Raw genomic sequence first — 69,579 nt, forward strand, 5'->3', positions numbered from 1 at the left:
GGCTGGATATGCAGATCTAAACAACTCAACTACAGTCCCTGTGGGACTCAGGAGCCCTGTCTGGCTCCAAACTGAAGTAGGTCAGATTTCAGATAAGCTGGTAGTTTTCCTGTAAGTGATGAAATCCTACAATGTACTTAATGAGGGAAACAGACTCCTTGACTTACCTCAGCACACAGAACCAAAAAGTGAAATGTCTCAATTTGCTAGACCTAGTCCCCACTAACCCTCTGTTTCTCTGGCCATAGCCTTGCCTGTCTAGGACAGCCAAGCACTACTGAAGCCCACCCTGTTTCCAATCAGCAGTGGGCTGAGGCATCTGTGCTTCACAGATCCTTTGCCTGGCACCCACAGGCTCTGGAATCTTTATCACTTCATTCCTGCACAGCAGGTAGGGCTCTCTTGGATTCCTGGCAGCTGACTCATGGTATGATATGCTATCTTTGTGACCATCCTTTCTTGAACCCTCTGTATTCTTCTCTACTTAGCCGGAAATGCTGCTTTGTACCCTTCTCCACTTAGCTTGTTAATCCTGCTCTGTGTTCTTCTGTGTGCATAGTATATTGTTCCTGGTGTGCACACAATGGCCTGCTACACCTCCTAAGTCTGTATTCCCTTCCATTTCCCTTTGCCAAAAGTCTCCATAGAGAGCTATCTAGCCTCCAACTTCTATGCCTAGCTGCCAAATCAACTCACCATTTGTAATGGTGGTATAGGGGAGTGAATACAACTTTCTCCAAACCAGTCCATGCCATTGACCTCGGTGTAAGTCAGATTCCCTCTGAGAACAAGTGTTTTTCCACAACCTACTTGGTGTCACTTTATATCTATCACAGCTTTTGTTTGTTTGTTTGTTTGTTTGTTTGTTTGTTTTAAAAGGTCCTGGAACTGTAACTCAGGCTGGCCTTGAACTCACAATCCTTCTACCTCAGCCTCCTAAATGCTGAGATTACAGGGGTGTAGCACCATACCCAGATTAACAAGGCTTTCCTGCCATAAAATCTCGTGCTAGTCCATTCAAGATATCTGAGATCTGAAATACTCTCCACATTTGGGATCACAGGCCTCTGATAATCATCCTCCTGGGATGGCCAATGGCCACAGTGTCAGTGTCTCAGGTGGGCAGAAGGGAAAAAGCAAAGCAATGATAAGACTGCTCAGGTGCTTGCACAAACTCAACTCTGAGATCCAGAAACAGTGTAGGCAGCATCTGTCTCACTCAATGTTTTATTTCAACAGACATCCCTGGTTTAAAAAAAAAAAAAAAAAAAAAAAAAAATTGTGGGAGAGTTCAACATCTCATCACACCTGACAGGGAGTAAACCTCCCAACCAAGAACTCAGAGCCTTCGGGGCACCATTCAAGTCTTTCCAGCCCCATCACAGAACGGAGCTGGATTTTCTAACTTGTTAAGAAAAATCTATCAAATATGTCCCTTCTCCCAGAGGTGAGGGCTGAGTCCTCAGGGTAGAGGTCCTGGACTTGGGCAGCGGGGATCCTGGAAGTGAAGCTGGGGCTGGGCCAACTGTGCTGATAGGAGATCTTGAGCCATCAGTTCCTGAGCCCTAAAATCCGTATTTTGCTTGAGTCTGCCGGCGACTGAGCTTGTTTTCTGACCATGTGTTCTTCAGCTCCAGCTCCCGCTCCTTGGCCTGGAACACGAAAGGGGTTGAGAGAATCACAGCGGGCAGACTGGTCCATCAGCAGGCTGACTAGGAATCCTACCCACAGGCTCTGTACATGATAAATTCACACTGGAACACTGGACATCCCTGACCCAGGTTTTGTTTTGTTTTTTTTTAATAAGACAGATAAAGTTGCTATTTAAAGAGCCTTGTGGGGGACTGGCAAGATGGCTCTGCTCCTGCCACCAGGCCTAATAACTGACTTTAGTCCCTAGGGCTTACATGATGGACAGAGAAAACCAATGACATTTGTCCTAACCTCCAGTCACATTGTGACACACATGTACATACACACACACATACACACAAAGTAAAATATGATAAAAATAACTTTAATAGAGGAAATGAAGCTCAGCTGGTAGAGTTCTTACTGGAGGCATTGGGTTCTATCCTAGCACCTTAGAAACCAGGCAGAGGCTCATGCCCATAAATCTCAGCACTCAGGAGGCACCCAAGAGAATCAGAAGTTCAAAGTCATCCTGGGCGATAGCCTAGGATACTTGAAACTCTGTCTCAGAAAATCCAAAAGAATTCTGTCACTTCCCTCTCACAAAACACAGTTTCTCTAAACTCCTGGACCAGTCCTATGTACCAAAGGCAAAGGGGAATGATACTGAGGACACAGCCTCCCCCTAGTGGCCACATAAGAACAAGAGAGGACACCTATCAAAAGGGTACCTAGCACTGGGCCTTCTTATTAGCCTTCTTACAGCTCATCCCCAGGTTTAATGTGTACCCTGAGCATACTCACCTGATGAATCAGGTATGTGATCTGGTGTTTCCTCCGCTGCTGGCCAGTCGGCTGCTCACCTTTCTTCTACAAGGGAAAACAAAAACAAAAACATACTCCTTAATCCACAGACAGAAAGACATTTCTTAAGTGTCTGGACAGTGTAAGGTTGGTGAACTGTGATACTAGACATACAGCCCAAATCCTTGGGGAGAAAAAGTCAAGTTGGAGCTATTTCTGTGTCTGTATACTTATAAAGCTGGCATTTTATTAGACCCAGTATGAAAAACAAATACTGGAATTTGTTTTTCCTGAGAATACTAGGAGCAGTCTGTTAATTCCCAGCAGATTGGCTATGCCTTGAGGTCAAGACAGGAATTACTTTGTCTCTTTTGCAACCTGACTCTCCCTCTAGCCCAAACTCTGGGCTCTGCTTGTGGACACTGGCCTGTAAGCCTAGGACAGCTTTCATGCCATGGATATGCGACCTGCTGACCTCCCTCCAGACCTCCTATCCATCTGCCCTTAAACCGTTTTCTTTTCTTTCCTCTTTTCTCCAGTCTAACTCCTACTTACCACTTACCAGGTCCTCCCACCCATCAGCTTTGGCTGAAACTCTACTGTCCTGACTTACGACATGTCAACACTTCACTGGGACAACAAAGTTCACAGTCTCACTCTACCTCCATCTGCCTTCCAGCCTCCATCAGTAACTACATTCAACTCCAAACCACACTTTGATTCAAACAATTTACTGTCAAAATCTATACTGGTCTGAGCTTTCACTGTGTGGTTTTACTGTCCTCTGCCAGATCTGTCTCGGGCTAGAAGCTTCCTTACCAGCCCCACCCAACTCTCACAACAACTCCCTAGAGTCTCCTCAGCACTTATGTAATCAATTTGCACTGTAATCATTTACACTCAAGTGTCCTTAAATCTCTTCCCAACTCTGCTGTCAACTTCTTGAGAATAGGGGACTCGATCCTTTCTTCTCTATTAAAAAGCAAGCTCAACAAAATGAAATGGGACAAAACCCCGGAGCTGGGAAAAGACCAGATTCTAATTGCTGCTACCGAATGTCATTAAATGTTACAATTAAAGGTGATATACATAGACATCAGTGCATCCCACAGAGAGCACTCACAACAGCGGCTGCTTATGTGATGATGCCTCTCAAGCCCAAGATAGCAGAACCCTTTCTCCTAAGTGGTTTTTCCAGTAAACAGTGATAGATCTATGCTGCTCTAACCACAATCCTTTGCTATATCCTGAATGACCGCCAACACTCAGTTAAAATAAATGATGGAGGCCTGGATGGCCATCTGTGATGATAGAACAAAGAAACCAAATTGGGGAAGGGGGTGCAGATAAATCCTTGACCTTGGTGTTGCTGGCATGAAGCTCATATCCAGCTACTCCACCCATGGCAAGCTCATAAGTATCCACACTTGCTGTACTCAGTTGCTAAGTGAAGAAACATTCACCATACTGACTGAAGAAAATGAGCACAGGGAAGGTGAGTAGTATGGCAAACAAGCACTCAGAGATAATGAACTACAGAAACAGTGGTGAGAAAAGAACAGCATGCCTGTGACCCAGGGCCTAGAACCTCTGAAGATCTGCTATGCCCTGTCCCCAAAGACAGGCTGAGCCAGCTCCCAGATTAACAACATGGAGACTGGTGTGATTATAGGAAGAACAGTTGTAGATTCTAACCAGTGGGGAGAGACAGAACACCAGAGATCCTCCCAGCAGCGGGAAGCTGCTCCAATCATTCATTCTCAACAACCAGCCTGTACCAGCAGCTGGACAGCTGATAAAACTGCCATGTTCTGAAAGGCAAGAGCTGTTCCCATGAAGCTTGGTATATATCCCACTAGCGTGGGCAACAATATTTGCTGAAAGTGTGTCAGATAACAATAGGTCAGATTAGGAGCAGGTCAAGACCACCTTGTGACATAGGCCTCCCAAATGGTCGTTCCTACTTACTTTGCTGAAGGACTTCATGGTTTTCTCTTCTGTCAACGACTTGGTCATCCACTGCTGAGCCCCACTGAGCTGGTCATCACCTTTGATCTCCACAAAGTTGATTTCCTCTCTCCCTCGGTTCCTCTTGCCCTGCAGCCGCTTAAACTGAAAATGAAAAGAAATAAAAGCAGAACTGCAGTGTCTGGCAAGTGGATGAAAGCAAGAGCCACTGCTGAGGATCCAGTCTTTAGTCCAGAGCAGTGCTGGGACTGCCCAGACACACTGGGCCCTTTGTTTCTCTCTATGAAATACTTCCTTTCTCTTGGTATCTACCAACTTCTATGGTGCCAGGTGAGAAAGGCTGTTTCTCAGGAAGTTTCTTGGAGTCAGGGCCAAGGTGACCAAGAGTATTTGGGGAGATCCAGAAGTGCACACCAAATAACTGCCTGCCTGAAAGGTCTATCACAGCTTTCTTCCTTTCTATTTTTGAACACAACCACGATGGCCTCAAAATCAAAATCCTCCTGGCTCAGTCTCCCAAAAACAAAAATTAAAAATTTCAAACTAAGAATTGAGGGTAGGCCGGGTAGCAGTGGTGCACATCTTTAATCCCACAGGGGCAGATGGATGAATTCAAGGCCAGCCTGGTCTACAAATTGAGATCCAGGACAGCCAGGCTACACACACACACACACACACACACACACACACACACACACATACACACACACACACACACGAATTGAAGGCAAGAGGCTGGAGACATGGTTCAGCAGTTAAAGAGCACTGGCTGTAGGGTCAATTACCAGCACCCAAATGGCAACTTACTGTACCTAACTCTAGTTTCAGCTGACAGAAGCCTTTTTCTGGCCTCCGTGTACACTGCATGCATTTGGCACACAGACATACAAACAGGCAAAAACATCCAAACACATGAAGTAAAAATAAATAAAATCAAACGTGTGTTTTGTTGTTTAAGGAATTGAGAGTAAACTCAGTGTGATGGCAAACGCCTGTAGTCCCAACCACTTGGGAGGCAGAGACAAAAGAAATCTTTAAAAGTTCACAAGTTTATTTTTTTCTGTTTTTATTTTGTTATTGCTTGGTATCACTTTCTTTTTCATTACATTTTGTGTGTGTGTGTGCGTGTGTGTGTGCGTGTGTGTGTGTGTGTGTGTGTGTGTGTGTGTGTATGAAAGAAAGAGACAGAGAAATAAACACAGAGACAGCATACATTCAAACCAAGGCATTCATGTGGAAGTCAAGAGGACAATTTGTGGGAATGCAAATCTTGAGGCTCGGCAACAGGAGCCTTGTACTTATTAAGCCAACTATCTCATTGGCCCTGAATCCAGGAGTTTGAAGAATCACAGCAAGACCCCATCTCAAAAAAATAAAAATTACGAGATTTCTCCTCTACAAATCAATTCTCTTTCAGGACAGGGGATGTGGTTCACCAGAGTACTTACATAAGTGTGCACTAAACCCTGATTCCATCTAACCAGCACAGTATAAACTGGCCCTGATGGCACACATGTGTAATCCTAGCATTCTGGAGGTAAAAGGAAGAAGGTAATCCTTGGCTACATAGGGAGTTCAAGGGCAGCCTGGGCTGCATGAGATGCTGTCTCAAAGCCAAACAGACAACCCATTCTGCCTTTTCTTTCTTACTGGATTGGTATCAGCTATCGTCAGATTCTACCCCAAAGAATTCATGAAGAAAGAGAGTGGGAGATAGACAGTGAGGGAGCCTCAAAATTCCTATAATACCCTATAATACTCCTGTTTTGTTTTGTCCTCTGAAAGAAAGAAAAGAAGGCTGGGCGTGGTGGTGCATGCCTATAATCCCAGCACTTAGAGAGGCAGAGGCAGGCAGATCTCTGTGAGTTTGAGGCCAGTCTGGCCTACAAAGAGTTCAGGACAGCCAAGGCTATACAGAGAAATCCTGTCTCAGAAAAAAAAAAAAGAAAAAAAGGAAGAAAGGGAAGACAGGACAACAGCCATCTGGGCATGGCAGTACATGCCTATAATACCAACACTGAGGAGGGCAAGACAGAAGGACTGCCATGACTTTGAGATCAGAAGCTCAATGACGGGGGTAGGGAGGGAGAGTAAACAGAAGGAAAAGAAAAGGGAGAAAGGAAGAAAGGAAAGGAAGGTGGAAGAAAACCCAGGTAACCTTAATTCAATGGTGAACTTTGGTGAGACCCAAGAACTAGTGTGAACACTTGAACTACAAGAAACTGGCAATGGCCACTGAGTGCATTTTTAACTGCCTCTTCAACTAAAAACTGATGGACTCAACCACTTGCCTTGAAGGCAATACTCAAGGGAGTGAATGCACAGATTACCAATCAAAACAAAGGCTAGCAAAGGACAGGCAGACACCTTTCTGGGGCAAGTGAATGGAGAATCATTTTCCCTAAGAACTAAGCTGCAGTTGGCTGGAGAGATGGCTCAGGGTTTAAGAGTACTGGCTGCTCTTCCAGAGGTCCTGAGTTCAATTCCGAGCAACCACACCATTACAGTGGCTAACAACCATCTATAATGAGATCTGGTGCCCTCTTCTGGTGTGTATCTATACATGCAGACAGAACACTGTATATACATAATAAATCTTTAAAAAGAACTAAGCTGCAGCTTCTCTGCAGATGGGACAATCTGTCATATCTTGATCCTAGGCTGAAGGCCACAGAACTTGCTTCATTTTGCCTGTCAGTCAAGTTAAACCCAGGCTTATGGATCATAGCTGCTGGGTGTCTCTCAAAATTCATTCTCCCCTTCTTTGGTGTAAATATACCAAAAATCCAGCCAAATTAACACTCAACTAAACATTTTATTTCATGGGCCTCAATGAAAACAATCTGGCCAATGAGAACAGACTCTTAACTAGTCATAAAGGAGCTTTAGAAATCCTCAAGAGAAAAAGGAAATACCACTCCTTTTTACTCCATCCTGCTATAGCTCCCATGCAGAGATGATGCAAGCATTCCGGCTACTAGCATGAGAATCAAAACAACAATCTAGAGATTGCAGCACAACTAAAAAGAGAACATTTTGTGGAGATGCAATACCAGTCTTAGCCTGCCCCAAACTTTCTTTCACAAGGAAAAACTTAACTGCTATTATACAACTATTATTGTTGGGGTCTTGTAGAGTCACTTGGGAAGAAACTTCATTGAGAAGATACCCCTAACTAGACTGGTCTGTTGGCAAGTCTGTGCTGCACTTTCTTGATTGATGGCTGATGTGGAAGGTCCCACCTCACTGTGGGTGTTGCCACATCTGGGCTGGTAGTCTTGGGTGCTGTAAGAAGGCAGGCTAAGCAAGCCATGAGGAGCAAGCCAGTAAGCAGTGATGCGTCTGTATCAGTTCCAGTCTTCAGTTTCCTATGTTGACTTCCTGCTCTGACTACCCTGAATGATAGACTACAAGCTGTAAAAATGAAATAACACCCTTTCCTTCCCAAGTTTTTTTGTTTTTTGGGTTTTTTTTGTTTTGTTTTGTTTTTGGTCCTGGTATTTTAATACAACAATAGAAATGATAAGACAATGTGCCTATACACATTTATATACAACAAAAAAAAAATTTAAGATCTTGTAATAAGATTCTGTTTAATTAAAAATAAACTCCCACTGGGGATGATGGTGCATGCCTTTAGTCCCAGCATTCAGGAGGCAGAGGCAGTTGGAATACTGAGTTCAAGGCCAGCCTGGTCTACACAGTGAGTTCCAGAACAGCCAGGGCTACACCAAGAAACCCTGTCTAAAAAACAAACATGGTAGTGCATGCCTTTAATCCCAGCACTCAGAGAGGCAGAAGCAGGAGGATCTTTGTGAGTTTGAGGCCAGCCTGGTTTACAAAGTAAGCCCAGGACAACCAAGGCTACACAGAGAAACCCTGTCTAGAAAATATAAAATAATGAAAATAAACTCCCTTTAATCCCAGCAGTCAGAAGATTGAGATCAGGAAGCCTGCAACTTTAAAACCAGTTTGGCCACATAGTAACACCCCATATCAAACAAATAAAACAAAACAAAAACAGAAGCAAAGCATAAACAACAAAAATTTTCCTTTTGCTTCAGATTAGCTTAGAAACCTGGTGTCAAAGACAGTCATTTGTGGGACTGAAGAGATGTCTCTGCTAAGAGTCCTCTTGTAGAGGACCTGAATTTAGATCCCAGCACCCATAGCAACTCACAACTGCCTATACCCACCCAGCTCCAGGGGCCTGACCCCTCTGGTCTGCGAAGCAACATACCCTAACACAGATATACAAACATACATAACTAAAAATAAAATAAATCTTAAGTTTAAAAAAAGGCTACTTGTGGGCTCAGGGTGAGACTCTAGTCCACTGCTTGTCTAGCAAATACAAGCCTTGTGTTTGATCCCTAGCACAGAAAACAGAAAGTCATTTGGCCACCTGGTGGTTTTACTAAGAAATGTCTCCCATAGGCTCAGGTATTTGAACACGGTCCCTAGTTGGTGGTACTGTTTGGGAAGATGGTCCAGTCTTTGCTGGAACACTGGTAGAGGGCTATGAGAATTTATACCTTTTACCCACTTCCTCTGTTCTTTGGTTCCTGTATGTAAATGCAGATATGAGCTCTGAACTTCCCACCTATCCCTACTGTCAGGCAAGCTGCTTGATTCCATGCCTCCCCACCATGGTAGTCTCTCTTCCCTTTGGAACTGTAAGCCCAAATAAACCTTCTACAGGCTTCTTTTGGTTATGGCATTTTCTCAGAGCAACAGAAAAGTAACTAATACATTTTGTTAACTCACTGCTTCATCATCAATGAAGGAGGCATCTGGGGCAATTTCTTGGGGAGGGACCAGAGCCGGGTCCGGTGCAGGATAGTAGCCACCACTGTAATAATCCTATAGCCAAAACAGAAAACATACAACTGAGGGCATAATGGACACCAAGCAAATCAAACTGCATGGAAAAAGCAGAAGAGATGCCCACACCAAAACCCCTCAGATGAACCAGCAAAGATCCAAGGACCTACCCTCTTGCTTACCAACAGTCCCACACTATCCAGGCAGGGGGCACTGTTTCATAGGTGACAAAGAATGAACGTTCTCTCCTGGTCTTCCCTGCTCCCTTAGCTGCTTCCCAAGGTAACTACCACCTCACCTCTCTAGTGCCTTAGTCAGGTCTGACCTGTTCCTAAGACCCAACAAGCTCTGCCGAGAGCAAGGAAAAAAAGGCAGTGCTATTAGATCAGGAGCCACAGGTCACAGATCAGGCCATTCTACCCCCTCCCATCCTTTGCCATCCCCCTCCCATCCTCATTGTACAATTTCAGGGACTTGACTAGTCATGTGCTATGATCCTGCAGTCAGAAAAGGTAGAATCTTTTCCTGGACCCCCTCTATCCAGGAATCAGAGGCAGCCTGACTACAAACATGAACATGAGCTACTCGTTACTGGGCACGGTGGCATACACCTTTAATCCCAGCACTCACAAGAAAGAGGCAGGTAGATCTCTAGGAGTTGAAGGCCACCCTAGTCTATGTAGTAAATTCCAAAACAGACAGACCTACACAGTGAAACCCTGTCTCAAAAATAAATATATACTACAAAACTGGGAACAAACTAGGCTGAAGAGGCATGTACTTCATGAATGTGATGACTCCCCTCAAACATGGATGCACATTCTAGAAGACAAGGGCAAACGTGATCCTTGTGCCTAGCAACTGTTTCTGTCCTGCCACTGTTTTTGAGACAGGCTCTTGATATCCCATAGCTCTAGCTCTTCTTGCCTCAGCTCTAGAGCATCAGTACATTCAAGCTGTCTCAATGTCTCTTTCCCTGAAAGGCCCCTAAGACCATGCATTTATAATGAGCTAAGTGGAAAATATGTTTCATATTCATCACACACAAAAAAAAGCAGAACATAAAAACCCAAAGCAAAGCTGGGTGGGTGGTGTGCATCTGCAATCACAGCACCAGGAAGGTTGGGGCAGGAGACTATGAACTCAGATTTGAGAGGACAGGAAAGGAGGGGAAAAGAGAATGAAGAAAAAAGAAAAAGGAAGATATCCAGAGCAATTATAATCTGGATTTTATATAATAGTATTCACAAAAACATACACTTACATTTCAGAGACCCCAGAATATTTAAAGTGCTTGAATTTGCAACTGTTGCCTCAATGGCATTCACACATTAAGGGTCACAATGTTAGACCATTATCATCTTCCCCTGTCCTCCCAATAGCCCTGCAGGGAACAAGGAAGGATTTTCCTATGGAGAGGTGGCTCAGCAGTTCAGAACACCGGCTGCTCTTCTGGAAGACCCAGGTTAAATTTCCAGCACCACAAAGTGCCTCTAAAGCATCTGTAATTCCATTTCCACAAGATCCAACACCCTCTTCTGGCCTCTGAGAGCACCAGGTATATATGCAGGAAAAACACCCATACATAAAAGATGAAAATTAAAAGATTTAGAAAAACACTACTTTCAAAAATGTTGTCTAGTTCTTTACTTTTTCCTATCAGTGAGAGTTAGTCCAATAAGGGCCTATAATCCCCGAGCCATCCCCTTTCTCTCCACATGATTAGCCAATAATATCAGGTTATGAAGTTGAGCTTCTGCCAAAGGGATAAGATACATATCACCACCTGAGTTAAGGATAAAAGACAGAGGCCATCTTGGCACTGTGTGCTAGCTAGCTAAGTGAGTTCCAGGTACCCATTTTGCAAAAAGGAATTGCCTTGACGAGTTGCTTTCACTTTGTTTGTGTGCTCCCTAAGGTGACACTACCTGATACCCAGAAGCTTACACCAAGCTTCCCTGTTCCCAATATCCACATTCAAAAAAGCAGTTCCAAGACTGAGACCATTCCTCTCTCACCTTCTCCTTAAATCCCCACGGCCACCCACAATAAGGTTCCGTTTTTAAAATGCAGTATTTGGGTGTCTCCTCTGATAATGTGGTACTACTGGGTAAGAGAGTTTACCAGAAGGAAGGAAGGTAACCAGTGGTAGGATCCCATAGGATCCTAGCCCCTTATTTTCTCCTAGCTTCCTGTATGAGCAGAGTAGCTTCATCTGCCACAGTTCCATGATACACTTCCCAATAGTAATGTATCAAACATATGCCACAGGCCCAAAAGCAATGTTGCAAAGTAATCATGGACTAAAGCCTGAGACCCCGAGCCAAAATAAACCACTATTCTCCAACAGATTACCTCAGGATTTCTATCACAGTGACAGAAAGCTAACATGCAGAATGAAAGGGTCAATGATATGACGCACCCTGTCAGACTCCTAATACTTGGGCAATTTAGATCCATAAGGTTCAAAATAAAGGTAGTGTGTTTTGCGACCTAATAGGTGTAAAAAAATCAAGCAAAGTGACCCACAGGCCATATCACTAGTTCAAAATGTCCTTCAGCCCCATGCTCCAATATTCTGGGGCCTGCCCTCTATGTCCTTACCCACCTGATAATAAGCACCAGCGGCATTGGCATCGCCATATGTGGAAAACTGATTGTAGCTGTAGTCGTCCCCAGGCTTCGGCATCCAGGGGGCCCCACTTGACCCTGCTGCCATCTTAAACTCAAGGGGAGCATTGGCTGCATCGTCCTGGAAAGCTGGTTCTGGTTCTGTGCCTGGAGGCAGCTCTTCAGGGACAGTGGGGACAGGGTAAGGGTATGGCTCAACTCCAGGTGGCTCAGCCTTGTCAGGGAGGGAGAAAAAGTTCTCAGGAGCGACTTCCTCATCACTGTCGTCATCCTCCTGTGTGATCTGCTTGGTCACCTGCAGGGCAGCACTCTTGGCAGCAGCCTTGATGGCAGAGGGTGATGGAGTGGTGGTTGTAGTGCCCAAAACAGGAGCAAGTGAGGCGGGCTTGGTCTTAGAAACCAGTCTAGAGGACTTAGCATCTGAGGAGACATCTGAGGGTTTCCGGGAGAAGGCATGGGGCAGGAGCAACCTGTTAGTCTCTTTCACAGTCAGGTTTTTAGGTTGGGGGAGCAAGGCAGACAAACCAGTCCCCTCGCCGGATCCCTAGTAAGCCCAGGTTTGGAATGAGAGGGAAGAAAGACAAGTGAGACTTGATGTTATGCACTAGCAACAATGACAAACAAGATCATAGTTCTGTGCTTCTCTGAGACCCTCACAGCCCCTGATGCTGTTACCTCCATGCACTCATGCCCTCCTGCTCCAGGATTTACTGTAGTTGTTCCTTCCATGAGAGGCTATTTCTTGTCTCAGCTCTGTCCAGCCTAGTTCCATGATTATCTGACACAGATCCTACCCCAACTACATGTCTTCAGTAAACACAGTGCCCTCAACCTCACATTATCCCTTCTCCTTAAAAACCTAAGTCTCAGGGCCAGAGAAATGATTCAGGAATCAAGAGCACCTGTATATCTTCTCCAGGCAACCAGGATTTAATTCCCAGCACCTACACTATAGCTCATAAGCTCAGTTAACTCCAGAGGACCCAATGTCCATCTCTGACCTCAGTGGGCACCAGACACATCCATGTGCACACACACACACAGGCACGCATGCACTCGTGCATGTAGGTAAACATTCTTACACACAAAAAATAAATCTTAAAAAACAAGTGAATATTCAACTTTCCCTCCTTTGAACGGCAATTAATGCAGCACAAGACTTTGCTTAGTACTTTGCATCAGTACCTGTTGCTGAAGCTCCCATTGGCAGCCCACACAAGGAAAGTCCTCTATGTGTAGTGCCTCAACTGGCTAATGCCAGACTCAAGCACTTAGCTTATTAATTCCTATATTATTCGGCCCCACACATCTAGAGTTCCTCTTACTCATATGAATGGCTTGGATTCTGCTTTCTCTATGCTGAAGAACCAGTCTTGTCCTACATGTAGGGAGGTATCAACAGGAAAAGGAGAGTGAAATAACGTAACTGTGTCACTATCCTGGAGCATCAGATATCTTCTTAGCCAAGAAATGCCCAGAATGAGTGAAACAGGATTTTTGAATCAAAGAGTCCAGGCAGAGGAAAAGTGTTCACTTAGAGCAAGGCCCTTCTCACTGCTCCCTAAGTTTACAGTACCAGGGTGAGGTGCTGGGGTGGAAGGTCAAAAGCACTACTTGGGCCACCTTATAAGTGTTCAACTTCTCAGTGCCAGCTGGGGTCAAAACTACAGCCCTCTGCACAGCCAGGTTCCCACTCTGCTTTCACAGGTCATCTCTGTGTGCTTATCTTTTTTCACCATCTGAAAGACAGCTCTTCATTTGTGGAGCGTCTTTCAAGTAAGTCTACCTACTCCGTGAAGCCACCTGACAAGAGAATCACTGGCCCCATTCAGTCTCATCATACAGGGTTCTTCAGTGCCTCTTCCTTCAGCACTCACTATCAACACACACACACACACACCACATCATCCTCACCAATGTTTTTTTTAATTCCACATGATCCTGTCCTAAGACCTGCCAAAACCAGAAGCGACACCTTAACAAAGTGAAGAGAAGGGACATCTCCAACACTGCACACATGAATTCCAAGACAAGCACTATATAAGGCAGGACCACTCTTGCCCAAGATATAAGAGCAACATGCAATCAGAGAGTGTATAGAACATCAGATGCACAGGCAGAACGCCAAAGCAAAGGTACTGAGATGGGCGGTAAGCAGAAAAGCACAGGGAGGTCAACTGGTTGAGACTTCCGGTCTTGACTGCAGAGAAGCAGCCAAGTACAACAGTTGCTTGGACTCTCCAGGACCAGACTTGGACTCTGGAGTCAGCACACCTGACACAGGTATAATCCCAGCTCCAACCACACTAGCTGTCTGACTTTGAGCAAATTCCTCAGTTCCTCAGGTAAACTAGGTCATAACCTAGGAATTAGGCCCTCCTGTGAAGAAGAAATCAGCTAGACACAAGTAAGGCATTTAGATTGGTAGCTAGTACAAATAAGTGGTGTCTGAGCATCTGTTTACAGGTTAGAAGCATAACAGGAAGAACAGGCAATTTCACAACAAAGATGTTCCCTACCATCATCTGACCAATCTACTTAACACCCTCCCTAAACGATCCTTCTACCTGAAATGTAATGGACTGAATTGAGTAACAGTCCCTGCTCCTACCATTGCCTGTCCTTCCAGAGAGGTCAACTCCATCGTGCTAATGCCAGGAAGCAATGAGAAAAAGAGAGGTGCATCAGACTCAAAGCTATACTGGAAACCAAAGACAGACCAAAACAGTCTTCAAATACCAGCAAACATGCCAGCCCTCAATTGAAAACCTTTGGGCACTTTATGTGTCTATCTTTCTGAAAACAATATAAAAAGAGAAAAGGAGCTTACCTGCAGGACAATTTTCTTCTTTGCAGGTTCATCTTCCTCAGAATCTGACTAAGAGAAAAAAGAACCAGAATAAAGCATAACTGTAGAAGAAACACACCCAACATTTGTAAGATTGAACAGAGAGGCCATCATGTCTTTCCCACCTCTACAGACAGGCAGCCACACTAACCCTAGCCAATCAACAGTGCTCTCCCTAGACACTGCAACAACTAGAGAGGGTAAGGATCCCTTGCTTTACCTCAGTTTCTGTTACTCTGTTACTCTGTTAAACTGAGACTATTTCCTCCATTCGGTCCTTGGTGCAAAGAAGTACTATACCTACTCTTATAAATGCATCTGCTAGAAGATGAATGGGATTTGGCCTACAATCTCACCCAATCTCAGCTTCACTTTTAAAACCACTTACACAGACAGCATAACCACACAGCTGGGGAGCTCCAGTGGGATTAAGTGATGTGTTAACTGCTTCTCTGTGAGGCATTAAAGATCAAAACCGTTGGAGAAATCCATTCCCTCCCCAAGTATGATCTACTGTCTGCCAGACATCATCATTCTTGGCTGGGAAGATAGGCAAAGATGGCTGGGAGGTCCTGACTAAGAAAGGAGGCTACTAATATCAGCCTTTGGTCTCAAAGGACTGGGCCACACTGAAAAGCCCTGCCTGAGCTTTTTGAAAAATGTGGTGTACTACTTCCCTCTCAGCACTCAAGAGGCAAAGGTAGATATCTGTGAGTTTTTAGCCTATCTGAACTACAAAGCAAGTTCTAGGTCTGCCAGAGCTACATATTAAGACCTTGTCTCAAAAGAAACAAACAAAAACAAACCTTTGAGCTTTTTACTTGTTTGGAGATTGGGATTCACTACATAGCCCTGGGTGACCTGGAACTCACTATGCAGACCAGGCTGGCTTCCAACTCATAGAAATCTGCCTGCCTCTGGCTCCTGGGGGATAGGACTGAAGGCATGTGCCACCTCATCCACCTACCCCTGAGCTTTAATTAGCTCAGATCAGTTTCTGAGCATCTTCAAGTTGAGGAAAGATGAAAAGCAAATGTTTTTATTTGTTTTTTTTTTAAGACTTTTAATGTATGTGTGTGTACACATGTGAGCATATGCTATACATGTGTTGCCCAAGGAGGCCAGAAGGGGGCATCAGATCTCCTGGAGCTAGAATTACATGTGATAGTAAACCACCTGACTTGAGTCCTGGGAATGGAACTCAAGGCTTTTGTAAGACCAGTATGTGCTGCGGTCTCAGGAATAGAAAGTTTAAATGTTCTTTTTAGTGCACATATCCACACACACTCACACATACACATAATTAAAAATAATAGAAATGTTTAAAAGTTGTTTTAAATAAGTACTTTCCAGAACCAGGGAGGTGGCTCAGCAGGTAAATGCACTTGGCATGCACACCTGACAACCTGAGTTTAGTCCCTGGAACCCACCTAAAAAAACCAGATAAAACAGTGCACACTTGTGATCTCAGCATTCCTACAGCAAAAATGGACCAAAGAGCTGGTCAGAAGTTCCCAGACTGCAGCACACTGTGCAGCAGCAAGAAAGAACCCTTTCCTCAACAAAATAGAGATTCCCAAAAGTCCACTAACCTCCAATGTGCCTACACTGACACATATACACACATACAAATAAATAAAAAGTTTATTTATTATTTTGGGAGGACAGGCACACATGCCACAGCCAGTGTGTAGAGGTTAGAGGACAACTTTCAGGAGTTGGTGCTTTCCTTCCACCTTTACATGGGCTCCAGATCGTGAACTCAGGTCAGGTTTGCAAAGGCAACACTTTACCTGCTAAGCCATCTCACCACCCCAAAATAAACTTTAAACTGAAGGCCAGTGAAATGGCTCTGCCAGTAAAAGTGCTTGTTACACAAACTCAGCAACCTAAGACCAATCCCCAAAATCTGTGTAAAGATGGAAAGAAGAGATATCAAAGTTGTCCTCTAATCTCCACACACCTATCTTACCACTGTCTCTCATGCATGCACGGAGGCACTCACACACATACATACACATACATACACACACACACACACACACACACACACACACACACACACACACACATAAACAAAGAAAAAGTAGGGGCACAATTCAATAGAGAGAATCTGCCTGGCAGTTAATTAATTGACTAGAGAGATAAAATGGTTAACAGTACAACAGTGTTTCCTGCTCTTGCAAAGCAAGAGTTCAGTCCCCTCTGCCCCCATATCAGGTAGCACACTACTACCTGTAACACTCTCTTCTGGCCTCTAAGGGTTCTGCACTTGCCTGCTCACACCCCATGCCCAACACACCACACACACTCACACACAATTAAAAATAAAACACACCTTTAAAATAAATAAAACTTAAAATTAAAAACTTCTTCCCAAATAAGAACGCTACCACCACCATTAACAACAACAAAATGACTTCCCAAATCTACCTTTCCATGGTCTTGGTCTTGGCATCTGCAAAGTAAAAGTGATTAGGCTGTTCATGGTAGCATACACCATTAACTCCAGCAGCACTCAGGAGGCAGAGGGAGGAGGCTCTCTGTGAGTTTGAGGCTGGTCTGACCCTATTTTTAAAAAAGGAAGCGCCCAACAACTGTCTTGACAGGACATCAGGAAGAGCACTAAACACTGATCTTCGGAGATATAACTGGGCCATTTACTGTGCCTAAGAATATCCTGTGTGATCTGCTCACAAAGAACCTGGACGCCAACCAACATGACAAATAATCAAATAACGAAAATTAGGTTAAAAAAAATCAGATGTAGTTCAACCTTCTCTCAGTAAGTACAGCTGTTATGGAGAACCACAGCACTGTGTTATGTGGAGTTTGTGTGTGCTTTTTGAGGCAGCTCTTGATATGTAACCTTGCCTGGTCTTGAACTTATAATGATTCTCCTACTCCTGCCTTCTGAGTGCTGAGATTATGGAACAAACTACCACATCTGGCTACAGAGGCTTCTAATCAAAACTAAAACCTCAGAGTGCCGGTGGCGCTCAGTAGTAGAGCACACAATCAGCATGTGCATGGCCCTGGGTTTAATCCACACACCTTTACAAGAGAATTACTCATCTACAGGTATCTCACCCCCAAACCTGAAAGCTGTGTTAAAGAAAACCCACCCATGTTCCCTGCCACATCATCCACAATAACCAAGTTATGCAGACAACCCAAGTGCCCATCAACAATAAGTAGATAAAGAAAATATGGTACATACAAACAAGGACTGGGGACAAGATGGCTCAGCAAAAAAGGGATGGTTGCCACCAAGCCTGATAACCTGAGTTCAAATCCTTGAGGTCTACAGGATGAAAGGGAAGAACTGATTCCCAAAAGTTGTTCTCTAACCTCTATGCATGCATCATGGCATGTACACACCCACACCCATTCACAAAGTGAATGTAATTTAAAAAATGTTTAAACTTAGTGGGAGAAGGCTTAAGGCTTGTCTGGCATTCATAAGATACTGGTTCAGTGTCTAGCCAGGACAGGGGGAAAAAAAAAAAAAGGAAAGGCAGAAAGGAGAATGGCCATTATAAAGTTGTGAAATGAGAAGAATGGAGAAATGATGGTGCTGTAAATGGAGTACTGTATACTTCAGAACTACTAAAATAATAAATTTTACATGTTCTCACCACAATAATATTTGGCACATTGAACATGTTAACTAGGTTGATTATACCATACTATTCATAAATTATATCATTCTATGCTCCAAAAATATATACTATTAATTCAAATTGCCAATTTTCAATACTTTAAGCCCTTTCCATCTTCACTGAATCATGGTACCAATATTACTGGCATCTTTCATTGTCCTGTAAGTATGCTTTGGTACCCACTTCCTGACACTAATATTTCAAGGAGCCTTGTGCACTGTGTCTCCATGTTTGTCTATAGTGACCTCATACCAACTTAGCACTTGCTAAGTTCATTAGCAAATTCATTAGCACTTGCTGTATAAATGTGTTTTCCCATGTTTTTCTGTCTTTATTCTGACAATGGCTGTATCTAATACTGGAACACCACCACCTGGCGGTCAGAGAAGCAGTGATTTTAATTGCTAACTGCTGCAAAAACATTAAAAACAAAAAACCACCTAAAAAGGAAATCTGTAAGCCAGACTTGTGAAAAATAAAGGGCAGCAAAGGAGGGGACCAACTGCCTGCTAACTACTGGTGACTTATAATTGTATGTGTGATCCCTCCAGTAGTGCTTTGGTCTTGTTTGTTTGTTTAAGACAGGATCTCATGTAGCCCAGGCTGGCCTTAAACTCCCTAAGTGGCCAACGAAGGATGACTTTTACTTTCTGATCCTCCCGCTTCCACATCCAGAGTGCTGAGGTCACAGGTATGTGCCACTGTGCATTTTATGCGGTGCTGGGAACCAAACCCATGCCTTTTCTTGCATGCTATGTAAGCACTCCACCAATATCCCCAGCCCTCCTTTCCAGCTGCGTTTCAAGGCAGGCTTTATAAGTAAGGAAAGCAAGGACCAGAGAAGTCAAATAGTTGTAAGGATAAGACAGAACCAGAACCAGTTCTGGCTTTTGTGCTTGGACAGAACCACCATTGTGACAGTGTACACGCCTGAGGACCACACCAAAGTCACACTGGGTCTCATACGGAATAGCACAGGATTACAGGAGTGACTCAGCATATCTTGTAAAAGCATGTCCTCTTTCCTTAAATGCTGTGAAACACAATGGGCCTGTGACAGTGGAGGCAAACTGTCCCATGGCTAATAGGTCAGGTCAGCAATGAGAAGAAAAGTCAATTTCTCTTTAAATGTCACAGACTGTTTTCAATTATACTGAGGTTTTTTGTTTGTTTTGTTTTGTTTTTATTTATTTATTTAAACTTGGTCTCCCTATGTAACCCTGGCTGTCCTGGGTCTATGTAGACCAGGCTCAATCTCAAACTCAGAGTTCTGCTACCTCTGCCTCCTGGGATTAAAAGTGTGCCACTACTCCCAGCTGTGTTTATTTTTTAAACACACACACAAACATCCCTATTTGACTGGCCATTTCAAATATGCCACTACTTCTGGATCTAGAAATTGCTATGATTACTCATATTTACCCTTCTCCAAGCTTCTACTGGGAGCCCTTTATAAATTATCCTGTGCCACAGATGACTATGACAGATTTCAAAAAACAAAGCACCAGGAAGCTATTTAAAAAAAAAAAAAGAAAGAAAGAAAGGCTTGGGAGATGTCTCAGTGAGTAAGAATGTTTGCTGTGAAAGAAAACCTGAGTTCATAATCCCAGTACCATGTAAAAAGCCAGGTATAGCTGCATGTGCTTGTAACCCCAATATTGTAGGGAAGAGAAACATGCAGATCCTGGGAGCTTGGAAACCAACCAGCCTGGCAGAAATGGTAAGTGTCAGGTTCAATGAGAGATCTTGTTTCAAATAAGATGGAAGGCTGGTGAGATGGCTTAACAGGCAGAAAAGTGTCCTAGGCAGGCCCGATGACCCAGATTAAATCCCCAGCTCTCACAGGTGGCAGGGGAGAAGGCTCAGAGACATCACAGCCACAAAGGAAGACCAGGGGACCAGTAGATGAGGAAACAGAACATGAACATGGTGCCACTCAAAGCACTCCTCGGCATAAGAGAACCTAACCACAGACTAACAGAAAACAAAAGTACAGAAGGAATTATCCCAGCCCCCAAAAGAAAACAAAATTCAGTGCTGCTGTGGCTATAGCTCAGTAGTAAAGCATCTGCCTAGCACACGAGGCCCTAGGTTTGACGGGGTGCAGGTTAATTAGAGTAGACCTGGGTTTCTTAAACATCTTTCATTTCATTTCTTAAACCCCCTTTCGCTGGCAAAATTTTTGATAGTAAACCACGAAGAAATGTTTTTTTTTTTGAAGCAGGGTTTCTCTGTGTAGCCTTGGCTGTCCTGGAACTCATAGAGATCTGCCTGCCTCTGCCTCCTATGTGCTAGGATTAAAGTCATGCACTAACACAGCCCATCCAGGAACTGTATCTTAAAACAATTGTTTAGGCCAAACATGGTACATGCCTTCAATCCCAATTCTCTGGAAGCAGAGGCAGGCAGATTTCTGTGAATTCAAGGCCAATCTGGTCTACAACGCAAATTCCAGGCTAGCCAACTACACAATAAAACCTTGTTTAAAAGAAATATATTTTGGGATATATATTATTTTATTTTTTGGTTTTTTTGAGACAGGGTTTCTCTGTCCTAGACTCACTTCATACACCGGGCTGGCCTCAAACTCAGAGATTCGCCTGCCTCTGCCTCCCAAGTGCTGGGATTAAAGGCGTGTGCCACCACTGCCCAGCAGACTGTTATGAATACTTATAAACCAATAAGCCCAGTGATTTACCAAGTTGGACTCTGATGTGTATTTTGATCTGTTATGGATTCCCTATCTGGAGTGAAGAGACATTTGTTCACAACTCCCCAGGAATAGTGTCACACAACATTGTTTTGTCTCTGAAAATACTACAGGCCAACCTCAACTACACAGTGAGTTCTAGGTCAGCCTGGACTACTAGGTAAGATCAGGGCAGGGGGTGGTATTATTATATTTCTTCTTAGCCTCACAAGAACCTAAACATCAAGGGCCACTACTGTCCTCTCAAGCTGCCAACAGTGACAATATACACACCCAGAGACTGCTGAGCAAGAACGGAAGCAGACATGTTCCATTAGGCTAAATCCAGTGGGGTCTACTCATCTATCAGTGCCTCATTCCCCATGGCAGCTTTCCTCTTATCTCCTTGGGCTCTGGTTCTGAGAGACTCTCTCCAAAAAGCAATCAGTAGCTATCAGGGCCAGGAGCCAAACAGGAAATCAAGGTTAAGAACAGACACCCCACCTCTCCAGACTCCAAATAAATTATACTAATATTCCATTAGCTAGACTCATCAACTTCTTTAACTCTTTGGTCTCTTATCTACCCTTTGTTTAGGACTTTGTTTTCTCTATTTCACTTCTTGTCTTCCTTTCTGATTTCTGCCTGCCCATGGGCCTTCTCCTATATCTTTTCAGTAAGTACCAAAACAAAGCAAAGCACATCTAGGTTAAAATATAACCTCTGCCACCACTTCAAAACTATGTGGTCTGAGGCAACTTGTCTGTGTTCTCTAAACCTGTTTCCTTCTAGGTAAACTAGAATTAAAAGCCTAACACAAAAGGCAGAAGGGGGCAGAAGGATCAGAAATTGATCACCTTCATTACATAGGGAAGTTACTGGCAGCCTACGCTAGACCTTGTTTTGAAGGAAGAGAAAAGAGCTCAGTGCTGTGCCAACACCTTCAGCAAGTGGCCACAGACATTAGCAGGGCCCCAATCCTGAAATTATTGTTGTTGCTGTTTAAAACGGGGTCTCACTATTTGGACCAGGCTGGCCAGAAACTACTGAGCTCCGCCTGCCTATATATCCTGAGTGCTCAGAGACACCATGCTCCACAAAAAGCCAACCCTAAAATTTCTATTTTTGTCAGAATATGTTATATGAGAGAAAATTCTCACATAAAACTTGTTATCCTAACTCTGTCTTTTTCAGTATCTTTATCCCCTGGGTCTAGAAAAAAACAACCAATGATTTCTGTAAAGTTTTCAGTAAGAAACAGGAAGAGCAATAAAGGAGAAAAAACAGATAATCACCCATTGCATAGATCAATCCCCACTTAAGCCAAAAACTGAGCTTGGGGCTGGAGAGATGGCTTAGAGGTTAAGAGCACTGGCTGTTCTTCCAAAGGTCCTGAGTTCAATTCCCAGCAACCACACGGTGGCACATGACCATCTATAGTGATATCTTGTGCTTCTTATGGTGTGCAGGCAAACATGGAGGCAGAATACCATATTTAAAAAAGTGCGGAGCTTGTGGGCACATGCCTATAATCCCAGCAGTACAGAAGGTGAGGCAAAAGGATCTTAAATTCAAGGATAGCTGGGAACTGGGACATACTCACAGTAAAACCCTGTTTCAAACACACATACAATGGAGAGGAGAGATGTAATGAAAGTTCTGGTTTCTTTGTATGCTTTATAAATATGCTTTTGTTTTAATCCCAAGTGTGGGATTTTAGTTGGGCGATAGTTTGTCCACACCTGTGAATTGTCTCATGGGGAGTGTGGCTTTTGCCAGCTGGTAACAACCTTCTACATGCCCTATGGAGAGGGGCATGGTCTAAGACTCTGAGAGTATAAATGAGTGTCAAGAAAGAGAAGGTATGGTGTTCAGTATGGCGTTCAGTGTGGCATTCAGTGTTGGCGCAGACAGAGAGGAACACTTTAACACTTCAGGGTGCAACAGTGTGGAGAAAACTGCTAGCTGCGTCTATGGTTGACGGAGACTGGAATAGCCCTAAAAGAACCCCTTAGCCCTATGTAAAGGGGTCTGGACCTGCCACTCCCCTTTTCCCTCTCCTTAAGGTTGGGGGGTTGGTAGAAGGTAGAAGCCTAAACACCCCAAATAAAGGAGAATTTTTTAAAAAAAAAAAGAACACTACTGGGGGAAGAGATGAACATGATTAAGGAAAGGAAAGATAACTGAGGTTGATTTTGGCCTGCACCTCTGTGTGTCACTCTCCTCAGGTAACCTGGCCAATATGAAATCAAGTTCTTCTGGAAACTAGAATGAGGGCTAGACTATAATTTACTCTGAGCTGATCTATGAAAGTAAGGAAATTAAAAAAAAAAAAAAAAACACAAGATGCTATAGGTGGCTCTTTCACCTGTAACAAAGGTAAGAAGTGCCAAATTCTAAAAAGAAATCTTTCTTTAAGGCAGGGAGCTTACCCATGTGGTGGTTTGAAAGGAAATGCTCATAGGAAGTAGCATTATTGGAGATGTGGCTTGCTGGAGTAGGTGTCACTACAGGGTGGGTTTGAGGTCTCAGAAGCACAAGTCAGGCCTAGTGTGTCTCAGTCACTTCCTGCTGCCTGTGGATCCAGATGTAGACTCTCAGCTACCTCTCCAGCACCATGTCTACCTGTGTGCCACTATGCTTCCAGCTATGACAATAATGGACTAAACCACTGAAACTATAAGCCAGCCCCAACTGAATGCTTTCCTTTGTAAGAGTTGCCATGGTCATGGTGTCTCTTTACAGCAACAGAAACCCTAAGACACCCTGCAAACATGCACAGAGGGCCCTCTATGTACACAGCATGGTGTTCAGAAACAACTCTTAGAACCAGACAGGCTTTTTAAGGACCAGGTCTCACCAGGCGGTGGTGACACATACCTTGAGGCCAGCTGCCTGGTCTATAGGATACCCAGGGGTACACAGAGAAACCCTGTCTCAACAACAACAACAACAGAAGACTAGGTCTCAGGGTTGGAAAGATGTCTCAGAAGTTAAGAGCACTAGCTGCTCTTTCAGAGGTTCAATTGCCAGCACCCCATGAAACTAACAACCAGCTCTACTTCCAGTTCTGGGGACTCCATGCCCTCTTCTGTTCTCACAGATACTGCATCCATGTGGTGTACAGACACATTCAGGCGAAACACCCATCCACATAAAATACAAGTCCAGATGGCTGGCTGGTAGTGTTGCAGGCCTTTAATCTCAGCACTCAGGAGGCAGGCGGCTCTCTGATATTGAGAAACACTCTCCTCCTCCTCCTCCTTTTTTTTTTTTTTTTTTTTTTTTTTGTTATTCAAGACTAGGTTTCTCTGTGTAGTCTTGGCTGTCCTGGACTCACTTTGTAGAGCAGGCTGGCCTTGAACTCACAACTCACAGAGATGTGCCTGCCTCTGCCTCCCAAAGTGCTGTGATTACAGGTGAGCACCACTGTGCCTGAGGGATTTTTTTTGTTTTTGTTTTTGTTTGTTTGTTTGTTTTGTTTTGTTTTGAGGGACGAGCTTCTCTGTGTAACCTTGACTGTCGTGGAACTCACTCTGTACATTAGGCTGGCCTCAAACTCCTAGAGATCTGTCTGCCTCAGCCTCAAGTGCTGGGATTAAAGATTAGAGCTACCACAACCACTACTCAACTGGGAAGCCCTGTCTAGAAAAACTTAAAAAGGTCAGGTCACACACACCGAACACCTTCAATACTCTTAGGCTGCCTTTCCCCAAGAACAAAACTACCAATTTAAATAGAACACAACTGGGAAACAACCAGCTAGGGACTGGTACTTCAGAGGATAAAAAGTCAACAGTCCTTTGTTTTCTGCCACTTTCACCAACTTAAATGGAAGATTCTACAGCCTCTACCACAAATCTTTTTTTTTTTTTTTTTTCTTTTTTTGGGGTATTTGAGAGAGGGTCTTGCTACATATCCCTGTTGGCTATGTAGATCAGGGGTTGCAAACTCATGGCATTCTTCCTGCCTCGGCCTCTCAAGTACTGGATTACAGGTGTGTGTCCCCAAGTTGTTCTAATGCTACCTTTTGCAAGAAATGAGCCTTTTCACTGCTCTGTGGAGAGAAGCTTCCCCAAATATAACAATCAAGCTGAGGTAAAGTCCAGAAGTAAAAACAGGGAAGAGGAAAGAAGCAACCAGACTATGTTTCTGTTCCACTCATGGATGAACCTTTCCTTGGCCACAATTAAATCAAGACCAAGGTTAGTTTCAATGGTAAAACAAGAGGCTTTTATAAAGTCTTAGAGCAAAAAATGATGAGAATAAAAAGACAGATGATATGAAAGAATTCATTTAAGTTCATTCATTCAGAAAAAAGAATTTACAGACTGCACCCCCTCATCAAGAAAATTACTCTTTACAACAGGTGAAGACCAATACAGAAAACCACAACTAATCAAATGCAGACTTGTAAAGCCCAGTCCCAATGGATACATCTACAAAGCAAATCCTACATCCAAGGCTGAGTGAACAATACAGAAGAGGGGGTGGACAGAGGATCTTGAGCCTGATGAGATTTTGTCTCCTCATAACATCAGACACTACACCCATAGTTTCACCAACATGACAGCCTAAACATGATCTCAACAAGGATAACAACAGCAAATCAGGAGGCCTCAACCCTACACAAAGAACCACAGGCAACTAAAGAATGCTGAGAGTGGGAGAAAGTCTTTTCCAGGAAGACCAATTGGTTGTTCAATACCAAACGATCATCCCTGAATACATACAAGGTAACATACAGTCTGAGCAGCTTATATTTAGAAACACACATGTATACACATATACGTACATACATGTAACAACAATAAAAAAAGAGGCCATGAATTTCAAAGAAAGCAAAAGGAGGTATATATATGAAAGGGTTTGGAGAGAGAAGGGAAGAGAAAATGATATAATTATATTACAATTTCAGAAATAAAAGAAGTAAACAAAAAAATTACAGGATCCTAAGTATGCACCAGGAACTGTAGTGAGTACTAGTGATATAATGGTGAATTTAACAAAGTAACCTCTGCCTTCATGGAGTTTGTATACCAGAGAAGGGAGAAAGGCTAAATATATAGTATGCAATATGATGGGTAAGCTACAGAGAAAAACAAAGCAGAGCCAGGTATGGTTGCTCATACCTTTGATCCTAACACTCAAAAGGCAGAAGCAGGAGGATCTCCGTTGAGTTTGAGGCAAAGCCTGGTCTATGTAGCAAGTTCCAGGCCAGCTAGGGCTACATAGTAGGACCATAGCAGGACAGAAAACTGCAATGTAACCTGGTGGGCTAGAGGTGCTCACTGAGAACATGCCTTTTAAGCCAAGACTTGACAGGGCATGGTGAGAAGACTGAGACATCTGCTGGGAGAAACTGAAAGAACTGTACACACAAAAAGACACAAATGGCCCTTCATAGCATGGAAAAGCTAAAGAAAAGTAGACTTTTCAAAGGGAGCCCAGGACCGACCAAGTCATTTAACAAAAGACAGAAAGCAAAGAATTCTCACTCACTGTCTTCTTTATCATGGTAGCCCTCTTTACAAGAGGCCTTGTCTCTTTCTGCTTAGACATCTGAAAACAACATAAAGTCAAGCATTTTTAATCCTAGAACCCAGGAGGTAGAGGAAAGAAGACCTCTGCATTCAAGGCCAGCCTGGGTCTACAGATTAAGTTGCAGGTTATCTAGGACTATGTAGAGACCATCTCAAAAATAAACCAACAAACAGACAAACAAACATATAAACATTTGGCTGCCTCTTCTAGAAATTATACCCTAATGCCCATATTCATCTAGCCTTGACAATATCTAGATGATGAAACCAAGATTATATAGACCCAGTTTTCAATCTCCAATAAGATCTTGCATACTGGACTCAAGTTCACATTTGTAAATAGTGTGTGTTAGGGCTGAGGATGCAGCTCGGTTGATAAGAATGCTTGCCTACCACACAAAGCCCTAGGCATGGGGAGAGATGGCTCAGAGGTTAAGAACACTGGCTGTTCTTCCAAAGGTCCTAAGTTCAATTCCCAGAAACCCCCGTAGTGGCTCATCTCCATCTATAAGGAGATCTGGTGCCCTCTTCTGACCTACAGGCACACATGCAGGCAGAATACTATATAAATAATAAAGCTTAAACAAAACAAAAGCCCTAGGCAAACGGTGGATCTGTAATCCTAGCACTGGGGAAGTAGATGAAGGAGCATCATTTAAGGTTAACCTTAGCTACACAGTAAATTTGTCCTGTGAGGGAGACTGAAGCAGAATAATCTAAGTTTTTGTTTTTGTTTTTTCCTACAAGAAAACAGTTCTCAAAGTAAAAAACTTAAAACAGGACTGGGGCTGTAGCTCAGACTTAATATGTGTGAGGCTACAGGTCCAAATCCCGGTGGTGGTGGTGGTGGTGGCGGCAGCGCATTATACTTAATCTCTTAAACCAGGGATAGTGCATTCCTTTTAATCCAGCACTAGGAGGCTGAGGCAAGAGGAACATAAATTGAAGTCTAGCTTGTGCTACATAGTGAAACTGTCTCAAAATAAATATTCCATTTCTTCTCTAACTCTCCATAACAAGTCCAAGTGTCCAAGTGTCGGGTCACATCCTTTACCTCCTTCACCGGCAAAGGATAAGGTTGGTCCGTGATGACAGGAGCACTTAAGCCCTCCCAGCTGCCACGTCTTATGCTGACCTCAGTAAGAGAAGAGAGGCCAACCTGAGATGAAGATGCTAAAAGGGAACGACGTGTCCATATGCATTTGCCTTGGCCTGTCAGTACCAAGGATACCATGCATCCTTTCTGCAAGCCAAGCCCAAGTTCCAGAATACCTGATGGCCAAAACCCTAACTCCCCAGTGTTGACAAGTTCAGCTAAATTAACCGCCTTCTAAGAGTATTCTAGCGGCCTTGAGTCAACCGATGAGTTTTTTGAACTCCATTATGGCTCCAAGTCCCTCCTACTCTAAACTCAAACCCAGTGGGGCTTGAGGTGATCCCCCCCCCCCCCCCCAGATACTCACATCGCCCTTATGCAGTTCCGGCGCCGCTATCCTCACCGGCTCGTTTCTCTTCTTTGGCTTGGAAAGCCCCAAGGGGGGTCCGACACTGCCCACAGCTGTGGGCAGACTGAGACCAGGGCCTTGGGGCGATGGCAGCCCCAGCCCCTCCCCAACTCCCGCAGCTTCAGCTGGGCTCACTCCTGCAGGTGGCGGGAAGCCACCCAGGCCGAAGGGCAAAGGTGGAGGAGGCTGCAGCCTGGGGTCTCCGGTGGGCGGGGGTAGCAACAGCGGCGGGGGAAAGGCTGGGGCCAGCATCTGGGGGGGCGGGGGCAGCAAGGCCGGACCCTTGGGTGCGGGAAGAGAAGCGAACAGGCCTCCTAAAGCGGGCCCGGGCACATCCTCTTCCTCCGGCTCCGGCTCCGGCTCATCCGGCTCACTATCATCGCTGCTGGCATAAGCAACCAGAGACATGGCGCCTCCCGCCTTTGGGACGCCCTTGCCGGCAGACTAGGCCTACTTGAGACCCGGGATGCCCCGGCGGCCTAGTAGGACCCACCACTGAGCAAGGAGGGGAGCCGAAAAACGTCCCCTGCTCCGTGCTCTAGAACTATCCCCGGCAGGAACCCATGGCCAGGGTTGATTTCCACCGAGTAAGAATTCCCGCTTCACTTAAGCTCCTAGCGCCAGGCAACTACACACAGCTAATGGCCGCCAAGTCACTCCGCCTACTATTCCGCCTCACAAACTCAAGAACTACAATTCCCAGAGAACACTCTTTTAACAGCGCCATTCTCTACCTCAGGGAACTACGCGCAAAGCATGGTGGGAGTTGTAGTCTGAAGGTGGTGTAAAGGGTGCGCAGAGAGTGAGAAAAAAAACCATCCTCTGACGCAGGGATTTCTGGGATTCGTAGTTTGTTTGTTTGTTTGGTGGTGGTGGTATTGCATTGCAAGCCCTAGGTTACTACAAGCCCCATGGATCAGCGCGGTAGTCACGGAAACACTTATAGCATTTCAGTACTTGAAGGTCCTCAGAGCACCTAAGGTTTATGGGAGCAATGGTACTCTTAGAAACTGCAAGTGTTGTCGGGAAAGTGATGGTGTTTGGGAAAGTGGAAGAGTAAATAACCTTAAAGGAAAAGTTATCTGTAAATAAAATGATAATGCTTCCAAGTCGACTTGGGTGTTAGAACAAAGCACCCCATGAAAAGCCAAAGCTCCAGGGAAGTGTATGAAATTAAGCTGCAAAACCAAAAAACGAGGCCACAGGCATCTGATAGCTGAAATAAATTCATCGTAAAAGGGAAGTGAGCCAGCAGAGATGGCGCGCGCGCCTTTGAGGCGGATCTCTTGAGTTCCAGCCTGGTCTACAGAGCGAGTTCCAGGACAGCCAAGGCTACACAGAGAAAACCTGTCTCGAAAAACAGAAAGAAAGAGAGAGAGAGAGAGAGAGAGAGAGAGAGAGAGAGAGAGAGAGAGGTGGTGATGACGTGCTGTGAACCTGTTGTTCCCTGTGATTCTGAATCACTTTGTTACCCTGTAACTGAGTACCCTCTGCCTGTGCGTGTCCTTTACATGCTAATCCATTTCTTTGTGGGTTCTACTTCCCTGCTGGTAAGAGCAGAAAACTATTGAGATCTGCCAACGAAAGAATTGTTGAAGTTTGGCAAGGAAACTAAAGAATATGGGAAGGGTACTTTGAGAGAAGGATGTGTCTCTTCCTCATCACCATCCTCACTGTATTGTTGAACTTTTGGCTTCGTAGAGAAATTTATACCACCTTCTCTAGACGTCTGCTTAGATCTGCCCAGAATAACTTTTGTGTACACCTTTGTTTAAACTAGACTGCCCAAAAGCAGAGCGCTTACCTAACACGCACAGGTCCAAAATAGTTTGATACCCCATTGCTACTTGTCCCAAAACAACTTTTTAAAATTAAGATTGATTGATTGATTGATTATACAGTATTCTGCTTGCATGTGTTCCTGAAAGCCAGAAGAGGGCACCAGATCTCATTATAGATAGTTGTGAGCCACAATGTGGTTGCTGGGAACTAAACTCAGGACCTTTGAAAGAACAGCCAGTGCTCTTTACTGATGCTCCATCTCTCCAGGCCCCAAAACAAATTTTAATGTGTATAAGGAAAAAGTTAATGTGCCCTAGGAAAAATTCTGAAAAGTACAAATTCTTGCTGGGCATAGTGGTACAAGCCTGTAATACCAGCATTTGGGAGATTGTGACAGGATCAGGATCATGAGTTTTCAACTTTGCAAATTTGAGGCCATCCTGACTGAAATGAGACCGTCTCATAAACAAATAAGACCTAGAGCGATGAACTAGGTTGGAAACATGCTTGCTGCTCAAGCATAAGGACCTGCATTCCATCCCAGCACCTATGTAAGAATGCCAAGCAAAGTACTTGTGATTCCAGCATAAGGGAGTTGGAAACAAGAGGACCCCAGGAGCCTTACTGGACAGACAGCTTATCCTTGATGAGGCCAGGTCCCAGTAAGAGACTCTGTCTCAAAAAGGAAGATGGATGGCTGGAGAAATGGCTCAGTTAGTTGTTTAAGAGCATTTTCTGCTCTTGCATAGGACCTAGGTTCAGTTGCCAGCTCATGTAGAGGAATTTTAATTCAGAACAAGGCTGCTCTGGCAAGAGATCACATGCAAAGTCCTTCTAGGTCTGTGTGATCCAGCTGGAATACAAATAGCCTTTAATCCAGGAAACAGAGGCAGGCAGATCTGAGTTCAAGGCCAGCCTAGTGTAGAAGGAAGCACACATGTTTGAAAGTGATGTCTAGTTGAGTGACAGAAACAGTAATGAATCAGAGAAAGATTTGACAGAATAGGATATGCTCAACTCTCATGAGAAAAGAAAAGGGAAGCTACCTAAGGAGCAATGCAGAGAGAGAAGAGAAAGTTTTACCAAGACAGTAATAGAGAAATGGGTTGCAAAGAGAGAATTCAGCCAGAAGATTAAAGCAGATTGCTGGAGTTAGTTGGAAGCTAAGCAGAGTGATTCAGGATCTGAGAGATTAGAGCAGATTGAATAAATTAGCTGTGAGAGAAGTTTGAGCCAGAACAGCTGATTCAACTCAGGTAGCCCAGAGCTCAGAAAGAACTAGACAGAGTGAGCTTGTTAAGCAGTAAGTCTCAGAGGTTGAAAATGTTCTAGGCCCAGGTTAGATTGTATGGAGACTAGAAGCTTCCAGGGTTAAGCATAGGTTAGCAGAGGGAGGCAGCCTCCAACACAACAACTGAACCAGGCAAATTAGCATTAAAAACAAAACAAACAACAACAACAAAAAAGCTCACAAACATCAGTCACTCCAATCAGAATCCAAAGCCCTCTTTCTGACCTTTTGGGCATCAAAGTAGGCAGACTCATGTGTTGGTGGATGGTCTTGTGCACTGTGTATTCAGATGCTGATTTATGTGCACAGAGATCTGGTGGGCATTGTCATTTCTATGAAGAATCTCCTGTCCTAATCCCAGTGATAGAGTTTCAGGTGGAGGATGTTAACCATGAGGAAGTCGCCATGAGGACAAAGGTGCAGCAGAAGTAGCCAAGGTGAACTAAGATGGCAAGTAGTATGGGGCACTGCAGAATTAAGATATTGATAGGAATTTTTTCTATTGCCTGCCCCAGCTCCCAAATAATGACACAGAGACCTATTAGATTTATTCAACAAGCTTTAAGTTTTATTACTGTGCAAATACTCATCTATTCTAGCCCATTTTTTCTAGTCTGGCTACCTCCCAGCCACCTGACCTTTTAGTTGCCAACTCGGTCTTGCCTTTACCATCTGCTGTAATTCTCTGTCCTCATGGAAAACTCCTCCTAATAGCGACTTCTCTTCATTTTATTTCTCCTTGACCTTTGCTAGGATCGAAAGTCCAGCCTCCCTGTCCACTCTCGCCCAGCTATAGGCTGAACGGCTTCTTATATTAATAAACTTCTCTTATATTAATAAACTGTATACAATAAGAGCAATTATGAAAACTATCATGTAAGAATTACATTCACAATATCCAGTCCTGCAATGGAAGTTTTTGGGTTTTTGTTTTGTTTTGTTTTTTTGTAAACTCAGTTATATTGTGTAGATGTGTAGCAGTTTGAAGAGACCAGAGACAGATGGTATGGCAGTGTGGAACGGATAGATGGATAGAAACCTTTGGGGTGCATCAGATTTGAGGAGACTTCTGGCTGCATCTGCTGTTGATGGAGATTGGTATAGCTCTAAAAGAACCCCTTGACCCTAAATGACCTGGAGAAGTAAAGGGATGCTTTGTCCTCATTAACCTTCTTTCTCCTACATAGGGTTGGGAGGTTGGAAGGGAGGTTGAGGCCTAAATACCCCAAATAAAATAGAGTTTTAAAAATGAGTGCAACACAGTCCATTTGTATTTGGTAACTTGGGAGAAAGAAGTCTACTATTTATCCTATTTTGGTGAGTTCAGAGTTCTGTCTTAAATAATTTTTTTATCATAACTATCCTAAACAGTTTATAATAGTAGCTTTCAAAAGGACTAGAACTTCACATTTTCTTGGGGGGGGAGGGGGCTTAAGACAGGGTGTCTTGGGCTGGAGAGATGGCTCAAAGGTTAACAACACTGGCTGTTCTTCTAAAGGACCTGAGTTCAATTCCCAGCAACCACACGGTGGCTCACAACCATCTATAATGAGATCTTGTGCCCTCTTCTGGTGTCTAGGCATACATGCAGGCAGAATACTGTGCAAATAATAAATAAGTAAATCCAAAAAAAAAAAAAAAAGAAAGAAAGAAAGAAAAAGAAAAAGAAAAAGTTTCTTGGCTGTCCTGGACTCATTTTGTAGACCAGGCTGGCCTCAAACTCACAGATATCTACTTGCCTTTGCCTCCCTGAGTGCTGGGATTACAGGTGTATGCCACCCACCCAACTTCACATTGTATTTTTAAATGTGTTGCATAGGTACAATACATTATACAAGAATTGAAACATAAATATATATAATAGTATGTTGTAACAAAAATAACTTTACATTTGTATCAAATATGCAATAATCTATAACAGTGTAAAAATACCTGAGAGATAAAAATTAAATTAAAAAAAAAAACAAACCTGAGACTAGTAGTTGCTTTTTGGTTTAAAAGTAGATTCAATAATCTACCCTTTTAGCCTATAATTCTATATCCTCCCTTTTTCTTTTCATCCCATTTTCCCCCTTTTCCCTTTAACATTAGATAGGAGAAAAAGAAGGGCAGAGGAAAGAAAAAGAGAGAAATCCCTGAGTCTAACATCCTATATTTTGTTTCCTCCCTGACCAAAACCAATAAAAATTTGTAACCAACACCCCTTAAACTATGATAGACCTCTGTCACACACCAAATGACCAAAACCTACCGACCCTACCTCTTGGGAATGAGAGCTTTATGTTCCTTAAAATTGCTTCCTGCTGTTTGGGGGCAATGTTTTCATTTTGGGGGACTCCAAGAAATTTGGGATAATGGCCAAATCCTAGGAGAGCTAGCTGTATTATTTGTTGTCCCGACTCTGTGTGCTGTGAAAGTGAAGGGTTAATTAGAGTCCTGATGAGAACAGTCTGTGGTGCTGGATGGTCCAGCTAGATGTTTTAAGGTTGTTTTGGATGCAGATTCTTGAAGAAATAGCTATTAAAGCATTTTGTCAGACTGAATCAAGCAGGGTGCGGGAATAAATATGTATCAGCATCTTAGCATCCTCGATGGTGAATCTTGTCAGGGCCACTTTAACTTCATTGGCATCTGGTGCTTTTGTATGTAAACATAAACTTTTTAAAGTAATATACATTTTACATTAACACATGAATCAAATGTGCAGTGTGCACAGATCAGCTAAAGATGACTCTCTGCTCTTTATGTGTGCAGGTAAAAGGCATCTGTCTTTCTTTATAAATTAGTTTGGTCTGTATAACCAATCTGTAATATAAATTTTCATCCATGCCATATGAAAGGATGGCATGAGGAGTCTGTACCCAACAAGACTTATTGATTATGTATGACTTCAGTTCTAGCTGGAGACATATTCATGTCTCAGTCTCTGAGTTGTTCCCATGTAGAGGGATCAGCAATACATGTTATCTGTTTTGTTGGTCTTCTTGATTTCTTTCTTTCTGTCTTTAGCCAAGATCATCAGACATTATCCCTCCATCATATCTGCTTTTTATTAATTTGGATGGCATCCATAGCTTTCCTTCTCTTGTTGAAACAAATACAAAACCTCTTCCCCAATACAACACATTCCCTGATTTCCATTTTGAAGTTAAGGCACCCTTCCTTAAAATAGACAGGCTGGCTGGGCAGTGGTGGCTCATGCCTTTAACCACAACACTTGGGAGGCAGAGGCAGGTGGATGTCTGAGTTTGAGGCTAGCCTGGACTACAGAGTGAATTCCAGGACAGCCAAGAGAAATCCTGTCTCCAAAAAACATATGTGTGTGTTTGTATGTAAGTATGTGTGTATGTATTAATTTTAAAAAAGAGTTCTTCAATGGTGTCTCCTGATTTGTACCGTTTGTGCTTTGATTTTCTGCAGACCTATCTTATATCCTAGATAATTAATAGAATCTGCTCTTTGTATTTTTGTATTTGTAATCCCCAGCAAGGCAAAATTTTCTTATATCTTCAAACATATCTTCTAAGATATCTCCATTTGAATCAGCCATCAAAATCATGCATATAATAGTAAATTATGGATTGAGGAAATTGCTTATGAATTATTTTAATGGCTGTTGTATAAAATATTGACATATGTAGGACTAGTCAATATTTTTGTGGCAAAACTTCCCAATGACATCTCTTTATTGGAGAACTAGTATTATAAATGTAAGTTTTAAGAAAGCAAACTTTTCTTTGTCTTGTAAAGGGACAATGAAAAAGCAATTTTTTAAATCAATCACTATACCCAACCTTGGGTAACAATGAAGGCAACAAGGTTCCAGGCTGTAAAGAACCCATTGGCTGAATGATTTTATTCATTGCTCTCAGAGCATCCTCCATTTGCCAGATTTCTTTTTAATGACAAATATAGAGAATTCCAATGGCTGATGAGCTCTTCTATAAATTGAGCTTCCAGCTGCTCTTGGACCAGCTGTCCTAGTGCCTGCATTTTTTTTGTCATAGGCCATTGCTCTATCCTAACAGTTTTGTCAGTTAATCAGCTTAGGAGGCTGTTGGTGTTTTATCAGCAGTGGCACCTGGTGTTAGCACATTCCTACTGTTTCCACAACTCAAATATTCTCCCCTGTGCACGTTACATCTTCTTATAAAAGGCCCTATCTCTCCTCTCCACCCTCTTCTTCCCTTCACCCTCACCCAGAAGCAGCCCCTAAATACTCTCTCCCCAGTTAACCTCCCACATGATATCTGTCACCTGGTAGGACTTTATGGCTTACATTGCTTAGATCATAACAGCCCCAGCACCAAAAACTAACTAGCTAGCTAGCTAACTAACTAACTAGTAATGTGTACACAGATGCTGAAGCCTTCTGCCATATTTCTTCTGGAATATAAACTCCCAGAATTATTCCTCCTGAGAAGGTACTTTGAAAATCTCTGAAAAAAATATATTTCACCTAAGGAAAAGAGTTTTGACAAGTGGTACCCAGAATTCCCCTAGAAACTTCCCAACCAGATTATTCTGATATAAATTTTTCAGTTGTGCAAGTAGGCTCATACCAGCCACTCCAGCTCGGGGAACTGAGACAAGAGGATTACTAGAACTTAGAGGCCAGCTTCGTTGTTACATAGTGAGCTTCAGGCCAGCCTGGGCTATCTGAGATGATGTCTCAAAAAATGATAATAAATAATAAATTAAAAAAAACAAAAGATACAATGTGGCTAGTGTGAAAAAAAAACAAAAGATACAATGTGGCTAGTGTGATAGTTTGATAGAGTCCTTGTCTAATACACATAAACCTTAGGTTCCTTCCAGTACCAAGCAAACCAAGCATGGTACTACACACTTGCAATCCCAGTTCTCAGCAGGATCAAAAGCACAGAGTCCTCCTCTTCTTGGCAATGAAGTCCAGGCCAGCTTGGGATACAAGAGACACTATTTTAAAAATAAATTTGAGCTGGCAAAGTGCTACCTGTCTTTACTTCCAGCGCTTGGAAGGCCGAGGTGGATCTCTGAATTCGAGGATAGCCTGATCTACATAGAGAATTAGAGAAACCCTGTCTTGGAAAACAAATACAGCCTAAAATAGTGCTTTAGAACTGCTATGATTTAACTTTTCCATGTGGAATGTTTAGGGGTAGGGCCAAGTGAGACCTTTTAAGATGTGATTAGTTCAAAAGTATTCTGGCTGTCATAGATCATTACAGATAATTGTGAACCACCATGTAGTTGCTGGGAGTTGAAGTCAGGACCTTTGGAAGAATAGCCAGTGCTTTTAACCTCTGAGCTATCTCTCCAGCCCAGATTAGTGGGTTGTCTTAAGGGTGAATCTGTCATAAAAGCTGTTTGAAAACCAGGTAAAAGTGCTTGCTATGAAAGCAAGAAGACCTGAACTTTGCATTGCTACCCACATGAAAAGCCAGGCATGGGTGCACATGCCTGTAACTCCAGCCTTCGTAGGATCCAGTTAGATTCCCACATAGTGGTTCACAGCATCATCTGGCGGCTCTCAACCGTCTGAAATCCAAGTTTCAGGGCATCTGATAATCTCCTCTGACCTCATGGGCACCAAACATGCACGTCCTGCATGCACATGGCAAAACCTTCACATATAAAATAAAATGAATAGGCTGGGCCCGGTGGTGGTGCATGCCTGTAATCCCAGCACTCAGGGGGCAGAGGCAGACAGATCTCTGAGTTCAAGGCCAGCCTGGTGGTCTACAAAGCAAGTCCAGGACAACTAAGGCACAAGAAGAAGCCCTGTCTCGAAAACCAAAAATAAATAAATAAAATAAAATGAATAAATCTAATAGTAAAAATAAAAAACAACAAAAACCGAAGTAGACCATGTATGGATATAACCTAGAACCGCTTCGCAGATGAAGCCCGTGGTAGCTCAGTAACCAACTGGTTTCCCATAGTAAGGGGAACAGGGACTATTTCTGACAGGAACTCAATGGCAGGCTCTTTGACCTCCCCATCCCCCAAGGGAGGAACAGTCCTGCTAGGCCACAGAGAAGGACTTTGTAGTCAGTTCTGAAGATACCTGATAAAACAGGATCAGATGAAAGGGGAGGAGGTCCTCCCCAATCAGTGGACTTGGAAAGGGGCAGGGAGTAGATGAGGGAGGGTTTGGGAGGGAATGAGCGAGCAGATACAGCTGGGACACAGAGTTAATAAAATGTAATAAATAAATAAATAAATAGATAAATAGATAAATAAATAAATAATGAAAAAACGAAGTAGAGAACAATAGAGGAAGTCACCAGGTGTCCTCTTTTGGCCCTCAGGTGTGTGCACATGGGCACACAAACACACACACACTATTTTAGTACTTACTGTTTTGTTTGTTTGTTTGTTTGTTTTGTTTGAGTCAGGGCTTTTGTCTGTTTCCTGGCTGTCCTGGACTTGTTTTGTATACAAGACCAGACTGGCCTCTAACTCACAGAGATCCACCTGCCTCTGCCTCCTGAGTGCCCAGCTAGCACTTATTCTTGAACCCCCTTCCCGATTTTTTTTTTAAGATTTATTTTTTATTATTTATATAATGTTCTACCTGCATGAACACCTGAACGCCAGAAGAGGGCACCAGATCTCCTTATAGATGGTTGTGAGCCACCATGTGTTTGCTGAGAATTGAACTCAGGAACACCGAAAGAGCAAGCAATGTTTTTAATCTCTGACCCATCTCTCCACACACCGTCACAACCACCCCCTCCCCCTTTTTTAAAGCAGGAGAACCTGCCTTAACTTGAGATTCTTTGGAATCACCAGAAAGAAGGCCTTCACCAGCTCATGCCCCTTGGCTTAAAGATTTAGGGCCATGAGCTGAAAGGACTTTAATTCTTTATAGATTACCCTGCCTAAAATATTCCATTATAGCAACAGAAACTAGATGAAGAGAGAACCAAATATCTGATAGGCCTAAGGCTAAAACAGAAAAATTTCTAGATTTCTGAATTCCTTCAAACTCCCATGGTGATATTCATCTTTTTTTTTTTTTTCAGACTTTGTCTCATATAGCCCAGACTCAATGTGCTACATAGTTGAGGATGACTTTGATGTTGCTTTTATTTTTATTTTTACTTTATGTGGGTTTGTGTTTTGTTTTGCTTTGCTTCTATGGCACCACGTCTACTCTGGGTGCCTGCAGAGATCTGAAGAAGGTATTAGATCCCTGGAGTTACAGACAGCATGTGGATGCTGGGAACCAAACTTAGCTCCTCTGCAAGAGCAGCAAGTGCTCTTTATCACGGAGCCATTTCTCTAGCAGCAACTTTGCATGCCTGGCCCTTCTGCCTCCACCTCCTAAGAGCAGAGTTACAAGTGGACACAAGAGCGCTCTGTTATGTAGTGCTGGGCAATGGGTCCAAGAATCCCTGCATACACTGAGCCACATTCCCAGCCCTAAGCACCATCTTTTAACAAATTACTTTTACTTATTTATTTTTATTTATTTATGTGTACATATATGTGTAAGTGTGTGTGCATGTGCTTATCTGTATGTGTACCATGTGCATGTAAAGCTCAAGGAGGAGACTAGATGAGAGCATTAGATCCTCTGGAACTAGAGTGGCAGATAGTTGTGAACCATCCAGTATGAGTTCTGAGAATCAAATCTCAGTCCTCTAAAAGAGCAGCAATCCTCTTAACTATGAAGCAGTTTCTCAAGACCCTAAGCATCATTGTTTGTTTGATTATTGGAGACAAGTTCTCACTATATGGTCCTGCTGTACTGGAACTCACTATGTAGACCAGCTGGCCTCAACTCACAGAAATTGGCCAGCCTCTGCCTCCCCAGTGCTGGGATTACTGGCTTCAGCATCATTTTAAAAGAAGCAACTAAGGGATGTGCTTAGAAAAAGGTTAAGTGCTGGGATGGAGCATCAGATCCAGGGCCCAATCTATGGGAGATCCTGGATTTCAGTCCCAAAGCTAAAAAAAAAAAAAAAAAAAAAAAAAAGAGTGCTGAACCATGAAAGAGAAAAACATAAGATTTAGAACACACTGGTGGTGCATGCCTTTAATCCTAGCACTCAAGAGGCAGAGGTAGGAGAATCTCTGAGTTAGGGGCCAGCCTGGTCTACAGAGAAAGTTCTAGGACAGCCAGTGCTACACATCCTGTCTTGAGAAAGAAAGAAAGAAAGAAAGAAAGAAAGAAAGAAAGAAAGAAAGAAAGAAAGAAAGAAAGAAAGAAAACCAGTTGGGCATGTGTATAGCATAAGAGGTCAAAGGTAATCCCCAGGGCAATGAGGGAGACTGGAGGACAGGTAGTCTAAATGCAGAAAGTCAACGTCAAAATAGATCTGTGGCTTGGAAAAGAATAGCTGCAAGAACTGAAGTAGTCAGGATATCTGTGAGTTCATGACTCATGGAACAGAGCCTGGAAAAGTGAGCAAGGGGGAAAAAATGGCTCTGGGAAAACGAAAAGTGTATAAAAGGAAAATAAGACCAGACATGGCAGTGCACTCTGGAGACTGAGTCAGGAGAATCATGTGTTCAAGGCCATAGCTGATGCCTAGGATTGAACAAATCAAAGAATAGCCATAACAGTACACTGTTTAGTGAGAAGGTAGTAAGTCACCAAAAATATATTTCTAATCCTTTGAATGCTAAATGGGAATGTTGTCTTCAGAGAGAGGAAATAGAGAGATTTTGACTAGTTTCATGGACCTGTGCTTCCTAGAAGCATACAAATATCTGTCTTTATATTTTGATGTTGCTGCTGTTGTTGGCATTAGAGATTTGGGACAACATGCCTCACTGTGTGCATGCCTGGAATGAAAATGTCAGACTGGACTAGCTCAATGGCAGAGCACATTTTCCTAGCATTGTAAGGTCCTGAGTTCTGGAGCTGGAGAGATAGCTCAGTAGTTAAGAGCACTGGCTGCTCTTCCAGAGAGGATCAAGGTTCGATTTTCTGCATCCACATGGCTTCTAGCAATTGCCTGTAACTCCATTTCCAAGAGATGTGATGCCTCTAAACTCCACCGACACTGTATGCATGTAGTGCAAAGACATACATGTAGGCAAAACATCTAATAAAAATGTCTTCATGTTTCTAACTGCTCCCTTCTATATTGCCAGTTTTCTATTCTTTTTTTTTTTTCAAGATAGGGTTTCTCTGTGTAGCCTTGGCTGTTCTGGACTTGCTTTGTAGATCAGGTTACCCTCGAACAAACAACAATCTGCCTGTCTCTGCCTCCCTGAGTGTTGGGATTATAGGCGTATCCTATTGCAGCCCAGCTTAGTTTCTTATTTAAAAAATAAAAAGGCCCAGGGTTTCATCTCCATTTGTGTAATAAATAAATGCAATAGTAATTAATGTGAACTTAAAATATATGTATTAAAATATATAGATAGGTGCTGTGGGCAAAAGATCAGATTTGGAGAAAACCAGAAGCTTCCAAACTGACCCCCTGAGGTCAGGGCAAGGACAGGGTTTGTCCAGGTGACTAGCAGAATGGAGCTGAAGAACAGTCTCTTCATGCTTTCTATAGCTCCTGCAGCCAACTATCCTTTTCATCCTTCTTTGAGACAAAGTTCTCATTATATAGTCCTGGTTGGCCTGAAACTCACATTGTAGACCAGGCTGGCCTGGGACTCACAGTAATCTACCTTCTGCTGCTTGTGGTTGTAGCTCAGTTGGTAGAGTGCTTATCTAGTATGTTCAAAGCACAGGGTTGAACTGGCATATCATGGAGTACTTATGCTTGTGTGACTTAGTGTGTCAGGGATATCAATAATGTTTTAATCCACCACTGTATACAATAGGCAATACAATAAATGGTATTTAGAAGACAAATAAACACTGGTTTTTTGTTTTTATTTTTGAGACATTCTCATTATATATCTCTGGCTGTCCTGTAAACCAGGCTGGCCTCAAACTTACAGAGATCTGCCTGTCTCTGCCTCGTGAGTGCTGGGATTAAAGGCCTACACCATCCTGCCTAGCATTTAGTTTCTTTGTTTTGTTTATTCTGTGTCTCTGTGTGTGCCTTTTCAGTGTGTGGGCACACGTGTCGAGGTCAGATGGGACTTGGTTATCATCTTCAAAAACACCATCACTTCCCCTGAGGGAGGGTCTTCTACTGGCCTGGAGCTTACAAAGCTTAGACTAACTGGACAGTTTGGTCTAGCTCCAGGGATCTGCCTGTCTCTGCCTCCCTATCTGTGGGATTACACAAGCACATGCCACCATTTCTAGCATTTTAATGTGGGTCCTGAGAATTGACCTCAGGTCCTCATGATTCTTAAGCACATACATATATACCACACACAAACTGGGCTAGTGGTGTTGTATGCCTTTAATCCCAAAACTCAGAAGGCAGAGGCAGGTAGATCTCTGTTTGAGACCAGCCTGGTCTACAGAGTGAGTTCCAGGACAGCCAAGGCTAAAACAGATAAAATATGTCTCAAAAAACAAAACAAAATAAAAAATAGTGAGTGAGTGAGAGATTTCCACAATGTCCTAGACACTTATTTATTTATTTATTTATCTATTTATTTATTTATTTATTTATTTATTTATTTATTTTGAGGCAGGGTTTCTCTGTGTAGTGTTGGCTGTAGACCATGCTGGCCTCAAACTCAGAGATCCGCCTGTGGTTGCCCCCCTGAATGCTGGGATTACAGGCATGCATCACTGCCCAGCTTTGAGTGACTCTAAGAAGCTTATTTAAGTAGGTTAAATATGTGTGTCCACAGTGAAAGCCAATTTATCAACACAGTATTTCAAATCATAACAGCAACTGAATGAACCTGGTAAGGTTCTATAAAGGCAAACAATCCTAGGTGTGTCTAAGTGCAGTCCTGCAGAGATCAAAGACTAGCCTTCTTTTTTATTTGACATATTAATTTGAAAACATATTTTTTTTTAAATTTTGTTTAAACACCACCATACTTTTTTTTTTTTTTTAGATTATTTATTACGTATACAATGTTCTGTCTTTATGTACACCTTCATGCCAGAAGAGGGCAACATTATAGGTAGTTGTGAGCCACCATGTGGTTGCTGGTAATTGAACTCAGGACCTTTGGAAGAACAGCCAGGGCTCTTAACCTCTGAGCCATCTCTCCAGCCCTGAAAACACATTTTAAGATTTCTGGGAAAATAATCAACCTTTTGCATATTTACATTTCATATTCACTTAATATAAATGAATTACCTATCTATTTTCCTACAGGATGCATAGAGTTGTAGCCTGGCTTCAACTTGAAAATTTCATATTTCTCTAATAAACTTTTTTTTAAAATGTGTTTTGTTTTGTCTGTGAACTACATGTGTATAGTAGCCCAGGAGTCTAGAAGAGGGCTTCAGATCCCCTGGAACTAGAGTTATAGATGGTCATGAGCTGCCATTCGGGTGCTGGGAAATGAACCCAGGTCCTCCGGAAGAGCAGACAGTGCTCTTAATGGCTGAGCCATCTCTCCAGCCCCTTATTAGACTTTTATAGGGTCTATCTTAGAGATATAAAAATAGCTGATGCATACCCTGAGTAGTACAGCTTCTTCCATGGAAGCAAATATTGATGCATTATTTTCCCAAAGTTCACATATTTCCCTGGCTTATGTTGCCATCTTTTCTGATACTTTTTGGTTTTTGTTTTAAGATTTATTTTTAATTAATTTATTTTTATTTTACATGTGTTGATGTTTTGCCTGCACGGATGTTTGTGTGAGGTTATCTGTCCCATCCCTTGGAACTGGAGTTACAGACCATTGTAAGGCTCCATGTGGGTGGTGGGAATTGAACCCAGGTCCTCTAGGGAGAGCAGCCAGTAGTTTTAACTTCTGAGTTATCTCTTCAGACCTGGTTTTAGGATTTTTTTTTTTTAATGCGTATGTGCGAATGTGTATACAAATGTACTTGCAGTGCCTGAAGAAACCAGAAGAGAGCATGGGTGCTAGAAGTGAACTCCAATCCTCTGCAAGAGCAAAACAGGCTCATGATGGCTATGCCATTTTTTTTTTTTCAACACTTTTTCTTTTTTAAGTCGAGGTCTTATGCATCTCAGGACGGTCTCAAACATGCTATGTTTTTGAGGATGGCCTGGAACTTCTAATCCTTTGGCTTCATGGATGTTTTACACCATTCCAGGTTTATGAGGTGTTGAGGATAAAACCCAGGGAATAAAGCATGCTAGGCAAATACTCTACCAACTGAACTACATCACCAGCCCTCTTTTGCTTTTATACTGAAAATATATATTTAAAAAAATCAATGAAATGCCTGGTGGTGGTGCACATCTTTAATTCCAGCACTTGGGAGGCAGAAGTAGGTGGATCTCTGAGTTCAAGGCCCGTGTGCTTTATAGAGCAAGTTCCAGGACAGCTAGGGCTACACAGAGAAACCCCATCTGCAAACAGCAAACCAAACCAAATAATCATTGAAGTTTTGTTACTTAGATAAATGTTCATTTTCCTTATTAGTGATAACAGACTTGGGACTTGCTGACACTTTAAGGAGACTGTGAACAAGACACTCACTATACAGTTAAAATTAGTATGTGAGGACTTTTTTTCATACCTGTGATGGTCTTTGTCACAGATCTGCTTATTTATAGATGAGTCCTTAACTGCAGGCTAGAGAAGCCAAAGGGCCAGGCAACCTGTCTTAGGCCCTTTCTGTTCCAACTGTGGCAGTTTGCAGGTGCGGCTCTGTCTTACAGCTTGTCAGAAATGCCTACACCCCCAAATCTGACAAGCTAAAATCTGATCTTGAAGAAAACCCCCAGTCAGTCTCAAAGTACAAAAGGACTGGACTCCCTAAGGGTCCAGTCTTCTGCGCTTGTAACTGAGACCGAGGTTCTTGGGTTAGGGCAGCTGGGAGAATTGATGTAAGAACTTGGATATTAAATTGCAACCTAAAGTGGGAAGGTTACAGCAACAAAAGGAACCCTGCTTGTGGCTTGTTGTCTGCAATGGGCCGTTGAGGGAAGAGGCCAAGGGGGCTGATGCCAGAATTTTTTAATTGTGTGTGTGTCTCTTTCACACACACACACACACAGAGAGAGAGAGAGAGAGAGAGAGAGAGAGAGAGAGAGAGGAGAGAGACCAAGGATCAAACCCAAGGTCTCTTTTCTACTCTACCACTGAGCTCCATTTTCAACCCTATCAAGAATTTAGAAGTCTTACTGACACCTTTCCACAAAGTGGAGAAAAGGGCAAGACTCTGTTTTAACTAAATTGGAATGTGCATGATTTGAGAAGTTTAAGAACATGTAAAACTTCATACTTTTAGGACACGAAGAAAAACCAATTGACACTGGACTTAATGAAACTCTTTAAGAACTTGTGGTAAGGGCTGAAGAGGTGGCTCAGTGTTTAAGAACACTTGTTCTCCAGGAGACCCAAGTTCAGGTCCCGTGCCTGCAGCTCCAGCTTCAGGCGCTCTGACACCTTCTTGGCACATGTGGCATAAATAGAAATTTTAAATTTCTTTAAAAGGAGAGTATGAGTGGACCTCTGTGAGTTCCAGGCTAGCCAGGACTTACGTAGTAAGACTGTGTCAAAAAAATAAAAATAAAAATAAAAAATCCACAAGCCACAAGCAGAGATGTAGTTACAAAAAACATCTTGTTTGGTTTGAGATCTGAGAGCAAGTTTTGGCATATAACCTAGGCCAAATGTCTTCCAGAATTTGACATAGCCGCACTCATTCTCCAAGACACCACTTTAGTAAAGTCCTCTCAGATTATAAGGACAATAAATCTCCAAATTGGATTTAGTGGTATTTCACCCTTTAGGACCTCCTAATTGTAGTGAGGTTAGCTGGTGGAAGTTCAGAGCTTTCACTAGGCAGCCGCATAGATTACTAGCATTTACTGCACCCCGGCCAACAGAAGCACGTGGAGCCCAGGAAGAACCCCACACCGCTCTGCGGTCTGCCGCCTCCCGCCTTGGCCGTCCAACTGGCTAGAAGCCAGAAGCACGGAGCAGAAACGTGGGTTGGGTGTTCACGTGATAGGGGGGACAATGCGCAACAAACACCACCTTAGGCCCCGCTTGGTCGTGGCTGGAAGCACCCCGCGGAGCCAGGGAAGGAGCACGTGCAGCTTGTCCAGCAGGCGCCCGTTCCTCGCGGGCTAGCACCCACCGCCCGCCCTCACACAAAGCCCGCTCGGCGCGCTCGGCTTTCGGCTCTTCAGGCCTGTGCCGCTCCGCTCCGCCTGGCGGCTTCCAGGTTGGGCGCTGGGCTGGGGCAGGCAGTAGGCGTCGAGCGGCTGCGCTAATCGAACCGCCCCGGGCGGGAGCGCGAGCGCGAGGGGAGGAGTGGGCCGCGCGGGGTGGAGGAAGCAGCCTCGCGCTGAGGAGGGAGCAATTGAATTTCAAACACAAACAACCGCACGAGCGCGCCCTGAGCCAAGCGTTGCCCACCGCGCCCGCCCCGTCCGAGCGGCGCGCGGGCGCAGACGCCGTGGCTGCTCCCGAGCTCGCGCCGGGGGCCACCATCGAGGCGGGGGCCGCGCGAGGGCCGGAGCGCAGCGGCGCCGCAACCGCCGCACGCGCAAACTTGGGCTCGCGCTTCCCGGCTCGGCGCGGAGCCCGGGGCGCCCGCGGCCCCGCCATGTCGCGATCCAACCGGCAGAAAGAGTACAAGTGCGGGGACCTGGTGTTCGCGAAGATGAAGGGCTACCCACACTGGCCGGCCCGGGTGAGCAGCGCGGCCGTCGCGGGCCCTGGTGCGGTTGCATAACGCTTGGGAGGGCAGGGTCGCCTAGCGCAGAGCGGGCGGAAAAACGGGGCTGCCGGGCCTGCTCGCCCTGGCGGGAGCCCACCACCGTTTACATAACAGAGACGACGGGGCCGGGCACCTGGCAGGCGGCGCCGCGTGTTCGGTCCGCCCTCAACCCTCATACCGGCCGAGGCTGCGGGCGCACGGTTGGGGAGCGGCCCGGTGGTGTCTCCCTTCTTCTGTGGCGATTCCCACCCTCTTCGGGGAGCCCCGTTCGAGCCCCGAGTCTCTTGATAGTTGCTTCCAGTTCAGAGTCCCCTGACTGGACAAACGGTTGCGAAGGGTCCCAGTCCACAGAGGGTTAGGTGGATGTAGAGTCGGCAGCTAACAAACTTTCTTTGAGCATTTTTTAGGCTGCCTCAAGTTGGGAGGGTCGTTGAGTGGTTGGGGGCGACTTAAGGAGTGGTCTGCCTGGCCGGATAACTCTGCCACAACCGGCTAGCCCTCAACTCTACAAAAACATCCCTCCATATGTCGCCAGCTCAGATTTGGAACTGCAGGCAGCAAGGCCCCGTGTGTTTGGGAACTCCAGTACAGGCTACCTTAGTGAGGCGGGGGGGTTGAGGGGATCCCGAGTCGCCTCCGCGTCCCATCAGTGAGTCTCCAGCCGGAGAGGCCCGTGTCAGCCATGTGGTTGTTTCAACCCGCCAACCGAAGGCCTTCCCCATTCCAGCACCTGGCTAGGTGGGAGGGTGGGGCCGAAAGCCTGCAATGGTTATCGCCTTACCCCCAAGGAAAAGGTTAAATGTGTGTGTTGGGGGGTGCTTCTGGCAACTTTTCAAAGTGAGTGTAGAGGGGCCTCTTGGTAATGGGTGAGGGCATGACTCAGCCCCTTAGGGTGTGGGACTTGTGTGTCAAGTGAAATCCTAGGGCAGAAAGGCCTGGAGGGAGGGGTCCCGATCAGGATTGCCTTGTGGCTTTTTTCAGTATGGCTGACTGTTTTAGTATTGCTCTGAGCCTCCATGCTCTCTTGGTTCCTATTCAGGGTGTCAGGCCAACTTGATCCTTTAGAAAACTTAAGTGGCCCTCCATACTCACTCACCTCCCTCCCAAAGGAGTATATCCAATCCCATTTGCCTGAGCTCCTTGCTCGATGAAACTTTCAAATGGGTCAAATAAGGCCTGGCCTCTGGCCTGGGAGTGATGTGCAAAGAGAAGTCAGACTGTCTTTCCAGAGCCTTAGAAGGGCCTCTAGGGCCTGATTGGAGCTAGGCAGTGTGTTTGTCATGTAAACACTCGTGTACTTTACCCTGCACCTTCTGATCCACTGGCTTCTTGGCCCAGATGCCAAGGCACTGGTGGGCAGGGCAAGACCTGAACCCAGGTCTCTACTGCTTCTTCCTGCTGGGGTGTGAGACAAAGTTCAGAGGCCAGCTATGCGCCAGCAAGTAGTTATGGAATGTGGGTTAGGGACCTTCCAGTATGTCTTAATTCCTGAGATCTGGGCCCCTATGAGAAAGCACCTCTGATTTCTGGTGGCCTTTGGATAGAAGACAGTTCTTGGAGTAGGAATACCATCTACTTCTTTACATTATGAATGTGCAGACACAAGGATAGAACAGAGAGGCAATTTCTTCCTCTATTGAGACCTGGACTTTTGAGGTACAGTTTTGAATGGGTCTCAAAGAGGGACACCCCAATGTTTGCCTTGGTTCAGTTGTCACACTTAAGGGTAGGGTACACCCTAGGCCATCACCTCCCTAAGACTTGTCCCTTGTCCCTTTTGACTCCCAAAAGGACAAAATTTTAAGTTTTTGCCTTCCCCATCTCCAATTCTGTAGAACCTAAATTCTTCCTAAATTGGAGGAAGGAGGAAGTCTGAATCCTGATAGCTGGCTGTCTGCTCCAGGGTGTAACCAGAATCCTCAGCCATGATACAGGCCACTACTTGCACCTTGCTGCTGCTGGGGAATATGGGTGACTGGGAAAAGACTCAAAGGGCCCAGAGTTTGAAATTGAAGTCATAGGGGCCACATGGTAGCAGGACCTGGCTGGAAGAATGTATTATGACCCCCAGCTTTCCTTCCCTTTTCCTGCCTAGCTTACTGGAGGATCTTCAGGCAATTAACAGTGAACAGCCCAAGCCCTGAGGGAATCCACCACCCCTTGGGTGCCTTTTTCCTTTTCTCCCTCTGCCCCCTTGCCTCTTTTCTGACTTTGGGCTTGCCACACTTCCCAGCCTAAGTCTGCGTTGCCTGCTGTGCTGGACATTCTGGTTACCCTAGCTCAAGTCAGCCTGGCCGTGGGTGTGGTGGTCAGCTAGTATGTTCTTAACTTTCCTCAGCGTTCCTAAATGCCTGGTCTTGGACCTGCTTTGGCTATATGGGCCTGTTGCTCAGTCCTCCCTGCTTCTCCTGCTCTGAACACTGCAAATGGTTTCAAAGGCTTCTAGCAGCCTGGACAGGATAGGGTTTCTCGTGCTTGGAGCCTGTCTGATGGAAGCAAGCAAAAGCCGAGGAGTGGGCTGGAATGATTAAAAAGTTTCTCCCTCCAGTTGGCTAGAGGTGGAAGTGTGGTAGGGTCCCCAGCACATCTGACTCCACCCTGATCCACTTTACTTTGACCCATTGAGTTTAGTCACCGTGTGGATAGAGAGAAAGGCACCACCTGGAAGGCCTCATCATGGAAGAACTGGCCTTCACAACCAAGTGCCAGGAAAGAGTTCCATTGTAGCTTGAGGGGTGGGGGTGCTGTCATAGAAGTGATTTCTCTTGTTTTGTGGGGGAGGGGCTGGAAATGTTGAGCAGAAAGCATTCCCATCCTTAACCTACCTGCTGCACCTATGTAAGTTAAGAAGGGTTGGGGTAGTTGGGCGGAAAGAGCCTCTTACGGAAGAAGCCCATTTCTCACTTCTTCACACCCAACCTTCCTATAGTTGGAAATTGGCAGGGCTCACGGAGTAGGTGTGTCTCGTTACTTCCAGTCTTTTTGCTTGCACTGGGCAGCTAGAGGCCTCCGGGGACCCCTGCCACACGATTCTGCCTATTGGTTGCTTTCCGTGGGAAGCTGGGGTGTCTAGTTGAAGTTTGTGTTCTTGGAGAGAGCCTCAAGCCTCCTAACCCTTTCCCGCCCCCTCTTTCGTTTGGTGTCTCCTCTCCCCTTTCATTACACGTGTATTACTAGGTTGAAAGCACAGTAATGCCTTGGCTTCGGTGTGAGCATTCCTCCCCCATTCGTGGCACATAGGTGTCAGGCCTTCCACCCCAGAGGCCTGTGAGAGAGCCTTTTCTACCGTGGTCCTTTGCTTATCTCCAGGGATCCCTTCAGTCCTAGAGGCCCTCTGAGAAGAGGCTAGCAGATAACTGGAGGCAGGTATCCATTCTGTCCAGCTCCTCCCTGTCCCTACCCTTAAGAGCAGGCCCCCTCCCCCCTGCCTTCCAGTCCTAGCTTGGTTTCAAATACAGCCCAGGACCTGCGCGTTAGACTACTGGCCTGGGGGTGGGGTGCGGTGTTTAGCGTCCCCTCCTCCCGATCCTACAGGCCTAGGGGGAGGAGTGGTCACATTCCTGGTTGCTGAGTGTCCCCGGGGGCGGGGTTAAGTTGTCATAGTGATTGGGAACACGTTTGTGGGGGAACTGCGTGCCTTTCCACCAGGTTCCCACACCCCAGCATCTCCTGATTGTTGGGCTGGGCCTAGTTTGAGTTGTGTCTTCCTAGGGGGAGGGGAGAGGCTGGACCGAAGTCCCCAGAGGCCACGGGGAAGGGGGAGGGTCCCAGAAACCCAAAGACTTCCAAGTCTAGGGCAGGGTGCCCTTCCAAGTCATGCCCACTCAGTTCTGTTCATTCAGCCTCCCTGTCTCCTCAGTGCTACCAGTTGCATACTCTGTCTCTAATCACTGCCTTGGCCTGTCTCTTAGATCTGCAGCCCCAGTCAACATGGCCACCTGGCCTCTGGGAGGAGGGCGGGCATCTGGGACTTGTTGCAAGGATTGCTGGGAGTTGTAGTTTCTGCCCCAACGGCTTGGCTTGTCCTGGGCTTCCAGGATTTAATCTGAGATAGGTTGGTCAGCCGTTCTCTCTTGATTTCAAACTTGACCTTAAACCTCAGTACTTGCTAACTTTACTGCAGAATTACTCCTGGGTCATGGGGCAAGGGATAGCCTCAAGAAATTAGGCCCTAGATTGAAAAGATGTTTCAGTGGTTAAGAGTACCAGCTGCCCTTGTAGAGGTCCTGGGGTTCTATTCCCAGTACCCACAAGACAGCTCACAACCATTTGTAACTCAAGTCCCAGGGGATCTTACACCATCTTCTGGCACTCATGAGGTACACAGAAATAATGCAGGGGAAATGTCCATATACATAGCAAATGGTTTTGTTTTGTGGGTTTTTTGTTTTTGTTTTTGTTTTTTTTTTTGAGAGAGAAATTAGGCCAGAAGTCTGGTCCTTAGTATAATGTACCATGTTATTTTGGGAAAGACATGTCTTCTGGGCTCGTTCTCCTCAAGATTTGACTGACTTTAGTGCCTTTCAAAGTGTTCACATCAGTGTTTTGGAGCTAGTACTAGAACCAGGACTTAAATATGAAGTGTGTTTGGGTCTCCTTGCCACTTCAGTCAGAGCAGTCTTTTATAAAGGTCCATAGGTTCGACATTCTTTTTTCTGTGAAATCTTGCTAAGTTAACCAGGCTGACTTTAAACTTCTGACCCTTCTGCCTCAGCCTTCACATTGCTTAGGATTTCTTATTTATTTATTTTGGTGGGATCATTGTTTCTTTGTTTGAGACAGGGCCTTGCTATGTAGCTTTGGCTGTCCTGGAACTCCGTGTGTACTAGACTGGCCTTGAGCTCACAGAGATCTGCCTCCCAAGTGCTGAGGTTAAAGGCATGCACCACATTCCCTGTTAAGATTTCAGACCTGTACCACAAGCTTAGCTCATTGAGCAAGTACTGCATACCTACTGTGTGCTGGAGATGAAAGCAGACCTGAGCCAGATATGGTGGGTATTGCCTTAGACAGCAGAGTCATCAGTTGCACCAGCCTGACCTTTGTGGTGAGATACCCTCCCCCTTTCTCTACCAGATATATGGTGAGACCCCATCTCTCTCTCATACACTTACGTACAGGTAGTCCACATACATCAACCAAGTAATAAGACATATTTAATTAGAATTGGACATGTAGTTGAGCAGTGGTCAGCACATGCCTTTAATCCCAGCACTCGGGAGGTGGCAGCAGCAGATGGAGCTCTGTGAGTTCAAGGCCAGCCTTGTTGAAAAAGCTAGCTCCAGGACAACCAGGGCTACACAAAGAAACCCTGTTTCAGTGGGGGGAAAAAGATGAAACTTTTTTTTTGTTTGTTTGTTTTTGAGACAGGGTTTTTCTGTGTAGCCTTGGCTGTCCTGGAATCACTTTGTAGACCAGGCTAGCCTTGAACTCACAGAGATCCACCTGCCTCTGCCTCCCGAGTGCTGGGATTACAGACCTGTGCCACCGTGCCTGGCCTAAATGGAACTGTTACGGAGAGATTTTAGGAGGGTTTATTCTGGGGGCCATGATGGTGGGGTTGAGGTTGGTCAGAAAGAAGTTAGTAAACATGATGGGCTGACAAGAAGGATAGTGTGGCCAGAACAGAATGAGGGTGTCCTGGGAATGTTTGTTCACAATATAGTGGACAGACTGCATGCCAACACTCACAGACCCATGGTAAGTACTGTGGTTCTTCATTTTACATATGGGAAACTGAGGAGAGAACAACACTAAGCTCCAAGGCCAGTCCCTAAGTGTAGCAAAGCAGAAATTCAGACTTAGCCTGGGATGCTGTCTCACACCTTTGATCCTAGCACTTGGGAGGCAGAGTTTGAGGGCAGCCTGGATTACAGAGCAAGTTCCAGAACAGCCAGGGCTGCACAGAGAAACCCTGTCTCAAAATAGCAAGCAAGCAAGCAAGCAATAAATTCAGACTTTGTCATTGAGAAAAGGGGCCCCTGTCATAAGGCATTGAAAGTGTTGAGGTGCTTTAATTGACCTTTCATAATTGGAGATGGGTTGGCACAGGGCTGTCATTAGGAGGCTGAGGCAGAAGGATCTTGAGTTGGAGGCCAGCCTGGGTTGCATAGCAAGGCACTGTCTCAAAAAATAAAGAAGTGACAGCATTGATCTTGGGAGTGACAGAAATATGACACTTTGTCCAGGACTGGGCACTGATCAGATGTTTTCTGATAAAGGGTAGGGGAAGAGTCCTAGGTTTGTTGGGCTTTCCTATGTAATTTAATTTGGACAAATTGTACTACTAAGACTGCTCTGTTTGGCTTTATGCAAATGTATAGGTGTTCACCTTGCCCCAGATTGAAGACCTCTGGACTCCAGCTCACATTTGCTCTCCCTTTCTTGTCCCAGATTGATGAGATGCCTGAGGCTGCAGTGAAATCAACAGCCAACAAATACCAAGTCTTTTTTTTTGGGACCCATGAGACGTGAGTGAGGGGCTGGTGGGGCGCAGATGGGACACCATGGGAACACTGGTGTGCAAAAGGGGGGTGATGGTCTTTGTTCGTCTCTGGCTGTTCAGTTTGGGGGCAGCTTGGGGCTTGAGAGCACAGCCTCCCATCTCTCACCAGGGCATTCCTGGGCCCCAAAGACCTCTTCCCTTACGAGGAATCCAAGGAGAAGTTTGGCAAGCCCAACAAGAGAAAAGGGTTCAGCGAGGGGCTGTGGGAGATCGAGAACAACCCTACAGTCAAGGCCTCTGGCTACCAGGTGAGCAATTAGTTGCTCCCTCAAACCTCTGGAAAGCAGGTGTGTTGTGGGCTCCAGGAACCTTGCCCAGAGGCAATGCTTAGTCTTGAGAATATCAGGACCTTTGGGATGAAAGAGATGGGACTGGAGGGTTGGGGTGACTTATAGTTAGGGGCTGTTGTTAGTGGCTTTGAGAGCAAGAACTGGATGGAGGCGGTAAGTGGGGCAGGCCTTTGTTAGGCCATCATTAGTAAGAGGACACAGCCTTCTAAGAGGAGGTTCTTGTGAGCCGGGCAGGACAAGGCGGGAGGGCAGGGGGAGTGGGGGTTGTGGGGAACGGGTCCCAGATCCCTTTGGGAGAAGTTGACCCGAGGTTTTGCCTCCTGCTCCAGCCCTCCCCCCTCCTGCACAGAGCCCTGCCTGCCCGGCCTGTGGGTTAACCCCTGGGCTAATCCAACAGAGGTGGGTCTCAAATCACTTGTGAGACTGGGCAACTGGGTGGGGGTGGGGGAGAGGCGGGCAAAATAAGGAGTGAGTGTCCAAGGGGGTGGTTGGGGAGGGCCTAGTCTCTGGTGCCACTCAACCTCTGCTTTCTCCACCACAGTCCTCCCAGAAAAAGAGCTGTGTGGAAGAGCCTGAGTTGGAGCCTGAAGCCCATGAGGGTGATGGTGATAAGAAAGGCAACACAGAGGGCAGCAGTGATGAAGAAGGGAAACTGGTCATTGATGAGCCAACCAAGGAGAAGAATGAAAAGGGAGTGCTGAAGAGGAGAGCAGGGGACATGCTGGAGGTACCTGCCTGTAGCTTTTTTTGTGGGCTCCATCTTGCAACCTTGGGTCTGAGGTGTAAATCTACCTCCTGGTCTCTGGGAATCCAACTGAGAGTGGAGCACAGAAGGCCTTCTACCCTTCATAGAGGGTAGAAGAATGGATAGTGTTATCACCCAGGAAAGAGATCCTGAAGAGGAATGGAGGCACAGGGAGATTAGCTCCTGACTTTCTCTGCCTTTAGCCTCAGTTCATGTCCTCTGATAATTTGCCTAGGACTCCCCTAAACGTCCCAAGGAGTCAGGAGACCATGAAGAGGAGGACAAGGAGGTGGCTGCCTTGGAGGGCGAGAGGCCCCTACCTGTAGAAGTGGAGAAGAACAGCACCCCCTCTGAGCCAGACTCTGGCGGGGGACCTCCTCCAGAGGAAGAGGAGGAGGAAGAGGCTGCCAAGGAAGAGGCTGAAGCCCAGGGTGTCAGAGATCATGAAAGGTGAGTGAGCTACCTTGGCAGCGGGCTGGGAGGGCCTAGCCACTTATGGAGAAGAGGAGAAGGAAGAAAATGGCCTGCAGTGGTCAGCCTTTTGGAGGCTGGGTGGGCTCTCCCTAGAGACCTGCACTGGCTGGGGTAAGGCCAGACCAAGACCACACCATTAACCCTTCTCCCCTCCAACCCTCCCCTGCAGCCTGTAGCCACCAATGTTTCAAGAGGAGCCCCTGCCCCGTTCCTGCTGCTGTCTGGGTGCTACTGGGGAAACTGGCCATGGCCTGCAAACTGGGAACCCTTTTTCCACCCAACCCACTCTGCTCCTTTGCTCACTTTTGCTCATTTTCTTGGCCCTCACTTCCAGGTCCCTCCGTATACCCTGTGACGGGGCCATGTGCTCCGGGATGAGATGAGGCCGTTGTATCTCCTTAGATTTGTTTCCTAGGGTTTCTGTTGGGGTCTGGGCTGCTGTTTCCATGAAACTCTTGACACCTCTGCACTCCTGCAGGCATTGTAGACCTTTGGGCTGGGTTGGGGCAGGAGTGGAAGTGATTATAAACTTGAGTGTGGGTTTCTGGGTGGCATCTCCTGAGCTCCTATCTCCCGCACCCACACCTGTTTTCCCATCTGCCTATATTCAAGAAAGGGGACACTGTGGGAGAGAGATGCTCCCACCCATAAATCCTTGGTGATTTTGAGAACACTTTTTTTCCTGACCCCAGGTTTTAAGGAATTGTAGTTTTAACATCAAGACTTTGGGTTTTCCAAGTTGTTAGGGCCAAGGACCTGGAAAGAGCTGAGATCTGAAGGATTGACTCATCATTTGCATTGAGTAAAAAGTCTCTTTAGATCTCAGTTCAGAGATGGTAACATGAGGAGACCCTGCTGCCTTCTTCCCACTTCCTACAATTCCCAAGGCCAGCCCATAGTCAGATATTTCACCCAGACATAAAGGAGAAGACACATTTTTTAGGAAATGTTTTTAATAAAAGAAAATTACAAAAAGGAAAAAAAAAAAGCAAACCTGTTAATCCCACCCCTTTGTGCTCCCCATTCTGCTCCCACTGCTGACCCATTTCTGAGCTGCACCAGGAGACTCACCTGTTCGGGTTGGTGGCTTTGTCTTTGGAGCTGGGCCTTTGATGTTCTTCCAGAGTTGGTCCTCTGGTGTTGCCACACATCCAGTTTGTAGCCCACTGAGAATACAGGGAAAAGTGTCCTCTCCCAGCCTCTTTTAGTGGTTTCTTATGCCCCTCTTCCTTCTCTTATCTTTTACTCCCGTCCCTCCTTTGGGCTCTGAAGAAAAATTGCTGACTGTAGCTTTGGAAGTGTAGCTCTGAGAACCATAGACAATTTGAGTTCTAGGAAAATAAAGCCGTTGATTACTATCCTGATTCTGACTAATTCTTTGAAGTGTCTGGGTTAACTAAAGAGAGAGAAAGGGACAAGTAACCTCTAGATTGGGGGGGGGGGGGTCTCAGCTTCCATTCCCACACCAGGCCTATAAAACTCACACCCTTGCATCTGATGGCTCTAAAACATTTTTATACTTTTTAAAAAGCTACCTTTTAGTTTATGAATGTTTTGCCCACATTTATATAAGTGTAACACATGCAAGCCTTGTACTTGAGGAGGTCAGAAGAGGCCATTGGGTCCTCTGGATTTGGACTTAAGGGTGGTTATGAATCACTATGAGGGTTCTGGCAACCAAACCCAAGTCCTGCAAGAGCAGCAATTACTCCATATATTTGAGCCAGGTGTGGTGTATTTTCAGCAGTGGAAAGGCAGAGGGATAATAAGTTCAGTGCCAGCTTGGGCTATACAAAAAGACCGTGTCTGAAGACCACACCCCCACCCCAGCCATGCATACACACACAAGATTGCATAAGGAATAGGGTTTAAGGTGCTAGGGATACATGCATAAATAAATACACAAATTTACCTCAGTTGGTAGAGTGACTGCCTAGGGTGCACAAATCAGAAGTCCTGTATTTGGTCCCCCAGCACAGGATGAAAGCAGGTGTGGTGGATGCGTGCCTGTAATCCCCAACAGGAGAAATGGAAGGGAGAGGATCAGAAATTTATGCTTGCTACACAAGGCAGATTACCTGAGTTCTATGCCAGAGACCAAAAAAAGCTGGGTGTACTACTAGCTAGTTGGAATGTGGACAGGAGACTCGCTGGGTCCTGAGTTGCCTGCCTTGACAGTGTGGAAGGTAAGAACTGATTCCTGGAAGATACCTTCTAACCTCCATGGGTGTGTGGTGACACAGGTATCTACACTTATGCAGATTTTTCTTGTCAGAGCTGAGGACTGAAACGAGGGCCTTCTGCTGTGTTAAATCCCTAATCCCAGTAAGTAAACAGAGTTAACAAACCTACACTATGTGGTAGTTGGAGAGTTGGCTCAACAGTTAAGAACACTTGTTCTTGCAGAGGACCTGGGTTTGGTTGCCAGAACCTGCACAGTGGCTCACAAATCTTAAAGTTACGTGCAGGTATGCAGCAAGCCCTAGACCAGCCTATACACGAGACAATATATTATCAGAGACAATCCCCAGTAGCTACAAAGAAGTGGAGGGTGAAGAGATTCTGTAAATGAAAAGTACATGGCTTTTTGTCTTAAGGGTCTCATGCTGTCTAGGACACACTAACTAAAGCTGAGGACAGTGTTAAACTGGCCCTCCCAAGTGCTGAGAATTTCAGTTCTGCATGGCTATCTCTGGTTGTTGGCTTTTTGTTGTTTTTGAACTAGGGTCTCCCTATTGGTCACAAATTCACAATCCTTTTGCCTTTATCTCCAAAAGTGCTGGGAAGAAGTAAGTTTTTGGTCTGGTTCTAGAAAAGTCTTGGACCTTCAAGAGTAAGTCAGAGGTAGAGAGGATAGGTTACCATTTAATGCTAGGTAGGTGGCTAACATGTCAGCTTATAAACCCAAAGAACAGTGCTTAACCAGGCATGATGGTGTACACCTTGTCTCAAAGATAAAATTGAAAAATAGGTAAAAATTAAACAGACAAGACATTTATGCAAGAATTCTAACTTAGGATAAGAGTGCTTACTGGGCATGTAGTAAGCCTGAGGGATGGGTTCAGTCTGGAGCAGCACATAAAACTGGATGGTGAACCCTTGGCACCTGGCAAGTGAGGGCAGAGCTATCTAGCAAATATAAGGTGAGTTTGGGCTACATGAGCCACTATCAGAAAACAAAAGCAGTTGAGAAGATGGAGAACTCTTATTCTGTCTTCATGGGACTCTAGGGATAGGCCAGGCGGGGGCCTGCCCTCCCTAAGGCTCAGCCTTAGAATGATCAAAGAATTGCAGGCACTTTCACAGGTGGAGGTTTGGGGTCAGTGACAAACATTTGGTGCTGAAGGTCTCAGATATCCTTTCCTAGTTCTACACATCCTAAGAACAAAGGTCATTTCTTCTGGTCTTCTAGTCACTGATTAGTTTGCCCACTAATGAAGTTCCTGACATTAAAATCAGACCGGTTAGCTCTCAGTCATCAGCAGATTGGAAGAAAACATACTGATTAGGGCAGGCTGGTGAGTAAGGTCGAATAGCGAGTTGATAGATCTGGTTTCTGCTAGGTTTCGATAGGGATGCCTGCCATTCCACAGATGAGAGGGACGGGTGGTGGACAGGCTTCACTTTAGAGTGATTAGCTCATCTAATATTGGAAGGACCGACGATCATCCCTTCCTCTGCAAAAAGGCGATCCCTCAAGCTTGGAAAGAGCCAGAACATAAAGGCTGTAAAATCATCTAGAAACGGATCTTTTTGCTTTGAATAGAAAGTCATAACCACCGAGAAAATGGAGCCACGCTCACAGTAAACTACAACTCCCAGTAGCGTCCACGCAGAGCATTGACAGGAATGTAGCGGCGAATCAGCCTATCTTTGGCCTGCAATTCCCGACATGCCTCTCACACTCTGGATTTCCTACGGTTGTCCAAATTTCCTGTTTCCAGTTCATTTTCTAGCGATGGACTACAGTTCCCAGCAAGCTTCCGTTTTGTTTTTTTTTTTAGAGCTTCCGCTCCGCAACTAGACTACATCTCCCATAAGTCCAGTGGGTAGAGACTGCTGGAGTAGAGCACGCACGTGTAAAGAAAGGTTGGGAAAGGTGAGGCCGCTCTGCGCCAGAGACGTCGTAAAGCGGATTCGTGAAGGGACTGCCTTTCCCTAGTCTTAAACTGGGGCGCAGTCGCTTTCCTTGGGTTTCTCTTTGCTAGGAGGTTGAAGCTATCCTCAGATCTGGGTGAGTCTGACAGGAGAAGTGCTTGCACTGAGAAGAAAGCCACCTCCACCGCGGAAGTGACACTAGCATCCTGGTTGTGTAGGAAACCAAAGGGAAAGATGGAGGGGGTATACCCGGGGCCTTCAGGATTTTTAAAGCGCGCGAGCACACACGAGGGCAAGAAGCTGCCTTAGGCCCGGTTTCCGTGCTAGTAAACGGGATCTTAATATTTGCGTCCTTTCCTGGGTCCTGTGAAGACCAAATACGTTGAAATTCTCACTTTCCGATTTGTTAGTCAGTAGTGCTTAGAGTATAGGCTTGGGGTCCTTAAGTCCTTAGTGTTGGATCTGAATAGAAATATTTAAGCCCCTCTGTTTCTCGAGCGTCAAGTTAACAGTGGGCTTTTCCCCTCCTATCCTGAGATGTATAAAGAAGGGAGGAATAACCCGATTATACAAAATGCTTGCCCATTATATGTGAATCCCTAAGTTGGATCACCAGCATCACACACACATATATACAGCGTAAAAAAAAAAAATGTCCAGAGTAGGGGCAACTTCATCTCTGCCCTTAGGATTCTGTGAGATGGCACTTAGTACGGTTCCCTGCCATAGCAACTGTTCAGAAAGCTTACTGCGAGCTAGGCTAGCATCTACATTGAGACTTTTTGCTTTGTTGTTTTGATTCAGCTAGGACTCACTTTGTAGCTCAGACTACTCTGTAGGTTACTGTAGGCCACGCTGGCCTTGAACTCAAAGTAATCATTAATGCTTTTGAATCTCAAGTCATGGGTCAGCACATTTTATTTTATTTATGGGTCAGCATTTTATTTCAGTTAATGGGTTTTTGTTTGTTTTTTGAGATTTGATCTCTGTAGCCTTGGCTGGCCCAGAGCTCACTATGTAGACCAGGTTGGCCTTGAACTCACTGAGGTCGGCCACCGAAGTGCTGGAGTAAAAGGCATGTCCCACTGCACTCATCATTGATCCTTTTTTTAAAAATTATTTTTATGTGTAGGAGTCTTTATCTGCATGTATATATGTACACTATGCATGTTGCTAGTTCCAGCAAAGGTCAAAGTAGGGGTAGAATTGGAGGTATGGATGGGCCTCTGCAAAAGCAATACCTGCTCTTAACTGCAGAGCCTCTCTCCCTCCTCCCCCATTTAAAAGTTTTAAAAAGGGTTTTCTATGTAGCCTGGCCTCAACCCTCAAACTTATTTCTTTCCTACCAAATGCTGGCATTACACAAGTCTGTGCACTACCACATCTGGTTTTGTTTTATCTTTTTTAAAAATTAGATTTATTCATTTAAAAAAATGTTTAATGTGTGCTTTGCCTACATGTATGTACGTACATTACTTGCATGCCTAATGCCTTTGGAGGCCAGAGGAGGATGTTGGGTTCCCTGGAACTGGACTTACAGTTGGTTGTGAAACACCATGTGGGTGCTGGGACTCAAATCCAGGTTCAGGAAAAGGAACAAGTGCTCTTAACTACTTAGCCATCTCCTCAGCCTCACCTTTTACTTTTTGAGACAGGTTCTCATGAAGTTGTCCAAGCAGGTGTTGAACTTGTGATTACTCTACCCCAGCCACTGAAGTAGCTGGAAGGCCTGGCTTAAAATACTTTTTTTTATATATATATAATTTAATTTTATTTTATGTGCATTAGTGTGAAAGTGTCAGACCCCTTGGAACTGAAGTTACAGACAGCTGTGAGCTGCCACGTGGGTGCTGGGAATTGAACCCTAGTCCTTTAGGAAGGACAGACAGTGCTCTTACTCACTGAGCCATCTGTCCAGCCCACTTTTTTTTTTTTAAACCAATTATTTTAGTAATCTATTAATGTAGCCTACCATCCAAAATTGGGAATCTGCTAGCACATACTTAGAGAGGAAACTTAAAGAGTCAACAACCTTAGAGTATAGGCTTGGGGGTCCTTAAGTCTTAGAGAAAAAGTTATCCTTAGGGAGGAATGGGTTTTTCCCATCTGATAGGATGGTATCTACCAGAAAAGACAGCTCAAACACTGGTTCAAGCCAACAGAAAGTCATTAGCCAAAGAGTGACTACACTGGGTGTTTGGGATCCCAGTGTAGTCCCAAGCATTTCTAATGGTGAGCTTTTAAGCACAAAAATCATGTCTTGTGTTGACGTACTTCAGTTAACAAGAACAGTTAGTCAGAAGCAGAACTAAAGAAGCAAAAAAGCAAGCTTAGTACATTTAGAACTTTTCCAGAACTATGGACTTTGATGCATAAAGTCTTTGTTTTCATTTTGCTTGGTGCTACTCTGTAAAATGTAAGTTTCCCCCCCACCCATGGCCATCCTAGCTCCCAAACAATGACATGGAGACCTTTATATTTATTAAAAGCTTTTGGCACAATAGCCAGGCAGATACTGTGCTATTCTAACCTTGCTATGCTGGCCTGGCCTACTTATCAGCCACGTGGCTTGTTGCCTACCTTCTTAGTCTCACTCCAGCTGTTCCTTTTTCATCCATGTCCTCATGGTGACTCCTCTCTCTGGTCCCTACCTGAGACCCCTTCACTGGGATTGGAAGTCTTGTCTTATCTCTCTCCTGCCCAGCGATTGGCTGTTTAGTTCTTTTCTTCTTATTATTTAGCTCTTCTTCTCTTCCTTCTCCTCTTCTCCTCCTCCTTCCTTCTTTTCCTTTTCCTCTTGTTCTCCTCCTCTTCATCCTCCTTTCAGGGTTTCTCATGTAGCCTTAGCTGTCCTAGACTCGTCTTGTAGATCAGGATGGCCTTGAACTCAGAGAGATGCCTGCTTTTTCCTAAGAGTGCTGAAATTACAGGTGTGTGCCACTGTGCCTGGCTGTTCTTTATTAGCCAATCAGGAGGCAATGGAGAACAGTTTTTACACAACATGGAGACTGGGGTGCTTCATAGTAGTCACAGTGCCAACGCCCTGACTGTAACTACATCTCTGGGCACAGAGACCAGCATTTGTATACACAGTGCACAAACACCCTCCAGCAGTGCTGTCTACATGCTGAGTTTATGGTCTAAATGTACTTCCATTGCGGAGTCAGTTGTGCTAATGTCTAGACCTGTTAGCTAGGACACTGTAAGCTATTGTCCTTGCTACCCTTCTGTTCACTTTGCCTTGTGACTGCTTGCCTTCAGGCTCTGTCCTGGTGCTTTCTTCTATTATCTGTTTTCCTACTGTACACATATCCATGTGATAACTGTCTTAAGTATCTTCAGTACCAAGCTCTCCTGAGATGGCAATCCAAGAAGCTAATTAGTGTGGTCCTTGGCCTCAGTGAATTTTTTACTTTGAAGTCAGATATATGGGGGTTTGAATGCTTCAATTCTAGCTTTGTCACCATGGATGAAAGTTACATAACCTCCTTCCTTTTTTCATCTGTAAAGATGACTCTTGAGAAGTGGGAATGAGATGAAGTCCACTATGGAAGAAGTAAATGCTTTAATAACATTCCTGGGGGCAGAGTGTGGTAGTACACACCTTTAGTCCTGGCACTAGGAAAGGAGACAGAAGCAGACAGGATTTGAGAGTTCAAGGCCAGCCTGGTCTACATAGTGAGTTGTAGCTTGTCTTTGCTACTTTATGGGTTCTTTTTCCCACCCTTTACCCCCACCCCAGTTTAACCCCCCTATCACTAGAGAGAAGAGAAACAGTATAGAGGGGAGAGACAGATAGACATCTAATTCCTTTTATTTTTTTGAGCGTGACTGCTAACAAACCTCAACCAACTGTCTCCCCTCCCGCCAATGACCACCAACCACCAACCATGCCTCCCAGGGCCCTAACATTTATATATCCTCTAAAAAATACCCAGAATTTCAAATATCACTCAGTCACAGAAACTATCAACAGCTGGCAAACCATGTGGCTGCTAGAACAGGAGGCAAATCATAGTCAGCTGCTGCGGACAGTCCAAAGCAGACCCATGCCCGTCCATACACCTGGGATCAAAACAAAAACATATTTATTTATTTATTTGTTTGTTTATTTATTTATTTTAAAGAAGCCAAAATTCCAGAGTTCTCATTACAAGTTCTCAGTCAGCCAGAGTTACAATAGGGTTTTGACAGTCTCAAAAAACAAAAAGTTCCTTTGTTCAAATCTTCATTCTGTTTCTCTTGACTCACAGCTGGTGAAGAAAGTTTTTTGAGTCTTTCACTGGTGAGATTTCTTACATTTAGCCATGCGTCTTTCTGCCCTGCTGGCCTTGGCATCCAAAGCCACCCTCTCACCTCACTACCGCTATGGGATGAGCCGTCCAGGCTCCCTAGCAGACAAAAGGAAGAACCCCCCATGGAGCAGGCGGCGCCCAGTAGTGGTAGAGCCCATCTCTGATGATGACTGGCACCTATTCTGTGGAGACATGGTAAGAACCTCAAGACAGAGAGACAAGAAGGTTTGTGGGCAACAGTTTCCTTTCCTTGTCCTCTCATCTTCTTACAGGTGGAAATCTTAGATGGCAAGGATGCTGGGAAGCAGGGCAAAGTGGTCCAAGTCATTCGGCAGCGGAACTGGGTTGTCCTGGAGGGGTTGAACACGGTGAGTGGAAGGAGGCTGGGGACTTGAGAAGTCTTCCCCATCTGTCCTTTTCTTAAGGGCAGCAGGGGAAAACAGGAAACTGGTTGAGGGGCTTTGGGCTGAATATGCTAAGCAATAATGGGCAAAATCCCCTTCACATACTTTCTTTCTGATACTGCCTTCTCTTGGACAGCATTACCGCTACATTGGCAGGACCAAAGATCACCGAGGGACTATGATAGCTAGTGAAGCCCCCTTGCTTCATCACCAGGTCAAGCTAGTCGACCCCGTGGACAGGCAAGCACAGGGGCTTCTGGTCAAGGGGCTTCTAACTCTTGAATGCACATTGATCTTGGTCATACCCATTCATCACATGAGAATTGTGTGTTGGATACTCTGGAACTCTGGGGTCTGTTTCTTGGACACAATTCTGTCAGTAACCTTGATACGAGAGAGAGACACCCGGGGTCCTCAACCACTGCCTTCACTTTTGGGTTGGAGAGTGGCTCTAAGCTAGACTTTTTCCCCCAACCTACCAGGAAACCCACTGAGATCCAGTGGAGATTTACCGAGTCAGGAGAGCGGGTTCGAGTCTCTACAAGGTCTGGGAGAATTATCCCCAAACCTGAGTTTCCTAGAGCAGATGGCATTGTCCCTGAAACATGGACTGGTAAGCTGGGGATAAGCAGGAAGAGGGTAGGGATGTGAGGTGTAAGAAGACAAGCAGAGTTGGTGGGGCTAGGAATGTACTTGGTGGTAGAAGACTTGCCTAGCATGAGCAGGGTCATGGGCTCCATCCCTAACTAAGGAGGTGGCAAACTTACCATCTCTTTTCTTCTGACTCAACAGATGGTCCCAAGGACACATCAGTGGAAGATGCTCTAGAAAGAACTTACGTGGCCCGACTAAAGACATTAGAAGAAGATGTGATGGAGGCCATGGGGATCCAGGAGACTCGAAGACACAAGAAAATTTATTGGTATTGAGCTTGAGAGTAATACTTCTACCTGCTCAGTCTTTTTTTTGTTTTGTTTTTTGAGACAGGCTTTCTCTCTGTGTAGCCTTGGCTGCCCTGGACTCTTTGTAGACTAGGCTGGCCCTGACTCACAAGAGATCTGCCTGGCCTCTGCCTCCTTAGTGCTGGGATTAAAGGTGTCTGCTCAGTCTTCACTTTGAGGGTAGAAGCCTTTCTTCCTAAAACAACAATAAAGCGCCTCGAGTTCAGCTGCTAGCCACATTACCCTTTTTCCTTTTGCATTTTGAGGAGCTCAGTCATGGTGCAGCTTTTGTTATCAGGACATACTAGGCAGATGCTAGCTTTCCTGGGGGCAGGTCCTTCGTGTTTGGGCATAGAAGTGAGAAGGCCCTCTGTTCTTTTCCCTATTTACAGAAATAGGAGTTAACTAGATAAAAATTACAAAGTATTTACAGAAACAGGACTTAAGAGTTTTAATAAATAAAAATTACAGTTATTACTTTACATGTGAAGGGAGAGAAAGGGTATAAATCTGAATCCCGGGGAAATGCAGGGTACTCTAAATGGTGACATAATACCTAGTCACATTGCCACCTGCTGGTTTCAGACTGTCAGCTGTCTTCAGTTTCAAGAGCAGAGAAGGCCTGACCCAGGGGTGTCTTGGTAGCCACCAGTACCAGATTTCTGGGAGAGAGTTGAGGGTTGAAGATGGGCAAGAGCTCAGCATAGAAGCCTAGGAGAAAGTGAGGGCTAATTAGAAAGGAAACAGGAGTTCAACCCAGGCTCTCTGCCCATCCTGTAGCATAGCTCCTTATTCCAAAGTGAGAAGACTTGACAGTCCATGTGCTTTCTCAATGCCTGCAGCACTGCTTAAAATTCATCTCATGGATGCTGGTGAGGGCTCAGTGGTTAAGAACATTTGCTGCTCTTCCAGCATACTCAAATTTGGTTCCTAATACCCACACTGGTAGCTCATAACTGCTTGCAACTCCAATTCCAGGAAATTGGACACCCAAAAGCATGGCGTATGTGTACATACACTTCTGTTGTTGTTTTTGGATATAGGGTTTTCTTTGTGTAGTCTTAGCTGTACTGGACTTTGTAGGCCAGGGTGGCCTTGAACTCAGAGATCTGCCTGCCTCTGCCTCCCCAAGTAATGGGATTTTGGACATACACCACCACGCCTGGCTGTCACAAAAATCTTAAAACCAAAACAAGTCTTCTGGGAGGTGTTGCCAGAAATCTACATTTGTCAACAAATGGCCCACCCATCAGGCAATGGCCAGGCCCAGCACACTACAAGGATTCAAGGGAATCTCAGAACCTCATCCCCTCACCTTGCTCCTGAAGATAGAGCAGCCGGTCCAGCAGAATCAGTGTCTCTACCAGTGGGGCCAGCAGGAGGGCCAAGCTGAAGAAAGCAGTCACACGATTCTCTTGGGCTTGGTGGGCCTGAAGGGCAGCCAGGTCCAGGGGCACCTGGGGATCTAGACCTATTCGCTGTAACCCTCGTTGCACGTATCTGTGGGACCAGCCATAAGTCAGTTAGTTGAAACTTCCCCTCCTACTTAAACCTTTTTCTAGAAGCTGATTTCTACCTTGATTTGCTTAAATAGGCATTTTAAAAGGTCATTTTTGCCCAGGCTGGCCCCAGACTGAGTACAAGTAGTCTTCCTAGCTTAGGCTCCCCAGGCAGACCATAGTACCTAGTCTAAATAGAAGTTTGTGTGAGTGTTTAAGACAAGGTATCTCTGTGTAGTCCTGGAATTCACTTTGTAGACCAGGCTGACCTTGATCTGTCTGTCTCTGACTCCTGGATGCTGAGATTAAAGGCATGAGCTACTACACCTGCCTGTTTTATGTTTTTGAGACAAAATCTCACTATGTAGTCAGTCTGCCCTCAGAATAAAATGCCCCATTCCTCTGGGCACACACATTTTCTTTGGCTGGGCTAGTAAGTGTGGATAGGTGGGGAGACTCCCCAGACCTCACTCTTCAATCTTGAGTTCATGAACCCTGGGGATTCCTTGCACGCCAGGCCTCCGAAGCTCAGGACAGACATGTCGGATGACTGTCTCCAGTGCTGCACGGAAGCAGTGTGTTTGCAGACCAGGACCCGCTTTCTGTAGCCTCTCCACATAGTCTTCCAGGGCATGGCAGGCCCCTTCCCGGAGCCTGTAGGGTAGTTCGTGGCTGGGCAGCCCAGCCACCCACTGACTGAGTGGATAGCTGCCAGGGTCACTGAGTTTCATGTAGCAGCAGCCTACAGAGGCCAGGGCTACCACTTCAGGACAGCAGCAGAAGTGTCTCAGCAATGCAACACTCAGATCCCCACAAGCATGAAGGCCCGTGAGTAGCAGACGGGTACTACACTGGCCTGGTATCTCCAGAGGAAGCAGAAGCTCCTCACACAGAGTTGTGGGACTAACCCATTGAACCACATGGTGGGGGCAGTGGTGAGGGCCTCTTTGTGCCACCTGTGGAGGGAGAAAAAACAAAGGCAGATGCAAAGTTGGGTGACTGTCCTCTGAAACAGCTAGGCACAAGAGTTAGACTCTGAAGACTGTAGACCTTTTCATCTTCAGGTTATTGTCCTTTTCCTTTTGGGTAGCATAGGGGCTGAGATAAGGTCTTTGCAGCCCTTTTTGACCTGGAGCTCAATAGGTTGACTAAGCAGGCAAATCTTCATGAATCCTGTTCATGCCTCTTCAGTGCTGGTGTTACAGGCATGTACCACCATACCTAATTCACTTTCCCTTTTCCTTCTGTTGGTGGTGCTGAGGGTGGAAGCCAGGGCTTCATGGATGCTCAGGCAAGTGCCCTACCACAGAGCTCTATCCCAGTTCTTCATGTTTTCTTGTTGGTAATGAGTCTAATACGTGACCATGGGTCAGGGACTTAGTTCATCCCTAGTACAGCAAATAATAGTAACCATATGGCTACATCATAGTTTGCTATGAGAACATACTGGTATGGAAATTACACAAACTAGAAAGTGCCTTTGAGCTGTGGGATGCTTTGGGGGAAGGGGCAAAAAAACAGCAAAAATAATAGGGACCATCTCAAACTGAGAAACTTGCAAGTAGAAAATGAGTCAATAAGCAGTTCCAGCACTATAGTGTGTATGTGTGTGTGTGTTTACTTTTTCTCCCCTATAGTGCAGGCTGAAGAAAGGGTAGCTTACCTTTGGGTGCCTCCTCTTCATTTTGTCCAGGGCCTGCAGGAGCTCCTGGTCTAGGCGCTGAGCTCTCTCTACCAGCCTCTGATTCCCTTCAAGGCTCTTCACTGTCAACCCCAGCCCAAGAGACATGAAGCGGGAGAGATGTCCCTGGAGTCATGAGGGAGGACAGCACTGTTCAGTGCCCTATTGGCTGTCACCCTATCAGTGGTGTGGACAACTGGGTCCTGGGCTCTACCAAAGGCTTATAATATCTCCCCCCAAACACACTCACATACACACTTCTTAGCACCTGCTTCTGAGGGCTAATCTGCCTTCCTGGTGTCCCCTCAAAACTCAAATAGTATGCAGTATGTTAGGAATCTGGCTCACCTGGCCTGAGCCCACATCCACAACCTGGGTGCAGCCAGTGAGATCACTCAGTTTCTTCACCAACTGAAAGAAGAGGAAACAAAAGGCTCTTCTTGGCATTGGCTCCTGAAGCAAATACTCACAAGGATGGTAGTAGCCAAGATGGTAGAGGGAAACACTGAGGATGCCACAGAGATATATGAGATGTCAAACCAGAATTTGAGGATGATGGTAGGTGTCTTTGCCTAGTCTGCCCCTTAAGAGCAAGAGCCCTGCAGGCTGTAAAACCAAAAACTGACTGCAATGAACAGGAATACAAGTCACCCCCACACACAGCTGTCAACCAACACTGAAAAAGGGCGGGGGAGTCTCCCAGCACCAACAGATGTAATTCCAGCATGTTTGCTGAGGAAGGAGACTTCTGAAGTTGCTGGGTTCCTGCATATGCAGTAAGGACCATACATCTTCATAACTATAGGCTTTAGGAGTACTGGGCTCTCAGACAGTCTGGCCTCCAGGTGGCTCCTCACCTCTCCCAGCCTTCGGATCTCATGCTGCTTCTTGGGCTTGACATGTTTCCGAAAAGGAGCCGTTAGTTGGGAGCTCTGGCTGGGGTTCTCCAGGAATTCTGATGGGGTGTGAAAGCCAGGTGTCCGGGTAAAGGCAAGGGCACAGGCTGTGGACTTCAGGGCCAGCAGGGTGAGTGGCCACACAGACCTGTAGCTGAGATAGTCCAGCCCAGGCTGCCAGTGAATATAGCACACAATCATATCCTGAATGCACCAGCTTAACCCAGTGGCCCAGGACAATCCATGGCTATCTACACAAGGCTCCATATATGGCTAGGTGCTCTCATTCCCCAGCTCAGGGCTCCTCTGGCTTACACATACCTGACCTCTTCCCCTTCTCTGGGCATCCCCAGCAGCAGAGTGGCCAGCTGTGGTGGGCTTAGTCCATCCAGTGCTTCTTGCCATGATTTGGGGAGTGTGCCCCACAGGCTGTCCGTGAAAAATTCCTGCAGAAGGAGCCAAGCAGTCAGAACTGTACTACTATTCCCATTTTCTCGGGTCAGTCTCAATTCTCTACCTGATCACCTGCCTTTTTCTGGCACTAGTTAGTGCCCAAGATGACCAAATGCCTGTATCTCCTGTTCATCTCTATCAGCTCTCATCATCTGCCCCAGCCTCCACTAATGCCCTGGTGGACAGATTGCATTCCGGATACACCTCTCATTTATGTCCCTACTTATTTATGTTTGCTTTCTCCACTCACTTTCTTTTTTGGTTTGTTGGGTTTTTTGTTTGTTTGATTTTTTTTCAAGACAGGATATCTCTGTGTAGTCCTGGCTGTCCTAGAACTTGCTCTGTAGACCAAGCTGTCCTATGCCTCTGCCTCCCTGGGATTAAAGGTGTGTGCCACCATACCTGGCCTGTTTGGTTTTTTTGAGACAAGGTCTGTGTAGCCTTGGCTGTCCTGAAACTTACTGTGTAGAAGGCCGGCCTGAAACCCACAGAGATCTGCTTCTGTCCCAAGGCATGCACGACAATGCATGACTTTACCAATTGTTTTAAAAATATCTGCATCAACAGCTCGATCAGTGAGTGACACACTGCATTAACAAGTAACTATTTAGTAACCTATACAGACAGCTCTGTATTTTAACTCATTCATTTGTTCTTTTTAAATTCTGGGGCTTTGAGGGCCAGGAATGGTGTCGAACACCAAAAGATCCCACTACTTGGGTGGCAGAGGCAGGAATATCTCTATGAGTTTATGGCCAGCCTGTACATAGTGAGACCTTGTCTGAAAATAATCAACTAATGTAAAAAGCCTTAATTATTAGGGGAGTTACCGACCAGTGAATCAGACTCTTGGTCTCCACAACCCCAATGACAAGGACACCTATTCTGTTTTCTGGCAAATGGCCTCCTGCTGAGCATAGTGGTACACACCTTCTCCCAGCACTCAGGAGGCAGGAGGATTTCTGTGAGTTCAAGGTGAACCTGGTCTATTCTGGGACAGCCAGAGTTAATGCCCTCTGCAAAAAAAGTTCTGAGGCTTTATTTACACACCAGAATCTATTGTAAACTTGGAGAGACAAGAGTCTTGTTCCTGCAGTTTACTTTGAAAAAAAAAAAAAATTAGCAACTCAGGTGGTGGTGGTGCACACCTTTAATCCCAGCTCTGGGGAGGCAGAGGCAGGTAGATCTCTGTTTGAGGCCAGCCTGATCTACAGAGTGAGTTCCAGGACAGGTAGGGCTACACAGAAAAACCCTGTCTTAAAAAAACAAAACGAAAATTTATCAATTCCCAGAAACCACCTGGTGGCTCACAACCATGTATAATGAGATTTGGTACCCTCTTCTGGTATACAAGCAGAATATTGTGTAAATAATAAGTAAATCTTAAAAAAAAAAAAAAAAAAAGAGTGCTTAATCAGGGCTGGGCATGCTGG

General features: G+C 45.1%; 4 protein-coding genes across 8 annotated transcripts in view; 2 read left to right on the forward strand and 2 right to left on the reverse strand.

Annotated features, from left to right (window-relative positions):
* Positions 1-1,211: 1,211 nt before the first annotated feature.
* On the reverse strand, positions 1,212-28,764 carry Prcc (proline rich mitotic checkpoint control factor). Its single transcript, XM_055596608.1, has 7 exons — positions 28,065-28,764; positions 14,690-14,737; positions 11,837-12,403; positions 9,172-9,267; positions 4,405-4,548; positions 2,437-2,502; positions 1,212-1,652 (listed from the first exon to the last, which is right to left on the reverse strand). Exons 1-7 carry the CDS (start codon positions 28,512-28,514, stop codon positions 1,566-1,568), a joined length of 1,458 nt encoding a protein of 485 aa, XP_055452583.1. The 5' UTR covers positions 28,515-28,764; the 3' UTR covers positions 1,212-1,565.
* A 16,479-nt stretch (positions 28,765-45,243) lies between these two features.
* Positions 45,244-55,243, forward strand: Hdgf (heparin binding growth factor). 2 transcript variants are annotated; one of them, XM_055596634.1, is made up of 6 exons: positions 45,244-45,367; positions 52,259-52,335; positions 52,480-52,618; positions 53,202-53,387; positions 53,641-53,855; positions 54,049-55,243. In XM_055596634.1, exons 2-6 carry the CDS (start codon positions 52,268-52,270, stop codon positions 54,053-54,055), a joined length of 615 nt encoding a protein of 204 aa, XP_055452609.1. In that variant the 5' UTR covers positions 45,244-45,367; positions 52,259-52,267; the 3' UTR covers positions 54,056-55,243. The 2 variants fall into 2 exon arrangements, with proteins under 2 accessions (XP_055452609.1, XP_055452608.1); XM_055596633.1 differs by lacking the exon at positions 45,244-45,367 and adding an exon at positions 45,440-45,838.
* Positions 55,244-57,936: 2,693 nt separating this feature from the next.
* Mrpl24 (mitochondrial ribosomal protein L24) lies at positions 57,937-63,850 on the forward strand. Its single transcript, XM_055596522.1, has 6 exons — positions 57,937-58,113; positions 62,231-62,467; positions 62,545-62,640; positions 62,813-62,916; positions 63,159-63,289; positions 63,469-63,850. Exons 2-6 carry the CDS (start codon positions 62,285-62,287, stop codon positions 63,603-63,605), a joined length of 651 nt encoding a protein of 216 aa, XP_055452497.1. The 5' UTR covers positions 57,937-58,113; positions 62,231-62,284; the 3' UTR covers positions 63,606-63,850.
* A 193-nt stretch (positions 63,851-64,043) lies between these two features.
* The window catches only part of Mettl25b (methyltransferase like 25B), an 8,457-nt gene continuing 2,921 nt past the window's right edge, over positions 64,044-69,579 (reverse strand). For 2 of the 4 annotated variants that reach the window (XM_055596519.1, XM_055596520.1), the window contains exons 2-8: positions 68,015-68,139; positions 67,655-67,867; positions 67,146-67,208; positions 66,780-66,923; positions 65,588-66,072; positions 64,933-65,117; positions 64,044-64,328 (exon numbers count right to left, since the gene is read on the reverse strand). In XM_055596519.1, the coding sequence (XP_055452494.1) occupies positions 64,207-64,328; positions 64,933-65,117; positions 65,588-66,072; positions 66,780-66,923; positions 67,146-67,208; positions 67,655-67,867; positions 68,015-68,098 (1,296 nt within the window). In that variant the 5' untranslated portion in view covers positions 68,099-68,139 and the 3' untranslated portion in view covers positions 64,044-64,206. Of the gene's footprint in view, positions 64,329-64,932; positions 65,118-65,587; positions 66,073-66,779; positions 66,924-67,145; positions 67,209-67,654; positions 67,868-68,014; positions 68,140-69,076 lie in introns of all 4 variants that reach the window. The other 2 variants (XM_055596521.1, XM_055596517.1) reach the window with 2 other exon arrangements.

This window comes from Psammomys obesus, unplaced genomic scaffold (assembly GCF_907164565.1).
Source record: "Psammomys obesus unplaced genomic scaffold, mPsaObe1.curated_primary_1811, whole genome shotgun sequence".
Classification (NCBI taxonomy): domain Eukaryota; kingdom Metazoa; phylum Chordata; class Mammalia; order Rodentia; family Muridae; genus Psammomys; species Psammomys obesus.

What these genes read in the sequence shown, in the direction of transcription:
- Prcc (XM_055596608.1), bottom strand. Translation starts at nt 28,514, where the DNA reads ATGTCTCTGGTTGCTTATGCCAGCAGCGATGATAGTGAGCCGGATGAG. An exon ending in CGGAACTGCATAAGGGCGAT is followed by an intron (nt 14,738 to 28,064) that starts GTGAGTATCTGG and finishes TTTTTCTCTTAG; the next exon opens with TCAGATTCTGAGGAAGATGA. An exon ending in CCATGAAGTCCTTCAGCAAA is followed by an intron (nt 2,503 to 4,404) that starts GTAAGTAGGAAC and finishes TTTCCCTTGTAG; the next exon opens with AAGAAAGGTGAGCAGCCGAC.
- Hdgf (XM_055596633.1), top strand. Translation starts at nt 45,752, where the DNA reads ATGTCGCGATCCAACCGGCAGAAAGAGTACAAGTGCGGGGACCTGGTG. An exon ending in ACCCACACTGGCCGGCCCGG is followed by an intron (nt 45,839 to 52,258) that starts GTGAGCAGCGCG and finishes TTCTTGTCCCAG; the next exon opens with ATTGATGAGATGCCTGAGGC. An exon ending in TCAAGGCCTCTGGCTACCAG is followed by an intron (nt 52,619 to 53,201) that starts GTGAGCAATTAG and finishes TCTCCACCACAG; the next exon opens with TCCTCCCAGAAAAAGAGCTG.
- Mrpl24 (XM_055596522.1), top strand. Translation starts at nt 62,285, where the DNA reads ATGCGTCTTTCTGCCCTGCTGGCCTTGGCATCCAAAGCCACCCTCTCA. An exon ending in ACCTATTCTGTGGAGACATG is followed by an intron (nt 62,468 to 62,544) that starts GTAAGAACCTCA and finishes ATCTTCTTACAG; the next exon opens with GTGGAAATCTTAGATGGCAA. An exon ending in TCCTGGAGGGGTTGAACACG is followed by an intron (nt 62,641 to 62,812) that starts GTGAGTGGAAGG and finishes TCTCTTGGACAG; the next exon opens with CATTACCGCTACATTGGCAG.